Genomic DNA, 61,198 nt, shown 5'->3' on the forward strand with positions numbered 1-61,198 from the left:
GAAACATTATAAATATTAGTACTTAATTTTGTAAAAATATTTATACTTAATTATTTTTAATCTTATAAAAAATGGATTACAAAAATATTTTAATTATTAAAAGAAAATTGGGACAAAATTGAATCAGATACACATACTTAGGTACTAAATTGAAACAAAAAGACATATGTGGGGACCAAATCGAAATCAACACAATGACATCTAATAGTGACACTGACACGTGGCATTACAATGCCACGTGGCACTGACAATGCCACGTGTCACACATAGGGACTTGACACGTGGCATTTTTAATTTTTTTTAAAAAAAATTTTAAAAAAAATTTTAAAAAAAATTTAAAAATTAAAAAAAAATTAAAATTTTTTTAAAAAAAAATCAAAAAAACCACAGATTGACACGTGGCACGTTGACTAACGGCATTAGTCAACTCTGTCTGAAAGGGACCTAATTGAAACAATTTTCAAAAGTTGGGATGCAATTGACACTTTTTTAAAAGCGGGTACCAATTTGACACTCTAGTACCAAACTGGGTACCTTACGATTAATTAAACCTATATATATATATATATATATATATATATATATATATATATATATATATATATATATATATATATGTGGAAAATGATAAAGTGACTCCATATTCTGACTCCTTATTTGACTCCATGAGGTGGCAAGTGGATTTTATTTTTTAAATTAAAATAATTTTATTAAAGCATTTTACTTCAGACGTGTCTTTTTTATTTTTTATTAAAACTTATTTTGTAGAAAGACGTTTTGGAGTGTGGGTGTGGGCGTGAAAATTGAAAGGGTGAGAAAGTAGGTTTTCTTTGGAGAGTGTGTGGGCGTAGAGCAAGCAAAATTGAAAGGGTGAGAAGGTAGATTTTCTTTGGAGAGTGGGTGTGCGCAGAGCAAGCAAAAATGAAGAAAGGGAAAAGAAAGAAAGAAAGGGAAAAGAAAGAAAGAAAGGGAAAAGGAAGAAAGGAGAAAGAGGGAGAAGACGTGTGTTGTAGTGAAATCGAAGAAGAAGAAGGGAGAAGACGATCCTCCCAGAGTTAGGGTTTTTGTTGCTTTCCATCGTGGTTCGTAGGTCTTTTTTTTGTGTTTCTCCACTACGCCAACAGTTTTGTGGTTTTTTTTTTTCGAAATCATCGTTATGGGGTTTTTGGTTAAGGAATTGAGATTTTTCTTTTGTTTTTGGTGGCATAGTCGACTGAGTTATTCTTTAAAGGCAAATTTAACATCTATGTTGTACAGGTGAATGACTACAATGCCGTAATCGAAGAAGAAAAAGGGAAAAGATAAACCTTGCGAAGTTAGGGTTTTTGGTGCTTTCAATTGTTCGATTTAGGCGGTGGTTGGTAAGTTTAGGTTATTTTTTCGTTTCTGTGATTTTGTTGCATTGATAGGTGCATGAATACTAGTTTTCTGACTATGTTGATCAAATCTGTCTTATTTTTTTGTGATGACCTATTTGCTCGCAAGTGATGACCTGTGCTGCATTTTATGCAATAACGTGGTTTGACTCAATTTTTTGAACTTATAATATAGCAGTCAATAATTGATTATGGGGTGATTCACTTTGGGTAATATGTATTGATTTGTAATAATTTCTTTCATGTGGTTTCATACCGAAGTGGGTTAAACATGTCTGATTTGTTGGTGATGACGTGTGTGCATCCAAGTTGATTACACTTGTATGATGTATGAGTGATGACCTGTTTGCTCACAAGTGATGATCTGTGTTGAAGCATGTGGTATGACTCAATTTTTTTATCTTTCATGTTATACCAGTCAATAGTTGATTATGGGGTGATTAAGTATGGGTAATATGCATTGCTTTGTAGTTATTTCTTTCATGTGGTTTCATACCCAAGTGGATTAATCTTGTATAATTATTGATGATGACCTGTTTGCTCACAAGTGATAACATGTGCTGAATTTTTTGGAAGCATGTGGTATGACTCAATTTTTGGATCTTTCATGTCATACCAGTCAATAGATGATTATGGGGTATGGGTAATATGCATTGCTTTGTAGTTATTTCTTTCATGTGGTTTCATACCCAAGTGGATTAATCTTGTATAATTTATTGATGATGACCTGTTTGCTCACAAGTGATGATCTGTGCTGAATTTTTTGAAGTATGTGGTATGACTCAATTTTTTTTATCTTTCATGTCATACCAATCAATAGTTGATTATGGGGTGTTTAAGTATGGGTAATATGCGTTGCTTTATAGTTATTTATTTCATGTGGTTTCATATCCAACTGGATTAAACTTGTATGATTTATTGATTATGTCCTGTTTGCTCACAAATGATGACCTGTGCTGCACTTTTTGCATATGTGATAAGTCTTTTGTGCGCGAGTGGTAGTTGTTCAAACTGAGAAGAATTACGTGGACGTAAGTTTGAGTGCTGACATTGTGCTTAACTGGGGTTATGTATTCAGGTGATAAATATGGTTGCAGTCAGTGAGAGAAGTGATTTCAGTGTTGACCGCAAGGTATGATATATTTTGGAATTCAATTTATTTTGAAATTTGTTATGATAAAAATGACATAACTAAAATTTTTTTATTGTTCCATATTTGTTTTAGGCATTCATGCCGGACAAAATTGATTGGTAGTTTGAATAAGAAGTTAACAAAGGAACAAAAGTCATTTATTCGAGGAACAGCATTTGGATGGATGGTTGAGTTGAATGAGTGTGTGAAAATATCTAGGAATCTTGAGTCCGTTAATTAGTAGGTAGGTGGAAAGCTTGGGGGGGTTTCAAATGAGTATAGAAGTTGTTGGATTTACCTATTTAGATGTATCTCTTGGTCTAGGTTTGAGGGTGGTTGGTGAGAACATTGATTTAAACCAGGAGGGTTAAATAGTGATTCAAAGAATTTATTTGGAGCTACCAAAGTTGTTCATATCAAAATGGTATATGATTACATTTTAAAACATATTAAAGTGCTTTGTTTAGAGGATTTTGGTAAGCTTTACGTTCTATTAGTAATTTCTGAGTTTTTGTTGCCCAATCGTAGTGGAACAATTTTTTCTATTTTGTTCAACATTATTGATGACCTTGGTAGTATTGGGAAATTTAATTGGGGTCGAGTGGTGTATGAGTATTTGGTTGGCAGTATTTGTGAAGCTAAATTGTTCTTGAAGGAGAAACAAAGTACCAAACACTTCCATGTAGCTGGATGTGTTTATTTGTTACAGGTAGTGTATGTTAAATTAATTTAAAAGTCGTTTGATCACTTTAGAATATTTGGTTATGAGTTTTGACTGATTTTGATTACAATTGTGGCAGTTATGGTCTTTTGACCATTTTTTGATTCCGAATTTAAAGGATTGTCAGCGCACAACCAAGTTTTCCAGAATCTTGCATTAGATGGAAATGAAAGCAGGGGACAATGTAATTAAAAGGAGTTTGACAAATAACACTGTAAGTTGGGTAATTTTTTGATTGATTTTTTTTAAAATGTGTCATCTATACTAATTGAAGGTTCTTGTGAATTGTTTCAGGTTGTTGCAGATGTTGCTGCCTCTGCAGAAGAGCTGACCAATTCCTTCATTAAAGAAGGTTTTGAGGTATATGGACGTCGAAATAAGGGTACTAAAATAGTTGACTTAATTAAAGTTGTTGAACATCAAGAAACTGTGCTAGGGGAATTGCAAAAAGAACTTATAGACTTGAATGCAATGATGATTGAGAGGAAGAACCAACGCCAGCATCAGGAGGGCAAAATTAAGTTTTCTGAGTTGGGTGAACCAAGTGTTGGTTATTCGTAAACACCTAATTCCAACCACCTCAAGGGCTGTATTGAATTTGACGATTCTGGTGAGAGGGGTCATGTGGAAAAAGTTCATTTTCCAAAATAGGAAGCACAAGAATCCGAACAGAGCAACATGTATGTGCGACGAAGGGATGGTCCTCGGATGCATGTCAAAAGTATGGCAATAAGAACTACTTTTGCAACATTTAGTGGGAGGAAGCGCCATAAGTAGTTGATTTAGAAATTTTATGTTTGTTGTAGTTAGGATTTATATTGCTAACTTTGGTATTTTTTATGTTTAGACTTTGTGGACGTGATTTATGACAATTTTTTTGTTTGGCTTAGTGATTGATTTATGAAATTCTGAGTGGTTTATGTGAAGTTATAGATGAATGTTGTTCGTCCTAATTTTCATTTAGTGCAAATAAAGTTTATAGCAGGTGAACAGTGAATACGTATGTGGTCAGAAATTTAGTAATATTGGTTACCACACAGATCACAAATAAATACTTATGTGCAAGATGTTGTTCACAGGTCAACAGTTAATATATGATTGATCTACATTTAAAAATCTGAGAGTTATCATGTCTTCAATGTTGTTCAGAAGTCACTACTTAATAGTTCTTGAGTCATCATATAATTTGAATACAAATAAGAAGATTATCATGTTGGAGTTGTGGATGAGTTATCCCACACGTAGTTTGTTGTGGTTCACTATGTTTCATATACGCAATAAAGGTATTTTATTTCATTAAGTATGGAGTAGTTATTGAGACCCTTACCCAAATACATTAGATTATATGTGTGTACAAAATGTGAAACGTAGATCAGCACTTAATAGTGAAATGTTCACTATTTAAAATTATCAGAGTTATGATGTTTTTTTCTCTTTTATCAATTATCACACACCTACTTTGGTAAGGTTTTTTTTCGTTGAATATATGTTAGCAGAGACCACGAATTTGGAAGGTGTGCAAAATGTTTATTGTAGGTGAGCACTTAATACTTGATTGATAACCATTTATTATTGTCAGTGTTGGCATGTATGTTATGTTCCACTTGTACCACAATTTTCCCACAACTTCATCATGGGCGGTATCCTACATAATATTTTACTCTATTTATGTGATTGATTGTAAGTAAGGTTCATACTAAAACCTTTTTCATAGATTAAAAATTTTGAAGGTGTGCAAAATCTTTATCGGTGAGTAACAGTTATTAGTACATAGATAATCATATAATAAGTTTAACTGATAGTGATTTACATGGATATCAAAGTGATAAAATAAGTTTAATATCATAGATGTAGTAGATCCTTCCAACAGTGTCATGAAAATTAAAATTAACAACAGAAACAGTAAAGTTAAAAATAAATAGCCTAAAAATTGAGACATTAAACAGTCATGAGTTACGTAAGTGATATATTATCTAGAACAGAGGATTGAACTTTGGAGCTCTCCCCAACCTCAAAACATGGAATGTTGGTGGATGGAGGAACCATCCTCTGCAGTATATCCTCCACATTAGCAGTGTTAGTAGGCTGCACGTTGGGCTGCAAATTGGGTCCCATATTTGTGTTGTCATTTGTGTTCAGATTGGAATTTATACTGGTCTGGGCATTGGCTTCCACATTTTGTTTGACAACATAGTTAAGTCGCACCACAGGCATAAAAGTTTTAACTTCTTCTTCAGTTGGATGAGTTATGTCATACTTGAAAACCTATTAATGTCATAAATGATTATATTGTGTGACTTGAAGACATGGTATGAATTAACAAAACATATATTTGTTTCAAGATTAGTTATTTGCCTTGACAGTGTTCCTAAGTGTGATATTGAGGTACCCAAAAGGTCTGAATATAGCAACCTATTCAATCAAAATTCATAAAGTTTTATTAGTAACTGTACATGAAAAGGAAAAACAATAAAGAGACATAATTTCATAGTTTACTTATTTCTTTCAACAATAATACATAGCCAACACCAATGTCACTACCGCCAAGGGAAGTATTCGGTTTAGGCCGGCGACCTTAATACACTTAACAAAATTAAAGCCCCCTCATATTCAATGAGTCCACAATAATCGACCTAAGGGCTTGGGTTAGGGCCTAGGCCCACTTACAGCCCAATCTAGGGCCCAAGCTAGGGCTCGGCCCATGGCATAACCAAACATAATTAATGCTCTAGAAATACACATGGACCCTAGTAATTAAAGGTACGCATTCATTACTCCATTAATCACCTGATTTGACTTTTTCAGAGTTTTGGCTGACTTCAGCTTCAGAGTCCCTTCTGCAGGTAACCCCTCCTGAGTCCAAGCAGACATGTACCAATCGGGAAGAGGCCAACTGAGGAGATAGCAGACTGCATAGGTAAGGTGACACTTGTGCCTAACTTATCTTGTTAGTTCTCTGCAGGAACAATTGGCGCCCACCATGGGACACGAGACAACACCTTAGTACCCGTTTTTCTCTGAAGATGGTTTCAACCCGCAGTAGAGTTGGAGTTAACAAGCAGGCAGATGCTGGTCCCTCAAGACCTGCTAACATCACCCCTGACCTGGCCGTCATCCTAAACGGCCTGGCCAAAATGTAACAAGAGCTGGCAGATCTGAAGAAACGCAGTGCTGATGAGATGGAGGCGCTACGACAAGAGAATTCTCGCCTCAAGCGAAAGATCGAAGCCGATCCCACCCTGAAAGGAAAAGCCAAGGAGGCGTCTGAGGCTGCAAGGTCCCCGACCTTCCAGCCCACAGAAGAAGAAAGCGAATACAACCCCACCTGTAAGACCCGTAGAATTTAATTAATTAAATAAATAATTAATTAATAAATACGGGAGGAGAAATAATTATGGCATTAAATTATGGTTGGTATGACGTGGAAAAGTGCTAGCTCATGTGGTGGAGAGTACTTAGTTGTGTGAAAGGACTTGGGTTCGAGTCCTATGTATGATACTTTTTGTATTATTGTTATTATTTCAATCTATGAAAGCATGTTCTGTTATGATATGATGCTTGAATTGTGTTGGTTAGCACGAAACATGATTGGGTGAAGTGGTTATGCACTTGAGTGGTAACAAAGGGGTCATGGGTTCAAACCTTGGAAATTCTAAATGGAATGTATGCTTATTTTATTTTTTTGCTAATGGTGACTTAAATGGAATTGGAAAGGTTAACAGAAACCATGGGAAATCAGTATGGCCAAGGAGGGGGCTGCACTCACCATTCATGATGAGAGATGAATGGTTATTAAAAGTAAATAAGCTTAATTTCGTTTTAATGCCTTGGGTAACCTAAAATACTAGTTTAAAAGGCAAAAGTTAGAGTTTAGGCAAGGTTTTGGCAAGGCTGAACTTAGACTTAGAAAAACAGAGACAAGGGTGAGTGAGAGGGGTCTGACGTGAGGGAGTTTGGAGGCAGAATCGAGAGAATCCGAGGTTGGCTATTGGTGATCAAGGGAGAGCTTCATCAAGTGTTCGAATTTAAGCTAAAGGATCCAGGTTAGGGGAGCTGGTCTCGATTTTATTATTCGTAATTATAATTGCATGATTAGCATGATATTTGGATGTGTGATTCTGTTAAATTTTGCGTTTTTCTGGTTTTTGGGAAATTTTCCAGAAACCTCCTGGCGGACTACACATAGTCGCCAGGCGGCTCATGTTACATTAGTGGGTTTCTGGGTTACCACGAGGGACCGCCTGGCGGTGACACCCTCTACCGCCAGGCGACGCAAACTGATAACGATTTCTGGGTTTTTCCTGATGAACTGCTTGGCGGTGATGAATACCCGCCAGGCGACGCGAGTGGAATGGGCTCGGTTTTGGTGTCCGGTGTGTTCTGAAGTGATTCTGATTGGGAGAAAATGTAGTTCCAACAAACGAACGATGAATTGAGTCATTATATTGTAAGAATCCATAAGGGTAGAATGTCAATATGATAAAGTGCTATGAAATCTTGTTTGATCAAACACTGTGATATTCTGTGGTATGATTGAACGCAGAGTGTTATGAATTGCCGTAGAAACTGATGATTTATGGGACTAGATTTTGGATTACTCTGAATGTGGTTGGAACTGAATGGAGAATGAAAGGAATTAGTAAAGTAGGGTAATTGGCAGGGACTCAGGTTCTGGAAAAGAACCTGGAGTGGGCAGATGGAGTGTACTGCCTGGCGGCACGCACCTTGCCGCCAGGCATTGACGTGGAAGTTACCACACTGCATTGACAAGAAGAGTGCAGAGGGGTTGGAAAATTGGTCTGGGAAGAATTAGTTCATTAAGAGGAAATTGGGGTCGAGAAACTAAGAGGTCGTGAGTTGTTTTATTACATTGCGGTCAAGTATGTTGGGATAGGTCATATGAATAATTGAGCACAAGAGTTGTCAATAACCAGAAGAAGACTTAAGTCTGGGTTAATCAGATGGTTTGATTATTGATAGGTGAGTGGATTGGGATAGCGAGTATGAGAATTTAAAGTGTTAGGGGCATGGGAGGAAGCGTTGGTTTAGCATATACACAAGCCTTGAAGAAAGAACCTGTGAGCAAGCTACCAAGTAGTAAACTGTTAGAGCTTAGAGTATTGAACAGAATACTTAAGTTGACATCAACCACTCTGTTAAGTCTAGGGTTTCAGGCACGACTCATAATAACGTTTTAGAATAGGGATTGTGGGATTGAGGACATAGATGGTTGGAGTACATTGTTACTGACTGAATTATTGAGACACAATATGGTAAGGTAATATGGTAAGCTTTACATTTAGTGCCAGAAACTCATTGGTATTGAGATAAATCTGAGACAGAGAACCTAAACCAGTAGGGATCACTGTACTGATACGGCGCCTGGCAGGAGGTAACGACTCCGCCAGGCGGTAGAGGAGAAATCAGAGAGAGTCTGATGGTGCAGCGCCCGGCGGTCGGGCCTGTGGCGCCAGGCGATAACGGTACAAACAGTGAGCCATGTTACATAGGCGCCTGGCGGTCAGAATAATACCGCCAGGCGGTACCTACAGCGAAGGAAATTTTGTGGCGCTGTGCGCCTAGCGGCGGCACCCGCCAGGCGGTCTGGGAGCTGGCAGTGCCTGGCGGCACGTGTCCCACGCCAGGTGATTGATACTGCTACAACTTGAGTTTTATTTATGAATTTATGATCCAGAGTGCGTCTAGTGATGCTTTAAGGGTGAGATTGCTGGTGTTCTTGGAGTTGTGGCTCGGGATAGGGGTTAAGCACGTGGTATTCCTTGAGTTGTGGCTCGAAATAGCATCTCTTGAGTTGTGGCTTGGGATGGCGGATGAACACGAGGAACCCTGGAGTTGTGGCTCGGGTTGGCGAGTGTTGCCAGGGTGAGTGTGCTGGTTGTGGCCAGTACGGATGGGTCTAGAGAGATTGCCCTCCTCAGTTGTTGGCTGACGAGTTTGGTAGTCTTGGGATGATGCGGACTTTGTTCGTATATGGGAACTCTACCTGGCGTTGCGGTGTATGATCCGTAGCATGTTTTCCCGCATGTGCTCTATCGATTGTGGCCGATAGGTATGGCAGCAAGTCACCTTGAAGTAATCCTTAGACGTTGTAGAACATGAATAATCTGATTGGGGTCAGATGGTAGGAATTAAAGAACTAGACAATGTGATATGTTTATGTTATGTACGATATCTTGTGTTTATATGCTTATGTTTCTGCAACTCTATACATGTGATTTAATTGTTAAGCTCACCCTATCTGCGTGTGTGTGGCGATGATCGTGTACGCGGTACACGGGAGCAGATTCTGTTGATGCAGGTGGCTCAGGTGACGCTTAGCCGCGGAGAGGGGTTAGATGTGGAAAAAATGCTTATGTATCTTTATTGCCTTTGAAAACAGTTGTAAACCCTGATGGGTAATTTTATGACGTTATTGTTTTGGTATTCATAGACTTTATTTGATGGTTTAATAAAGTTTTAAATTTTCCCGCCGTTTTGGGAAAATGAGGTATTATTCTAAGCACGTGGTTTTAATTTATTTCTTTTATTTATTTACAAATCAGTAATATCCTGGCGGGATGTTACACCACCCCTCACACCTTCACCACCACCCAACAAACACCCATTCCCTCCACCCATCCCACTCACTTCCCCTCCACCCAACCGGGGCACACCGCAGCCCCTACCCCTACTGCTACCCTCCCCACCACCCAGATCCCCTACAACATACCCACCACCCTACACACTACCCATGTCCCACCTTACAACCCACACTACCTTCCGGCAACCCACATCCCCCCTCACAACTTCACCTCCACCTTTCCCACTCTTGTCCACCATCCAATTCCCCTTCATCCGCTACCACCCCAACAACCTAGACGTCGCCACACCTTCACCGACTTCATCGCCAACACCCCCCTTCCAACCCAATGGGAATCCTTCACACTAGACCGCTACACCGGTGAAACCGACCCTGACGAACATCTTAAAGTCTACATCACCCATGTCACCTTGTACACGTCCCAAGACGCAGTCTTTTGCAAAGCCTTCCCCACCACCCTCAAGGGCCCCGCTCTAGAATGGTTCACAACCCTTCCACCCTACTCCATCGACAGCTTTGACGCTCTCTCCCATATGTTCTCAACCCATTTCTCTGGCAGCCGACCACATCAAATCTCTACAATCTCCCTCCTAGGCATCAGGCAAGAACAAGGCGAACCACTCAGAGCATTGATCGATCATTTTAGCAAGGCAGCCCTTCGTACCCCACACCTCAACCATGAAATGATCATCCATTGTATGGCACTCACCCTACAACCCGACCCTTCGGCAACAATGTCTACCTCCACCTACCTGCCTATATGCACGTGCTCAAGTTACGTGCGGCCAACTATGTTCGCATGGAGGAAATGCAGACCCTCCACACTAAATTCTGCAATGACTATGCAACCACCTCCGCCAACCCCACCCCACAACCCCCCCGCCCCGATACCCGCCCACGCGAGCCCGGCCAACCCCGTTTTACCAGATATGCCCCCCTTACTGTAGCCCGATCCTGCCTCCTTGATGAGGCCCTGCAAGCTGACCTCATTCCGCCACCACACAAGACAACCACTCCCCCTAATGCTGATATGACCAAATATTGCAGCTACCACCGCAACCATGGCCACACTACAGAAGACTGCAAAGCACTCCAGGATAAAATAGAAGAACTGGTCGATGCTGGTCACTTTCGCTGCTTCATCCGCAGAGATGATCATCCCTCTCGATCTCGTCACCCCCCTCGATCTGACCACAGGTGCCCTCCACACGACTCTCACCACGACAGACGCCCCGCCCAACCCACTAACCAGGATCCCCAACCGGCTCGCACCGACATCACCCCCGCCGATCCTCCCCTACGTGGCACTATCTACACCATCTCTGGTGGCTTCGCTAGTGGAGGATCCACTTCTTCTGCCAGAAAGAAACACCTCCACCATATTCAATCCATCAACCACATTACCCATTCCCATCACAAACGCCGCATGCCTCCCATCATCTTCACAGACGACGACTTTCAAGGCCTCAACCACAACCAAGACGACCCCATGGTCATCACTGTTGAAATCAAAAACTACACCGTTAAGAAAGTCCTTGTTGACCAGGGCAACTCTATCGACATCCTCTATTGGGCCACATATAAAAAACTCCAGCTCCCAGACACTGCCATGGTTCCATATGACGAACCAATCTATGGCTTCTTTGGCGAACAAGTTTCCACCCGCGGCTATATTAACCTTCACACTATGTTTCACGATGGAACCCAAACTCACATCTTATAATGTCCTCCTTGATCGTCCTTCACTCAACACCCTCGACATTGTCGTCTCCACCCTTCATCTGGCCATGAAGTTCCCTTCCCCTTCTGGCGACATCCTCACCATCCATTGGGACCAACGCCTGGCACACGAATGCTACATGGCCAACCTACGCCCACAACTCCCAATCCAGCAAACCAACCACATTGAGCGACCACCTGGTTCCGGCATCGCTCTGTCGGGCGAAGATCTAGACCCCAGAGTGGGCCGGGATGTTCATCTCGAACCTGTCGAAGAAACCTCCCCTCTAGAACTTCCAAATGGTCACTCCATCAACTTAGGCACCGGTTTGAACTCTGACGAGCGTGTAATCATCACACCTATCCTGGTCAGCAACACGGACCTTTTCGCTTGGTCAGTCGCTGACTTACCTGGGGTAGACCCTCTAGTAGCATCCCACAAGCTATCCATCTACAGAGAAGCCCGTTACATCTCCCAGAAAAAACGCAAACTCAGCGAAGAACGACGCCTAGCAGCTAAGGCCGAGGTCGATAAGTTACTAAGCGCAGGATTCATCGAAGAAGCTCAATACACCACTTGGCTTTCTAATGTAGTCCTGGTGAAGAAAGCCAATGGCAAATGGCGGATGTGTGTAGACTACACAGATCTAAAAAAGGCCTGTCATCGAGATGCCTACCCATTACCCAATATCGACCGACTTGTTGATGGCGCGGCAGGGAATAAAGTACTTAGTTTCTTGGATGCATATTCTGGATACAACCAAATCCCTATGGCGGCATCTGACATGAACAAGACCGCCTTCATCATGGATGAAGCCAACTACTTTTACAGAGTTATGCCCTTGGGTCTTAAAAACACTGGAGCAACCTACCAACGGCTGATGGATAAAGTTTTCAGCCATCTGATGGGACAATGTGTCAAAGTATACATTGACGACATGGTTGTCAAGTCTCCAAGCCACCACCAACATGCACAGGACCTCTCAGCGGTCTTCTCCGCATTACGCCAATACAACCTTCCCCTCAACCCCGACAAGTGTGTATTCGACGTCGACCGCGATAAATTTCTCGGATTCATGTTAACCCAGTGCGGTATATAGGTCAATCCTGAAAAGTGCAATGCAATTATCGAAATGTATAGTGCCACCACCATCAAAGAGGTCCAACGCCTCATAGGCCACCTTACAGCCATTTCCCGCTTCCTGACCAAATTGTCTGAACAAACCCAACCTATAGTCCAACTCCTCAAGAAATCCATCCGGTTCACGTGGACGGATGACTGTGAACAAATCTTTCAAAAACTCAAAACCACCCTCACCTCACCACCTATCCTCCACAAGTCAGACACTCGTCAACCCCTGCTAGTATACATCACAGCCACCGACCACACCGTCAGCGCCGCACTTGTCCAAGATATAGAGGGCACGCAGCATCCTGTCTACTTCATTAGCAGAACGCTGCAAGATCCTAAAACCAGGTATCAAATGGTGGAAAAGTTGGCCCTGTCCTTAGTCCATGTAGCTCGCCGCCTACGCCCATACTTCCAAAACCACAACATCACCGTCAAAACCGATTACCCAATCCAAAAGATATTGCAAAAACCAGACCTAGCAGGACGGATGTCATCCTGGGCCGTCGAGCCCAATGCCTCATTAAAGCCCAATGCCTCCTAGATTTTGTTAATGACCTCTAGCAAACACCCACAGAGGACCAATGGACGCTTCATGTAGATGGTTCCTCAAATCTGAAAGGTGTCGGTACTGGTATCGTATTAGAAGGGCACAACGATATACTTATTGAAAAATCCCTCCATTTCGCCTTCAAAACATCCAACAATCAAGCCGAGTACGAAGCCATCCTCGCCGGCCTTTCCCTTACCCGCGAAGTTGGCTTCAAAACCCTAACGTGCAAAACCGACTCCAAGCTTACTATGGGCCACTTAAATGATGAATTCCAGATTAAGGACCCCATCCTCTTGCAACATTACCATCTGGTCTGCGCGGTCATCCAATCCGCTTTTGAACAAGTCTGTATAGAACACATTCCTAGGACCGACAACATCAGAGCCGACATCCTATCCCAATTAGCCAGCACCAAATTAAAAAGCCGCCACCGATCCCTATTACAGCAAACATTATCTACACCTTCCATCACATATACCTGCCACAACCTAACCCACTCCCCAGCCGACAATACCACCCCCCAAACCCACAACTTGACCACCCCCTATAGCCAATATCTCCAAACCAGCAACCCCCCACAAGACGCTGACAAAACTTGGCTGGTTAAGGTCGCCAGATATACCATGATAGGCGATGACCTCTACAAACGCGGGTACAACAACCGCTTCTCAAATGTGTCACTATAGAACAAGCGCAATATATCATTAAAGAGTTACACGAAGGCATTTGCGGCTACCATTCCGACGCACGTACTATGGCCACTAGAATCCTTCGTGCCGATTACTTCTGGCTGACTATAGAAGTAGACTGCCAAGACTACGTCAGAAAATGCAAACCATGCCAAAAACATGGCAACCTCATCCACCAGAATAAAGAACAACTCCATTCCATACTATCCCCATGGCCCTTTGCTAAGTGGGGAATGGATATCCTCGGCCCCTTCTCCTCCAGCAAGGGGCAGGTGAAATTCCTGATAGTAGCAGTTGATTATTTCACCAAATGGATAGAAGCTAAACCACTGACCACTATCACAGCCCAACAGGCTTAGCAGTTCATCTGGAAAGATATTATATGTAGATATGGTGTTCCACATACTATCATCACCGATAATGGCCGACAATTTATAGATAAGGAGCTAGCCAAATTCTACACTAGTCTGGGCATCAAACACATAACAAGTTATGTAGAGCACCCGCAAACAAATGGACAGGCATAGGCAGCCAACAAAGTTATCCTAGTAGAACTACGCAAAAGGTTAGATAGTGCCAAAGGGCGATGGCCCGAGGAACTAGTAGAAGTGTTATGGGCTTATAGGTGCACCCCTCAGTCATCAACAAACGAGTCCCTATTCAGCCTAGTTTACGGTGCAGACGCCATCATACCGGTCGAAATTGGCGAACCATCCCTGCGCCGACAACTATACGACCTAACCCGTAACCATCAAAACATGGCCACTCATCTCGACCTCCTACCCGAACTCAGAGAAAAAGCCTAGATACGCAACTTAGCCGCCAAACAAAGAGCTGCCAGAAAGTACAACGCAAACCTATGTCCACGATCATTCGTAAGCGGAGACTTAGTATGGAGAATGGCCAGCAGTGCAAGAAAGAAGGATGGCAAGTTCTCTGCCAATTGGGACGGCCCATACCGCATATGTGAAGACGTAGGAGGAGGAGCATATCGCCTGGAGCATTTATCTGGGGAGGAAATACCCAATACATGGAATGTGTCCCACCTCAAGTTTTACTTTAGTTAAACATGTATTGTATCACATCAAAAAACTTGTAACCCTGGGTGTACCCTTTTTCCTCACCTGGTCTTTTTTCCCTAAGTAGGGTTTTGGCCAGGGAGGTTTTAACGAGGCACCCCAGATTCAATGAATAATACAAAGGGTTCCCAACTTTACGACTACTCTTTTTTTAACTTCTCATATTCGTTTAAGTTCCCCACCCTTACCACAAGTAAGTGGCCTGGGTCGAACACCCTTAACTCGTTGGTTAATTCGTTTAAATTCCCCACCCTTACCACAAGTAAGCGGCCTGGGTCGAACACCCTTAACTCGTTGGTTAATTCGTTGAAGTTCCCCACCCTTACCACAAGTAAGCGGCCTGGGTCGAACACCCTTAACTCGTTGGTTAATTCGTTTAAGTTTCCCACCCTTACCACAAGTAAGCGGTCTGGGTCGAACACCCTTAACATACAATTGATTTCGCCAAATATAACATACACCACAAATCATCAAACATCCGACATACACAATAACAAACAAAGCATTAATCACATTAAACATAAACGCAAAATAAATGTACCACGCATCACGAACATAATGTACCGGTTATTACAAACATAGGCTCAATAATAGTTTCAAATCATTAAAAAAATCAAAGTCCTATCTTGCTGAATCATGGCCCCCCTTTACGGCATCCTCCGCCTCCTTCTCTTCTTCGACCGTCTCCTTCTCCGCTTCCTCATTCGAACTGCTCTCATCCTCGTTAATAAGCTTCCCATCAACAACATCCTTGTTCACATCAAATTTTGAATCAGCGGCGTCAACATCCTAATGAAAAAAGGCTGCTTGCCGCAATCCCTTCTAAAAGCCATTAATATGCTCTTGGATGATGCAACCCTTCAAGTCATCAAGTTCACCAACAACACCATCATATTTTTCTTTCAACTCGTCATAGTCTGCCTCTAAATCTTCTATCTTCTTGTTAAGTTTTCCCTCCGAGTCCAAACAACGGACTTCCATGTTCCCAGCATTTTTCTCTCCACCTCCCAACTCTCCCTTTCCTTCTTCCAAACGGCCCTCTCCTCCTCAAACTTATCGACCTTTCCATGCAACTCGTCCACTTTTTCCCTACCTCCCTCCTTTACTTCTCGTCGATACAGAGACCCAACACGACGGCTCAATATCAACGCCTTACTTCCAAACTCAACCATCGTCCTCACAAGATGATCCGCCTCCATACCGTCAATGGAGTTGATGATGGTATCTGAAAGGTTGATCGCAATATCTTTTCTAACAAATATCTCCAGCAACTCAATCAAGCCAAACTCTGGCCCCTTCGTCCTACTAACCGACCCCACCCCGAGCAATGCCGCCCTCACCTTCTTTACATCCTTCCCCTTGCCGGGTCAAGGCGGCAACTCGACCTTCCTCTTGGTCCCGTCGTGCATGTGCACCTCGACCAACGATTCCTGCAGGTTGGGAACATCAGTATTCCTGGCTGCCTTGGCCTTTGCAGCCATTTCTTTCCTCAATGTCTGGAAAAGCACCAAATTCTTCTTTCTGGATTGCGCCATGTGCCCTACAATAACATATCGAAACCCGGTTAAGTCAACTTAGAATCATTAACACAATTTAAGTAATAAACAGATACCTTCAATATCAATAATCGGGTGCACCGAATTATAAACTCTAACTAAATTAAATGACTTTTACCACTAAATTTTAATATAAATATCAAATACTTAATTTTTGTAAAAATTTTATACTCAATTACTTTTAATTTTATAAAAAATGGATTTTAATTATTAAAAAAAATTAGGTCAAGAGTGAAACAGACACACATAAGTAGGTACTAAATTTAAACAAAAAGACATATATGAGGACTAAATCGAAATACACACAATGACATCTGATAGTGACACTGACACGTGGCATTGCAATGCCACGTGGCACACACAGGGACCTGACATGTGGCATTTTTATTTTTTTTTTCAAAAAATTTAAAAAAAAACCACAAACTGACACGTGGCACGTTGACTAACGACGTTAGTCAACTCCGCCTGAAAGGGACCTAATTGAAGCACTTTTTCAAAAGTTAGGATGCAATTTACATTTTTTTAAAAGCGGGTACCAGATTGACACACCTATACCAAAGTGGGTACCATCCGAGTAATTAAACCTTTTTTTCATCAGCAAAGTATATATATATATATATATATATATATATATATATATATATATATATATATATATATATATATATAAGAGCACTTGGGGTGCTCTAACCCATATACAAAATTATGTATAATGTTTCCCAAACAGATTGTCTCATGATATAAGATAATACCTTAAATTGCAATCCAAGAACTCCTTTTCTATATATTTTAATCCTGACAATGATATTCATAATTTTTCATATGATATTAATTACAAAAGTTATGTACCTACATACATAATGTGCTTACTTCATTGTTCATTGTTTAGTGTTATGTCCATGCAGTACTTATGTCTAATAAGGTTTCATCAATACCATGTAACCGAACATGGCCTTGGAAATTTTAATTTCTTGCACAAAATATTTGCACTTCAAACCTCCTTCCTATGATATTCTACTTAATCACTATATATTTGATTGCTTTTAGTTCTCAAAGTTTTTGACCGGATTTTCCTCTAAGGTTTTGACTAGATTTTCCTCCAAGTTAACTCCTACTAAAAAATCACACATCTGCCATACTTTAGTCGATATCCTGCTTCCAAAAAAATAAATGACTGGTTGTTTCCTCACTCTCCACACACATAACACAAATCATTTTCTAACTTACAACCCATATGTTTTACTTATTCCTTAGTAGGTAATTTATTTAGCATAACTATAAGACCCAAGAAATTTAAATGATTAATTAAATAATTATTTAATAAATGCGGGTAGTAGGAGCCTTTAAGGCAATTAATGTGGATTGCTATGACGTGGAAAAGTGCTAGTTCAAGTGGTCGAGAGTACTTTATTGTATGAAAGGACTTGGGTTCAAGTCCTATGTATGTCGTTTGTGTGTTATTTAATTATTATTGTTTTTAATAATAATATGCTAGAACATGTTGAGGGACAATATAATCATAGAATTATATTAATCATCACAAAACATGAATTGGTTAAATGGTTGTGCTTTGATTTGATAAATTGGTTTGATGTGGGTTATGAAAGTTAAGAGTTTGTTGAGGATTGAGTGAGGAAAAGAGCTACAAAGAGATAGAATCAAAGGAGGATTATTGGTGATCAAGGGGGAACTCACAACAATTCCAAAATAAGCTAAGGAAACCAGGTTAGGGGAGCTAGAAACGCTACTTATGTGTTTTAAGTTTAATTGCATGATGAATATATTGTATACTTATAAATTCATGCCTGTTATGTTGAATTTCTGAGTTCTGGAAAATTTCCAAGAACCGCTTGGCGGGCATTCAAAGCCGCCAGGCGGCCTATGCCATTTTCATGTTATTTTTGGGTTCCAAAGGAGGAACCGCCTGGCGGCACGGGCTTGGCTGCCAGGCGACACATAGCTATGTACCCAGTTTCTGGGTTTTGTGAAGAGCCTGGCGGTGATGAACACCTACCAGGCGACACGAACCAATTTTGGTTCGATTTTGATGTTCGGGATGATTTAGGGTGACTCTAATCAGAGGGAAAGCCCATTTTAATTGTTAAAGGATGATTTGATGTTAAACGACATTTAGATTCATGTAGTTGGAGGTGTAAATGAATGGAACAGTGGGAAGATGATGTTAGGGTTGGAAATTGGGTTCTTGATTTCCTAAGGAAATTGGTGGTTCAAGTGTATTGGGAAGAGAAAATGAATGGTTTGGGATGGGAATCCCTATAACTATAAGTGAATTTGAGTGAGGTTTTGGTGAAATCTGCAATGGAGGAAGACCAAGGAGTGTTGGGGGCTTCATAGGTGCAAAGGAAGGATTTTTGGGTTCCTGGAACAGCAGGAACCGCCTAGCGGTAGCTCAGTCCCGCCAGGCGCCACATCCTTACTTCTGGGCGCTAGGCGCCACCATTTTTCTGGTTTACGCAGTTTTCGTAAAACGGCATTTCCCAGTTCGTTAACCGTCCGATAACATGTGGTTCTTCATTTTCAATGGTGGAGATTGGATTTGGAGGTCAGTAGCTAGAGATATACATTACTTAATATTGCTGATTTTGGAGTTTGTAAAATACATGAATAAGCTTTTGATAAGTTCAAGCAACTTCTAATGAAGCATAACTAGGTTATGTGGTAAGTCTCTATCAATTTGAATGTTCCTTTGGGTTAGTCACATGTGGAGAATTGGTTTGGTGAAGGCATGGGTGTCAATATTAAATTGCATTGGTACATAAGATCATGTGCTTAAAATTGTTAGAGTGTTGCTGCTTATATTTTATTTGAGCATGCTTGGGATGGTCTATATGACTAGGGGATGAATGCACATGTGAGATGCTATAAGGCCTAGAACATTATAGATGGCAATGCTTTTCATTAGGGGTACTCTAGAATGAGAGCAAATGAGAGCAACCTGTGTGAAGTATGCTTGAACCTAAACTAAAGCCAGTAATGTGCAAGTACTGGTGTAGCGACTGGCAGTACGTGTCCCCCGCCAGAAAATCTGGAAGCAGTAGCGACTGGCGATACGTGTCCCCCGCCAGGCAATCTGGAAGCGGTAGTGACTGGCGGTACGTGTCCCCCGCCAGGCAATCTGGAAGCGGCAGCGCCTAGTGGTACGTGTCCCCCGCCAAGCGATTTTGCTGTAGCAGATTTGTGTTATGCTTGCTATGATGTGCGTGATCTACAAGGCTTCTAGGATATCTTAAAGATCGACTTGCTGATGTTCCTTGAGTTGAGCTCGGGATAGGGGTTAAGCATGTGGCATTCCTCGAGTTGAGCTCGGAATGGCATCCCTCGAGTTGAGCTCGGGATGGTGGATGAACACGAGGAACCCTTGAGTTGAGCTCGGGTTGGCGAGTGTTACCGGTGTGAGTGTGCTGGTTGTGGCCAGTACGGATGGGTCCAGATAGATTGCCCTCCTCAGTAGTTGACTGACGAGTTTGGTAGTCTTGGGACGTTACGAATTATGTTCGTATATGGGAACTCCACCTGGCGTTACGGTGTATGATCCGTAGCATGGTTACCCGCACGTGCTCTATCGGTTGTGGCTGATAGGTATGGCAGCAAGACACCTTGAGGTACTCACTAGAAGATGTAGGACACGAATAACATGGTGGTGGCCATGTGATGTGATATCAAAGGATGGAATTCATTTGGTGTGATTGTGTGATTGGTATATTTGTGCCATATATATATATATATATATATATATATATATATATATATTTATTTATTTATTTTGTTAGCTCACCCTATCTGCTTGTGTTTGGCGATGATCGTGTACGCGGTACACGGGAGTAGATGATGTTGTAGGTGGATCTGGTGAGGCTTAGCAGCGGAGCGGGGAAAACTCATGGAACAGTTTTATAGAGTTTTATCATTTATGGTTTTGGAATAAAGATGTAATCTATTATGAGATTGTTTTGGTATTTTATTGAATTTTGAGAAGATTTGAACTTAGAGTTATCTTTATTATGAAATAAATTTCTTGAAATTCCCGTGTTTTTGGGAAATGGATTTATAATAAATGTGATTTTATTTTCTTATTTTATATTATATTTTAAACCTGTAATATCCGGTCGGGATGTTACAATAACCCTCCATGCTAAACATTGGGTTATGTTAATTCGTAATCCACTATTTTCCTTACGTTGACACAACTTTGTCCATTGAACCCAGGTTATCTTTTTAACCTCATTTCCCCATCCCCACAGAAATTTTCGTTGTATTGTGATGATCTGTTGACTCATACAAGATGACATCTTAAATAATGACATGTTATATAGAGGTAATGCTGTAATTAAAGCCTTAATCAATCACACTCTTCCTGCAAAAGATAGTTGTCTTCCTCCCCACTTTGTAAGTCTATTTTTTATTTTATCAATGACTGGTTTCCAAAACTTTTATCCCCTTGGGTTTCCTCCCATATTCATTCTTAAGTATTTAAATGATATTCTCATTATTTCGTAGTTGAGAATCAGTGAATATCTCCTTAGTTCACTTTCTTCTATACCCATTCCACCAATTTTGCTCTTATGGAAGTTCACTGCTTAATGCTAGTTCAAAACATCTAAAAATACATTTAACCACCATTATGTTTTTTATTATCTACCTTACAAGTAAACAATATATCATCTACAAATTGTAACATACTTACTGTAATATCATTTTTTCCAATTTTAACTCCTTCTAAAAGTTGTCTTTTAACAACTTGTCTAACCATCCAACTAGGCCTTCAACAACTACTATAAATAAAGAGGGTGCTAAAGGATCTCCTTGTCTAAGACCTCTTATTGGTTTGAATTATTGAGTTGGGCTACCATTGACTAGGATTAGACATCCCTTCATCCACCTAATCCATTTCCCATAAAATCTCAATCTTTGTAACATATAACATAAGAATTCCAATCTAACTGAATTATACGCTTTCTAAAAGTCTACTTTCACTATTGCACATTTCTTCCTTTTCCATCTTGCCTCCTCCACCACTTCATTTGCCACAAGAACACTATCCAATAACCCTCTACCCTCGATGAATGTCGATTGAGTAGTCTTTATTATGTTAGGGAGTATACTTTTCAGCTTATTAAACCAAAGTTTGGATATAATTTATATATGCATCCTACTAGAGAAATTGGTCTATATTCATCTAGGTTTATAGGGTTGTCAATTTTGGGTATAAGATATAAATGTTTCATTGCAACCTCTAGACATTATATCTCTTTGTAAAATCCTTCACAACTTGTATCAATTCCTTTTTTAATATCTCTCAATGTTGTTTTATGAATTCAAAATTAAAGTTGTCTAGCCCTAGACTTTTGGTGCTCTTACATTGCCAAACAACAACTTTTATTTTCTCCTAATCAATATTATCTAGCCTAATGCCATTAGTTGTTTCTTCTTTCAATCTTTTCTTAAAGAAATCCTTATTTTCTCCTTTAACAACATTTGGATGCTCACACCAAATCCCTAAAATGTTCACTCCTTTAATTTCATCTTTTGCTCTTTTCCACTCCAAGATTGAGATAAAGTATCTTCAATTTACATCTCCTTTTTCTAGCCATTTTACCCTTAATTTTTGTTTTATCATTGCTTCATGTCTATGATTACTCAATTCAAGTTGACTAGATAGCTCCCTTCTCTTCGCCTTGTTATTATATAGTTGATTTATTCTAGTTGACTTATTCTCCTAATTATGTTCTGCCTTTTGGTTTCTAAGTGCCCAAAAAACTTCCTTAATCCAGATTTTAAGATCGTATTTCAGTGCTTTTAATTTTTCTTTTAAGACCCACGTTCCTTGCCCATTAATTGTATGAATTTTCCAAGATCTTTCCACTTCCGTTTTGAATCCATTAGCCTCTTGCCATATATCAAGTGTCCTAAATGGTTTGGGGCCCCAATCTATATTTTTTGTCTTTACTATTAATGCACAATGGTAAAAAATAACTCCATCTAAAATTTATTGCTTACAGCCTTCCCACTTATTCATCCATTCTTTAGTTACTAGAACTCTATCCAACCTACATTTTCCAAATCCATTTACTCTATACCAAGTATATTTTTCCCAATCATTGGTATGTCATCCATCTCCAGGTTTTCCATGAATTTATTAAACCCATTTATCTCTTTTATGTTATTCCCCCTCTTTTTATGCCTCTTCTCTCCTCAATATTCCTAACAACATTGAAGTCTCCTAAAACACACCATAGTTTACATAGACTATTTTCTTATATTCACTATTTCCTTCCACATCTCGTTTTTTTTTTCTCAGTTGGTATGGTAAGTACACATTCATAATCGTAATTGGCACATCTTCCCTTTTACTTTTTCCATACACAACCAAGAAACCCCTACTACTAATATATCTTTCACATATGAAACTATTCTTATGACACATGATTATTCTTCCCCCAGCCTAGTTTTCTACAGTATTTATCCATTATATTTCTCTATCTCCCCATATAGCTTAACACTCTTCATTCCTTATTGATTCGAATTTTGTTTCTTGTAAGCACGACATTTTTATACCCTCCTTATATATTTGTTCCTTTAAATAACTCATTTTATCGATTGTAACATCCCATCAGGATATTACGAATTTTTAATAAAATAAAGAAATTAATATAACAGCTTCATTTAATAATACCTCATTTCCCAAAATGCGGGAAATTTAAAACATTTTATTACTCCCAATAAAAATCCAAAATCCATAGTTTATAAAACTGAACATAATATAAAAACCTCTCATAAGAGTTTACAAAGTATTTCAAATCAAAATAATACAAAACTCCCAAGCTTTCCTCGCTCCATGGCTAAGTCTCACCAGAACCACCTGCAATAACATCATCTGCTCACGTATATCGAGTACACGATCATCGTCAAACACAAGGAGATAGGGTGAGCTTAACAGAATAAACATATAATTGTATATTCACATACATAAAATACTCATGTATATAACATAGCATTCACATCAGGGAAAATTTCCTTTCTTTAATTCCATACCACATGGCCACAACCATGTAAATCGTGTTCTACGTCTTCTAGTGATTACTTCAAGATGACTTGCTGCCATACCTATCAGCCACAACCCATAGAGCACGTGCGAGAAACCATTGTTATGGATCATACACTATAATGCCAAGTGGAGTTCCCAAATACGAACATAGTTCGCAACGTCCCATGACTACCAAACTCGTCAACTACTACTAAGGAGGGCAGTCTATTTGGACCCATCCGTACTGGCCACAACCAGCACACTCCCACCGGCAACACTCGCCAACCCGAGCTCAACTCAAGGGTTCCTCGTATTCATCCGCTATCCCGAGCTCAACTCGATGCCATTCTGAGCTCAACTCGAGCAATGTCACATTCTTAACCCCTATCCCGAGCTCAACTCAAGGGATACGTTTCGAGCTCAACTAAAGGAACACCACCAACCCACCTTTGAAGCATCACCAAAAGCCTTGTAGATCACGCATGCAGAATCCAGCCAACCTAGTTGCAGCAGTAAAATCGCCTGGCGGGGGACACATACCGCCAGGCGCTGCTGCTTCCAGACCGCCTGGCGGGTGACGCGTACCGCCAGACGCGTAGCGCCTCTGATTAATCCTCGCTGCAAATACCGCCTAGCATAAAGACCCTCACTGCCAGGCACACACGATCCAGTAGCTCCCTGTTGGGAAGCTATCGCTTGGCGGAACCACTCACGTCGCCAAGCGCACGCGATCCAAGTGCTCTCTATTTTCACATCTATCGCCTGGCGGATTCACTCTGTCGCCAAGCACTGTATCAGTACAACAAAGCCTTCTGATTTACATTCTCCACTTTGATTATCCAGTGTTAATATACTCTAACACCCATTATAAAACTCACAAAGGGTATTACATCATTTCTTATGAGTTTAGCTGGTTACTAATGTATCTTGGGTTCCCAATTGCAGCATTCCCATTCTTAGACTTCATTAAGTTCAACGCTTGGAATTCCAAATCTGCCAAAATTAATCCTAATACCAGTTAGGGTGTTTCATCAATTACTCCAAGTAGTACATATGTCTCTCACTTAGACTTGCTCCCACTTTTCCCTATTCATAGCTTAAGTACATACCAAAACCAATTCACCATCTTATACTTGTATCTCAACTAAACTCGTGCATTCACTTTGGCATTCAAACAAGGCCCATCAGGATCCTACATTTTAATTAAACCAGATTATGCATCACACCAGTGTCTCAACAACTATTATGTGCTATTAATCCATATACTTACTCAACATAACCTATCTAAAATTTAAGTGGGATTCAATTCATAATCTCATGATCTAGTGATCCCATGTTCCATCATAATGAACCTATTCTCACCAAAAAGATCCTCAAACCCTCAATTCCCTCTCAGCCATGTAGTATTACAACCTCTGCGCTGGCGCTTAGCAGCAAGCCCCGTGCCGTCAGGCGGTGCATACCATCTAGGCATTTCCAGATTTTTCCCAGCACCCGTGACCCCAACCTTTGACCATTCTCCTTTCCTTGCAGTTTCTATCAATCTCCACCCAAATTCATTCACATTCGGAATAATCCATAACCTAATCACATTGATCAGTAATTTCCAATGCATATTCACAATATTCATTCTCGAATCATAAAAAAAACACCCCAACATTCAACCTTAAAGGGTATTCATAGCAATTTATCAAAATGAACCTCCAACCATATAAATTTTACAATATAACACATCACATCATCAATAATCAAGTAGGACTTCATTTTCCCCGATCAAAATCACCCAGAACACACAAAACATCAAAACCGAGTCAATTCAACTCGCATCGCCTGACGAGTGTTCATCACCGCCAGGCAGTTCATCAACAAAACCCAAAAACTGGGTTGCAGGTTTGTGTCATTTGGCTGTACAGGGAATCACCGTCAGGCGGTTCCTTAAAGGAACCCAGAAACTCCCAAAGCCAAGATGCGCCGCCAAGCGGTTTCTGGAAATTTCCCAAAACCACGAAATTTAACAAAAAAAATAGGGGTTCATGCATAATCATCATATAATTACTATACAATTCATGTTACAACGTAAAACTAGCGTGTAAAGCTCCCCTAACCTGGTTTCCTTCGCTTAAAACTTTGACACTTGGAAAATTCTCCCTTGATCACTAAAGACCCTCTTTGGTTCTTCTCAATTCATCCCCGAAAGCTTCACTCAATCCTCACCACTCTCGAATTTTCATGCTCTCTTCTGCAACCACAATGGCAGCCCACCAAAACCCTTTCTCTTACCTCTAATTAGAATTTTAATGTGGTCTTAATGTGGTTTAATTGAATAAAAAAGAAAATAGCATTAATCAAATGTTAATTACCAATGGGCTAATGCATTTTGTTTTTCAACCACCCTTGGCTGCCATGTCTGCTAGGGTTTCCTTTAACCCTTCAAATTCAAGCCAAAACAAAAATAGCAAAAATAAAGTTTAATTTGGATTCTCCAAGGCTTGAACCCATTCAACCAATTCATGTTTCGTGTTGACTAATATAATTCAATGATTATATTATCCCTCAACATGATCAATTATATATTAAAAATAATAACAAATAAATAACACACAATTGACATACATAGGATTTGAACCCAAGTCCTCTCACACAATTAAAGTACTCTTAACCACTTGAGTTGGTACTTTTCCACGTCATATCCATCAACATTTAATGCTATAAAGGCTCTCACTACCTGCATTTATTAATTATTTATTTAATTAATTAAATTTCCTAGGTCTTACACTGATCCCACTAATTCCCTTATATTTAGACTTAGTATCTTCATTTGTCACTTTTTCCCTCATATCCCTCTATTTTTCCAAATCACTATTCCTATTTTTCTGATTCTTATATCGTCTCTTCCTCACCAGAATTAGTTATTCCTATTTCTTTACCTATTTGGCAAATTTGTGTTGCCTATGTATTGCCATTCTTTAGAAAAAAAATGGTATAATTATTCGCAACGTACCCAGTTTCGTTCCAATGTGTCTAAATGGTACCCGCTTTTAACTTTGCATCTATTTAGTACCCAAATTAGTTTATTTGCATCAATTTGGTCCCTTTTAGTTGACTCCGTTAAATGACTTAACGTCTGACCATGTTGACTACTTAAGTGGGAAAAAAAAGGTTACGTGGCATTATCAGGTGTGTGATGTGGAACAGTGGTTAGAAAAATGAAATTGAAAATTAAAAGGGGACGTGATTTGGGAACGAATCAGAAGAGTGTGTTCGAGTGAGAGGCAACGTGGTGAACTTAGGGTTCAAATCGAATTGGTTCCTTCGAGCGTTGCAGAGGAAATTGAAGCTGAAATTGACATCAAAGTGGCAAGTATTTTGGATTCTAGGTGCGCGAATCATGTTAATTTGTGTTTCATTGAATTAATTGTTTTTGAAATGGTGGGGTTTAGGGTTTGGTTTATTTAATTGTTTTATGCGGTGCTGTTTCAATTTTTTATTGTCTGTTTGACGGTGGTTGTCCTTTTTTATGATTCCGTTGACGGTGGTGGTCCATGAAGTGTGTTTGTGGGCACAAGCAGTGGTCCCCCATTATGCTTTTGTCTATTTTCACGCTTTTGTCTATTTTAATGGTTTTGTCGGTCTTATAGTGGTATGAAATTGTAATTTGTGTTGCTTTGTTTGGGTCAAATGGGATTTCACAGGGTAGTATTTATATGTTATTGTTGGTATGGACGACCATTTCGAAGTTGTTTTTCATCATGGTGGGAGGTTTGAGAGCAATGGGTCACTGCAATATGTTGGACAATTAAGTACTTTGGCATGTGACCCAGATAGATGGAGCTATTTCGAGATTTTGGGTATTCTGAAGGAGATGGGTTATGCAAATGTGAAGGAGATGTGGTATGCAGTGGGTGGAAGATCTGTTTTGGAGGGTAGATTGGAGTTGTTGTTTAATGACCGAGGGGCATGTCATATGGTGAATATTGCCACTCTTAATGGTCAAGTACATCTGTATGTGGTTCACAAAGTAGATGAAGCTGAGGTAGTGAATCTGTTAGAATATCATCCTGTTGTGGAAGAGGGTGATATGAGGGAGGGTGTCCAGGTTCAAAATGAGGATGATGGAGGAGAGGTTGATGAGGGCGTACAGGTTCAAAGTGAAGAGGATGGAGGTCAGGTTGATGTGCCTGTAGAAGTTGTAATTGAGGAATATGGAGGTGAGGTTCATGTACCTGTAGAAATTGTAATTGATGAACATGGAGGTGAGGTTCATGTGCAGGTGGATGTTGAAAATGATGGAGGTGTTCAGAATGAAGTAGAAAAAGATGGAGGTGAGGTTGGTGGGCAGGTGGAAGTTGAAAATGATGGAGGTGTTCAGAATGAAGTAGAAAAAGATGGAGGTGAGGTTGGTGGGCAGGTGGAAGTTGAAAATGATGGAGGTGTTCAAAATGAATTAGACAAAGATGGAGGTGAGGTTGGTGGGCAGGTGGAAGTTGAACATGATGGAGGTGTTCAAAATGAAGAAGACAAAGATGGAGGTGAAGAAGATGTAGATAAGGATGATGTAAGTAGCTGTAGTGATTCCATAGGGGATAATTTTGTTGAAGAGGATCTACTGGATGTCAGTATCCATACTTATGAAGATGAAGATGATTCTTGGGACGGTGATGGTCGTGGTTCAGTCGATTTTGGTGGAGTTAGTGGTCAAAATAATCATGCAGCTGATAGAGGCTTATCTAACACTGACTGGGCATCTGAAACTTTGAATAGTGTTGAGTACAGTGACTGTTCTGGAGATGACAGAGATAGTTATGGAAACTTTGGGATTTTTTCAATGCCCAAAAGTATGGAAGGCTACAAATGGGAGGTGGGGACATACTTCACAGAAAAAGAGGAGTTTGTGGAAGCAATAAGAACTTATGGTGTGCACAATGGAAGGAAATTAAAAATATTTAGAAATGACAAACGAAGGATCTGTGTGAAGTGTCTTGGAGCAAAAGGAACTTGTAAGTGATATGCTTATTGTGCATACAAGGCTGCTCAAAGTACTTGGCAGTTAAGGCGAATTATAAATGAACATACCTGCAGCAGGGAGTTCAATATCAGGATGATAACATCTAAATGGTTAAGTCAGAGATTAGAAAAACATAAGAGATAATCCTGATATTAAACTTACAAATATTAAAAACAGAGTTGGAAGAAAATGGAATATTGGAATCTCTAGGGCAACTGCCCATAGAGCAAAAAAAATGGCATACAAGAATGTGGAAGGGTCATTTAGGGAACAATATAAAATTGTTTATGACTATGCCCAAGAACTGTTAAGGTCTAATCCAGGATCTACTGTGAAAGTCAGTGTAGATGATAACGATGGACAGAAAACTTTCAAAAGACTATATATGTGTTTAAAGGCTTGTAAGGACAACTTTGTTAGTTGTAGGCCTATCATTGGGTTAGATGGATGTTTCCTAAAAGGAAAATATGGTGAGGAATTACTATCAGTTGTGGCAAGAGATGGTAATGACCAAATGGTTCCTTTGGCGTATTGTGTTGTTGAAGTCGAGAATAAAGAAACGTGGAGTTGGTTTTTAGAGCTCTTGGTGGATGATCTTGGTGGGGTTGAAGTCTGCAGGGGAATTACCTTCATGTCTAATCAACAGAAAGTAAGCATTTGTATAACCATTTATATTACTGTCTTCATATATAATTTGTGTAACATTTCATAATTTGTTTTGATATTTTTACAGGGACTGCTTCCAACATTACAAGAATTAATACCTAATGTTGAACAAAGGTTTTGTGTAAGGCACATATATGCAAATTTCCGCAAGAAATTTCCTAGCAAAAACTTGAAAAGACTGTTATGGAAGGCAGCTGCAGTAACTCACCCTCAAGCATGGGAGGCCACAATGAGAGACATGAAAGACTTGAATGAAGATGCCTTTAAACATCTTATTGCCATTCCTCCAAGGCAAGTCATAGAGTATTATTGAACAATATTAAGTCATACAGTATTGAATTTTATGTACTCATTTTGCTTTGGTGTGACAGATTTTGGTCTAGGTCCAGGTTCACAGGGCAGGCAGTATGTGACACACTAGTGAACAATATGAGCGAGGCATTTAACAGTACCATCATCAATGCAAGAAGTAAGCCAATCATCACCATGATGGAAGATATTAGGATTTATCTTATGAAGAGATGGGCCAAAAATAGAGTCAGCATAAAAAAGGTTGAAGTTCCATCTGCCCCAAGATAAAAAACAGACTGGATAACAAATTACAGAAGACAAAGTATTGGATGCCTTGGTTAGTTATGTTTCCATACAATATGATGTTGTTTAATGTGTAAATTTCGGATTTTAACTGTTATATTTTCTTTTGGTAGTTGGGCTGGAGAGAAATTGTTCGAGGTGAACCACGTGTCCATGATTGGTGACAAGTTTGTGGTGAACCTAGACAAATTGGAGTGTACATGTAGAAAATGGACAATCACAGGAATACCCTGCTGCCACTCACTGACTGCTATGAGGTTCCTCAATATCAATATAGAACAGCATATACCTCACTGGTTTTTGACATCAACATATGAGGAAACATATATTCCACTGATATATCCAGTCAATGGACCTAAGGTTTGGGAGATGAATTCAGATATTGATGTTCTGCCCCCACCAAAGAGGATATTGCCAGGGAGACCTAAAAAAAAGAGAAGACTTGAGAGTTGGGAATTGCGCAAGGATTCTACACAACTGAGACAGGGTGGGACTAGAAAAAGGTGTGGGATATGCAGGCAAATAGGTCATAGAAGAAATGGGTGTCCCCACGCCCCAAAGGAGCCACCAACTCAACCACCAACTAATCCCTAAACTCAGTCACCAACTGGGACCAGTCAGCAATCCCAGCCACCAACACAAGGACCTGAAACAGAACAACCAATTCAGCAATCACAGCCACCAACACAAGGACCTGAAACAGAACAACCAATTCAGCAATCACAGCCAACACAAGGACCTGGAACAGAACAACCAATTCAGCAATCACAGCCAACACAAGGACCTGGAACGCAAGACCCAATCCAGTCCACAGTTGAACCACCAAATGAGACTCCATTTCTGCCACAAACAGAAGCTCGAGCTGAAACACAAGAACCAACTCAATCCACAGCTGAAGCACCAAATGAGACTCCAATTCAGCCCCCAACACATGCTCCTCGTGGACCATAACAACCAATTCAGGCACCACCTCCACGTACAAATCAGAGACCAAAATTGGCTTTTAAAAGGGGCCCAGTATGGAAGCCATGATCTAGAAAGTGAATGTTTTGTCTTGAACAATTTGGACCTTCTTTTTATTTTTTAAACTATAATTTGTAATTGACTAGTTGGTTTATATTTGGGCTTATTTTGAAAGACATATTATTTTGATATGCCCAGGTTATGTACTCAGCACATGGTATTCAGTTCTATTTTAATGAATGCATTTTCATCCATCTTTACTATTATGGTTCAGCGTGTATATTCATCCAATTATTTACAGCAGATTAACTTTAAAAATGTATGACCACAATTTGAACACACTTTTCATCACCAACAATTTCACTTCCAATTCATTTAATAATCATTCATTACAACTTCATCGAACACAAAGTACATAGCCAAATACAAACCATATTTAACCATTGAAACAGTTAAACCTTCACGGATCAAACCAAAAAGTTAAACCATCCTATTTTTTTAACAATACAAACAGAAGAAGGATCACAATTAAACCCAATAACCCTATTATCCTAAACAAGTACATCATCCACTTCTCGGAATCAATCAAATCTTTCTCCAGTTGACGTATTCTTTGACTCTGTCTAGCAATGGTTGCATCTCTTTCATCCCCATTATCTTCTGTGCACCATTTGAAGTAGTTGCAGGCTTTGAAATCTTCACCAACACTCCGCTATTCACAAATAAATAAGCAAACATGATTTTCCACAACAAAACTCAGCCCAAACAAAAATAAAAGTCACATATCAAACCTTGTAGTGAGGGCACCCCCAAAATTGTTTCCCACAATTCTTCGTTGTTCTTGCAACTCTTAACACTGCAATCTCCCCGCAATGGAAATGTGGTGTTCCACTCACTGACCCAGATACAGTACCAGGAGAAGAAACACTGTGATTACGTGACCCACACGAACAAGACGACAATGGATGACTAAAACCACGCGACATTTCCCTATTCGCAAGCGACTTCACCACTGCAGCAACTCAGCTTCACGGTCACTGCAATAATGGAGCAACGTAGAAGAAGATGAACATGGGAGTGGGAAATTAGGGTTTTTTCGGTGGGGAAAATGAATTGAAATAGGGCATGACACGTTACCCAGCCATTGCCACTGTACAATTTTTCTGATTGACACATATCCGTTCTACAATGCCAGATCACTGTTCCGTTAACGGCGTTTCTGAAAATTTAACAGGATGGACCAAATTGATGCAAATTAACTAATTTGGGTACTAAATAGATGCAAAGTTAAAAGTGGGTACCATTTAAACACATTGGAACGATATTGGGTACGTTGCGAATAATTATACCAAAAAAAAATCTATTGCAATTTGTCAACACCCAATTTCGTCCAGGTAAATAAATTTGTTCTGAAAAAATAAAAAATATATATGTTTTTAATTAGATAGAAAAAACAAAAAAAATATGAGAAAAAGGAAAAAAAAAGTGTAATAATTTTTCTTTAGACTTTCTAGCATTAAAAGAAGAAAGAAGGAAGAGCCCAATTTGTTTTAATTGTGACACCCTTTACATTAGGGATGGCAACGGGTCGGGTCGGGCACGAATAGTGCCTACCTACAACCCGACCCGCAAAAAAAAAAATCTGCCTACTACCCGTCCGTTTAAAACCCGCGAGTACCCGTGGATATCCGATACCCGCAAATATTTGAAAAAATTGATATTTTATAAATTTTTTAATATAGAATTATAAAAATTAAATAAAATTAAATAAAATTATAATTAAAATAAAATAAACTGCTAATTTTAATTTTAATTAAATTTAACTTAATAAAATATAAATTAAATTTTAATTTTAATTTTTTTTGTGGGTAACAGGTACCCGCGGGTACAAATAGTATGATATCCGTACCCGACCCGTTTATAAGCAGGTATTAAAATACTTTCTACCCACTATCCGTGGGTAATAAATACCCACGGATATTAACTATCCATCACAGATTTTATCCGCGGATATTCGCGGACACGGATATTTTTGCCATCCCTACTTTACATGAGTCCAAATGTTTTATACATATCTTCACCCCTACTAGTTGCTATTTACACTCCTCACATGACATGTTAGAAAAAGATATTTTAAAATCTATGTTTTTTAGAGAAGGGTACGATTTTAAAAATTAGAAGCAAATATTCCGAATAATAATAATTTTTTTAGAGAAAGGTACAATTTTAATAATTAGAAGCAAATATTCTCAGTAATAATGTTTTTCAGATAAATGTACGATTTTAATAATTAGAAGCAAATATTCCTAGTAATAATTAGAATCAATTATATGAATATTATGTTATGATTTGATTTACATAATATGTTGCATCAAGATCTTCATGTACCGAAAAATATGATTCTAATAATTACAAGCAATATTTGTTAATAATTATAATTAATACCTTGGATATTATGCAACGATGTAATTTCTATAATATGTTTCATCGAGATCAATTCCTTCCTTATATATTTCATTATAATTAAAGACTTGGATTTCAGTGGTATCCTAAGGTGTATAAGCACAAAATCTCTCCAATGCAAGACACAAAAAAATAACTCGACACTTGTTTTTTTTATTACGAGAGCACACACGCAAAGGTGGATCACCTCATTACCCTCTCGGTCAGATTTTCTCTATTCGTGGCCTTAAAAGGTAAGCTTTTTTTTTCTCCTAATGTTATTCATGTATTGGTGAGCATAATAAAAGTGTATGATTGATTGACCCATTATATAGCTAAATATGTTTGGGGTACAGATATTAGGTGACTTTAGGTTTGGATTCATGATTGATATGGGTTGATTGAAGCTTAATGTTCGATTGCAGTAACAACTCTGATTGTGTATGAACGTCTCTATTTGAGTGATTAATTCACATGAAACTTAATTTATAGGCTCGACTTTTTTCTTTTTTCGTTGATGCCATTATTTTTATCTTGGTAATTAGAAATATCTCTCGTAGGCTTTTAATTCTCTTTTTTTAAAATATAAATTATATTATTTCTTTTATATAATTATTGAATATCATGCAAGTCTTGGATTTGCTTGATAACTAAAATACTCCTTCATAGACTTTTAATTCTCTTATTTTAAAAAATAAAGTTAAAAGTTAAAAATTATATAATTATTAATATCATGTCAAGTCTTAGATTTGCTTGGTAACTAAAATACTCCTTGGTAGAATTTTTATTTTCTTATTTTAAAAAATAAAAATAAAAATAAAATAAAATAAAAAATATAAATATAAATATAAATATAAATATAAATTATAAATTATATTTCTTTTCATATAATTATGGAATATCATGTCAAGTCTCAGATTTGCTTGATAACTAATATTTTTATCATGTTGAATCTCGGATTCCCTTGATAATTAAAAATATTAAAATTTTTGTACTGTATGACCCACTGTTGGACCATCGGTCAGGCAGACCAAGTTTGGTGATGTCTCCAAATGAACTCTCAGCTCTGGACACGCTAAATCGGCTACCCTGAAAACTGTATGGCCCACTGCCGGACCATCGGTCGGGCGGACCAAGTTTGGTGATGTCTCCGGATGAACTCTCAATTCTGGACACGCTAAATTGGCTACCCAGAAAACTATATGTCCCAACGTCGGACCATCAATCGGGCGGACCAAGTTTGGTGATGTCTCCGAATGAACTCTCAGCTTTGGACACACTAAATCGGTTATTCAAAAAACTGTATGGCCCACCGTCGGACCATAAGTCAGGCAGACCAAGGACAAGCGGCCGCTGGCTGCCCCCTGCGTTCATTTCCAATTGAACTTTGTCTCCACCTCTATGGAGGCATCCTCATTTATGAGGTCAGCCGACAAGATGCAAAATTCTTCTATCGGGCGGCCACACCAAAACTTGAATCAGTGGGAAAAGTGAATTAAAATAATACAAGTCAATAACCAAGTTTAAAAACAATTGGGCCATGATTAGGAAACCCTAATCACGGGCCCATACCAAAAACTATAAATAGAGACTCAAGGTGAGTTGGTAAGAACCTTTAACTCGCATTTATTACAATATTTATTGCTATCCACCGATCGAAATTGAACTGACTTAAGCATCAAAGCCTTTTAGACAGGTACACCGATCGCCTGATCAGCTGAGTGCAAGGAGAAAAAGACTTTGAAACAGAGAAAGAACCGAACAAGTTAGCTGAGGAGAACATCAGACAAAAGGACTAAAGGGTAATTTGAGTGTTGAAAGTAGGTGCTTGGCCCCTACACCAGAAACATTTTGGCGTGCAACGTGGGGCCGAGTAGTCAATTATAGACCTTATACCCTTATGGTGACCATAACAAACCGGACAAGCAACGCTGAAGGAGGAGGAATGGCCGACGACCAAGCTGACACTAAAGAGATGATCAGGACTCTACATCAAAGGATGGACGATATGTAGAGGAATTATGAAGCGTAGCTGCGTCTCCTACAGGAAGAAAATGTCGCTCTTAGGCAAAAGGATAACCCCATCCCTTCAACACCGACCATGTCGGACCCCGCTCAAATAAGTAGGGTACAACCAAGAATGGAAGGCGAACGACCGATGAGCCAACCCCATCCAACGGGAGCAGAACAATCACAACCGTGACGGGTAGAGAATACTCTATTGTCTAAGGGGAATTCTCTTCATAAAGTAGCTAGAAGCTCAGGAGCCAGCAGGGGCGGATGTTCGTCCCCTATCCAAAATTGCCTTCATTCTTGAAAAGAATCAACGTCGAATGACTCTTCATTCATTAACACCATCAGATTCGAATTTTCTCCATTTGAATTAGCCATCTTTTGCCTGTCTCATTTTAATCCTTCTTTATCATTTTCGTGCATGGCTTGTGTTGTTTCCTGATCCCCTCATTCACATTTTGATTGTGAGTTGATCGTCATTTGCGTGCCCTATTTCCCTTTATTCATGTTGTTGTGATTGTGATATTAGATGGTTGTCCCAAATTGGGTCTTCTTGGAAGAGTGAGTTTCTTAGTTCTTCATTTAGACACTTGGTAGAAACTATGGCCCATTTTGGTTATCTTCATGTTCCTCCTTTTAGGCCCACTTCAAGGTGTTACGGACTTGGTTTCCCCCAGCCCCATGCTTGTCGAACGTTAATAGTCTACTATTCACAGTTTCCTCATTTGTGTTTAGTTCTAGTTCATTGTGTCTAACATATTGATTCCCTTCAATTCCTTCCTAATTTAGGGTATCCTGATAACGGTAGTGTGGTTCCTCTATTTGTTTCTAGTAATTCATGTCGCCACTGTGATTGTACGCTTCATCACCGATCTTTGGCCTTTCCTTTCCCTAGGTGACCTCTTTATTGTCACTATCCTCCCCCTCTGTTTGGTTTTCCTCATCTTCATCCACAAAGTTTGTTGTTGTGGAGTTGCTATCCATAATGTGTTATATGCTTTTCTATAGTTACATCCTTGGTTTGCTCTAGTACTAATTTTTTCCTCGAGTGTGACTTTATATAAAACTCTATTGATTTTGATCTCCATATTGTAATATTGTCCAAGCTTTTATTTCTTCATCCACATCATGTAACATTCCAATCGGGAGCACGACCTTCTGAAAACACTTTTTGTTACAAAGTGATAAAGGTAACCCACTACATCTTACCCATACCAACTTCTGTGAAGGTATTTGTTCCTTGATCTATTTTCATAAAATACTTCATTCAACTTCTTTCCTTCAATTCCCGAAAGCAGTACCATATCATCACTCAAATACCTTACTCTTAGACAACCCACTCCCAAAGAATAATATTTTCTTTCAGTGTATCCAGCTAGTTGTAATTACACAACCTACCAAAGTAGCTTTCATTCAGCCACTTGAATGTTTCTTCCTCCACATTTAGTTGGACATCATTCCAGTTTTTATTTTAATTGATAATTTTATTTCCATCCGTTATCCCTTGGGCATATGATTTGTTTGTTGTTTTCGTTCTTTGGTTGACTAACTTTGTGTTTTTTTTCCAACACTACTCACCTAGTATTTGATGGCAACAATTACATCCTCACATATCACTACTAAAAAAACTCATATTCCTAAGTATTTTGTTTTGAAAATTTTTTTATAGGAATTACTTAAAAATGTTTTTATGAAAAACAATTTGCAGGAAATTACTGCCAATTTTTTTGCAAAATATTTTGTATAAAAAACTTTTCGCAACAAATTTTGTAGGAAATGTTTGTGAATTTTATAATTTTGTAGGAAATAATTACCCACGAAGGAATTACCTGCCAATTAAAATTCTTAGAAAAAATAGTACCAAAAAGCTTTTTTTTGAAAATTTTTTTAACAAATTTGCAAGAAAATTTCCATGTAATATGAGAATTTTTAGTAGTGCATATCTCCATCTCTGTCTCTAACATCCATAAATCAGGTTAGGTTTAAGTTCGTACCAGTGACACATACACTAGCATCTTCTTCTACTCCAGCAGTAACTCCGATGACCGTCTAGTGCAATGGTGCCAATGGTGTTGCTCTTTCCTCCTTGGCCTAAGTGGAGGTCCACCACGAAAACTACAACGTGACTCTCATGATGTTTTAATGTATTTTGGCCTACAACGCAAATAAAAGAAATGAGAGAACAAAAAATTTTAAGTACAAATTTGTGTCATGAATTGTCAACACTAACCTACCAAGAAGTATCCAATCGAACGACATGAAAGTCCATCCAAATATTTTCGTTGGATAGTTTATACATTTTTTTTTTGTGTTTGTGTTCACATTTCTATACATATACTTGTTGGTGATGATGATCATAATGCATTGGATCTTAAATAATTGTGTTGTTTGAATGATAAAATATTTAAAGAGATTGATAAATAATGAATGTTATCCTATTTTACCAAACTATTACTCTTTTTTCTTTCCTTCACATCAAGTTATCCACAACATATATGGTTGTTTGTTTTCTCAATGGGAATAATGTCTTAGGAAAATCTTGAAAAGAGGTTCCAAGATCGCCTAACAAATACCATACCGTCTCATATGCAACAAATGGTCATAGTAGATTGTTTAGTCTCTTAGCATCTACTGAATCGTGGGTCATATGTGGAACCATCTAATGGTTGTTTTGTTTTGTAATAAGAAGCATTGTTCATGTGTCTTTCTTGTTAGTTCATAGGTGCCTTTCATATGTGTCAATTATGATGGTATGAGCACTATACAGGAGATCTTATATTGTCAATAAAAACTAACTAAGAGTTTAACGTTAGAGTTGTTTCATTTTTAGAGTTTACTCAAAGAGAGATTTTTAATTTGTAATCTCTATGTTATAGTAAATTCGCTGGTGAACATTTGAACTTCGTTAACATTTCATATTGAACCTTATTGTTCTTACAGGGATAATATATATTCTATGGGATCTCTAAATAAGGCTTCCTGGTCTTCACATCCTTCTTCTCGAGCACGTCTCACCTTTCACTCTTCAGCACCACGAGAGGGCGGGATACCTGCAAAAAATACTCCGATGTCAGAACAATAACATAAGCATATGTTTCGTAAAATGTGCCTCTTATAGTAGGGTTAATTAGCCTTGATTTGGCAATCCTAATTACCTCTTCACTATGATAAGCTGTATAAACTAGGGTTATTTTCCTTTTACATGATTTAACTGACTTAATTAACTAGTGAGTTTGGATACATGTTGTCTTACTAGGCTGACATGTATCCGACCAAGTTGTGTACCTAATGGTTCTGCTGGGTGGATAGTCTTTGGTGTCCCTCTTGGTGTCAGGTGTTCCGAAGAGGATGAAGACGAGTAGATCTTTGTCTAAAAGGAGGTTGCCTAGTCTTTTGTCTTCCTAATGTTGCCTTTTGTGGCTGTTCTATCTTGGGTGACGAGGACGAGTAGTTCTTTATTGTTTGGGTCAATGCATTGTGTGGGATGAGGATGGGTAGTCTAGTTGTTGCTCCTAAGGTGTATACCCTTGGGACGAGGACGCGTAGTCCACTTGTTAAATTTTTGTGTGCAATTCTTTCTCTTTTGTCATCTATGTTTATGTCGTAGACATTCTACATATATTGGGTGTTATTTCATAATAGTAAACGATGACACTAAACTGGTATCTCAAGCCACAATTATTCCTTAGTGATGGTAGAGTTCCTCTAGGTATCTAGTCGTCTTGCTGTGACATATGCTTTTCTTTGTAAAATATATGCATGTATCTCAAACAAATCCAACCACTTCAAAATTGTACAAAACCATTATCTACACATTGATATCCGTAATAACAAAATGATTATTTAAGATCGTTTGACTATTAACATCAAATATAACTCACAAAGGTAGCACACGCTAAACCCTAACAGTAATTTTTTGGTTTGGATTTTTTTAAGGGCTTTAACAAAGATTTATTAACCAAGGTTGCAATAATCTCCACTAATAAATACACAAAATAGTGATTTTTCAAACCTTATAAGTGTAATGAGCTTTTATAAAACCCTGATAAATTTTTGAGTTTTCTTATTAACTCGAATTAAATATCATTTCCCCTTCTTTTTTCCCAATCCCTCTTTTTTGTCATTTTTCGAATCCTTCCTTTTCATCTTTCCTCATTTCTCGAATCCCTCCTTTTTCATTCACAAAACATAATTTCTACTCCTTCTTTTCTCTTTATCAACAAATCTTATGCTCGCTTGACTTAGTCTTTCTCTTCGAGAATCTTCTTCTCATGCAACCTAGGTTGTTTCTACAAATATCACCACTCTTTTCCATCGCCACTCCGAGCAATTATGACAACATGAGCACAATAAATGAGACCTTATATCATCAATAAATACTAAGAGTTGAACGCTATAGTTGTTTCATTTTGAGAGTTTGCTTAGACAGAGATTTCTAAGTTGTAATCTATGTGCTCTAGTGAATTCCATCCCATGAATATTTGAACTTTGTTAACATTTCAATTGAACCTTGTTAAATTTTACTGTGATTCTCTATTATTTCTATGTTTACCTTCTACCATCTTGCATTGTAATTATTTCTCTTTTATCATCTATGTGTATATGGTAGACATTCTGCATATATTGTAAGTTATTTCATAATAGTAAAAGATAACACCAAGCAATAATTATTCCTTAGTCATTTGGTCATCTTGCTACGACATATGCTTTTCTTTGTAAAATGTATGTGTGTACAATGAATCCAACAACTTCAAAATCCTACAAAACCATTATCTTAGCATTGATATCCATAGTAAGAAAATGACTATTTAAGATCAATTTACTATTAATATCAAATACAACTAAAAAAGGTAGCACACCCTAAACCCAATAATTTATTGGTTTGGACTTGATTAAGGGCAATATAATAAACTCACCATTAGAATTAAAAGTAATTTTTACCACGACAAAAAAATACATACACTACAAAAAATATTATTTTATAAGAGATTTATTAACTGAGGTTATAATAACCTCTACTAACAAATACACATGATAGAGATTTTTTAAACCCTGATAAGTGTAAGGGGTTTTTATAAAAACTCTAATAAGTTTTGGATATTTTTAGTAACTCGCATGAAATATCATTTCCCCCTTCGCTTTTCATAATTCCTCTTTTTTTCATTTTTTGAATCCTTCATTTTCCTCTTTTCTCATTTCTTGAATCTCTCCTCTTTCATTCATAAAACACAGTTTCCCCACCCTCTTTTCTCTTTATTAACAAATATTATGCTCGCTTGACTTAGTCTTTCTGTTTGCAAATCTTTTGCTCATGCGACCTAGGTTGTCTCTACAAATCTCACCTCTCTTTACCATCGCCACTCCAAGCATGGCAAGAAGTGGTCCATGTTGTCGCTAGAGTCCCCTTCGGTTTGAAAAGGGCACCATCGCATTGAGTTGGATAACTACAAACACAGGTCTCGCCTACTCCAATGGCAACTCCATTAGGAATACTAGGTTTTAAATCATATGTAAGCACCTAAATTTAGGTTCTTTATCGAAATCTTTCCTCTTTTTGTTTTCTTTGTCACATGTATATATTATTATTTTATGTATCATTGGATTTTAACTTTGTATGTCTTCTTTCTTTTATAGCCAAATGCATGAGAAATCGCTATTTGTGGTAAACAACTATGTCCTATGGCATGTTTAAGGATAAGGAGATGTATGAGAGAGTGTTAGGGAATGAGGAGAAGTTGAAGATGTTCTTAAGGTGGAAGTTTCAAGTTCTAGAGAGGAGCTCAAGTTTTTTAGCTCGCAAGTTACCTTATTATATTATTTTGTTGGTTCTGTTAGCATAAACCAATGTTTTAGGCCCATTTACTTTTGGCTCTTATGGTTAGCTTTGTGTGCATATATATCACACCTCTTGTAACATTTTATACACACTCAATAATATACACACTCATCATAAAAACCTTTCGTTGTGAATTAGGGGTGAATACACTTCTAATGATTTTACCACTTTACTTGCCTTTAATGGAACTATACATCAGATCTCTTGAACTGACACTCCGCAATAAATTGGTGTTGTTGAAAGAAAAAATCGTCATTTTGTTGAGACTGGAAGATCATTCTTGTTTACTCATGTTCCAAGTGTGTTCTAGGGGGAAGATCTTTTACAACAACTCATGTTGTTAATCGGATTCTAACTTCAGATAATTCTGGTTTGTCCCCTTTTGAAATATTATATGGTCATGCACCTGATTACTCTGCTTTGCATGTTTTTGGATGTACTTGTTTTGTTTTGAAACCATATGTTGAGGGTACTAAATTATCAACTAAGTGTGTTTTGTGTGTCTTTTTGGGATATGGTCTTGGTAAAAAGGGATATTGTTGCTTTGATCCAATTAGTAAAAAATTGTATGTCTCACGTCATGTTGTGCTTTTAAAACATATTCCATTCTTTTCTATTCCAGCTAGCTCACATTATTTAAATACATCTTTATGTTATTAAAATTGATCCTTTGATTTTGATGACACTACACCTACTCACGTACCAACTCTAAAACTTGTCTTAGCACCAATTACAAACACCTTACCAGAGGTTGTATCTGTTGATTCTCCCACTACGTCTGCTCAATCATCTCCTGAGGTTGTGGTTCTTCTACCACCTGTTCAACCTAGTAATAATCATAAGTATACTTAACTACCATATTTTGTTTATTACTCTTATTCTGGTTCATTTGCTGCTTTTATTGTCTCTATTCATCGTTTTCATGAGCCTTCATGAGCCTTCATTCCCCAGATAGGTTGTTTGTGATCCACAGTGGCAAAATGCTATGGTTAAGGAACTTACTACACTACATCAGACTCATACATAGGACTTAGTTCCATTACCAATAGGAAAACGTCCTATTGGATCTCGTTGGGTATAGAAAATCAAGACAAAATTAGATGGTTTAGTTGAAAGGTATAAAGCTAGACTTGTTGCTAAATGATATACCCAAGAGTATGACATGGATTATGAGGAGACATTTGCTCATGTAACAAAGATTGTGACTACTATTTTGTACCTTAATTTTCAAATAGATGTAAAGAATGCCTTTTGAATGGGGATCTACATGATTCCACCACCAAGTGTCTCTCACAAATCTAGTGAATTTTGCAAACTTCAAAAAGCCCTATATAGTCTTAAACAAGCACTTCGTGGTTGGTTTGACCAATTTTCTGCAGTAATTGTCTCTCTTAGTTTTGTTGCTAGTAATCATGATTCTGCTTTATTAGTCAAGAAAATCAATGCAGGACATATATTTGTATCCTTATATGTCGATAATATGATTATTACAAAAGTGATGATGTTGATGGAATTGCACCTTTAAAAACTGAATTATCCCATCGTTTTACTATGAATGATTTGGGTGTACTACGTTACTTTTTGGGTATCGAGGTTGTTTCTTCTCCCAAAGGTTATCTTTTGTTTCAGTCCAAGTATATTGCTAACCTATTTGAGTGTGCTTAGCTTACTGATAACAACATTGTTGATACTTCTCTTGAGACAAGTGTACGATATTCCCCATATAATGGTGTTCTTTTTACTAATTCTACTTTATATTGAACTATAGTTTGGAGTCTGGTTTATCTTATTGTGACTCGTTCAGACATTGCACATGTTGCTCATGTTTTTAGTCAAATTGGTTTAGCTCCCACAATAGTTCATTGGGGTGTTGTTCTTCGTATTCTTAAGTATCTTCGGGGCACTCAGTTTCAACCTCTTTTGCTTTCTTCGAAGTCGTCTTCGAACTTGTGTGCCTATTATAATATAGATTTTGATCCTAATGATCGGAAATCCACTACTGGTTGGTGTATTTTTCTTAATGATTCACTTATATCATGGAAGAGTAAGAAACAAGATGTTACATCTCGATCGTCCACAAAAGTTGAGTACCGCGCCATGGCTTTGACTACCTGTGAGATTATTTGGTTGCGTTAGTTACTTACAGATTGAGTGTCTATTTGAAACATCCTACGCCTCTACATTGTGACAATAAAAGTATTCATATTGCTCACAACTCTATTTTACATGACCGAACCAAACATATTGAAATAGATTGTCATTTTACTCGTTATCCTCTTTAACTTGAAACTATATCTTTAACATTTGTTCTTTGACTCTAAAGATTGCAGATATATTTATTAAGTCGCACTCCATTTTACGCTTTCATTTTATATTTGACAAACTCTCAATGCATTTAGCCATAGCATTGTGAGTTTGAGGGAGATGTTAGCATATGTCCTTGCTTTAGGCTCATTTACTATTGACTCTTAGAATCAACTTTGTGTGTATAAATCACAGCTCTTTTAACATTTCATACACAATCAATAATATAGAATCCCATTCTTTCTATATTTCTTTGTTTTCTACTAGTTCTACTTGGAAATCCATGACTATTGGGAAACTAACCACCATTTCGTTAGTTAGAGTGGTTTGTATTTTATTAAACAAGTTCTATGTTCAAGGTGTGGTGTTGGTGACTAAAAAATGTGATTGAAAGGGGAGACTATAGTAGCTAATGAGGTTTCTTGCAACTTGATTATGGAAAGGGGAGACTATGGTAGCTAATGAATTGACAGCCAACTTGAATTTTGGGTGTATTATGTTAGTACTTTAAATATCTTTTTAATATATTTTAAAATATCAAAATTAGTGGTAATCAGTGTATTATGGAAACACAGTAAAGGAATAACATAAAAAAACCCAACAGTGAATCCAAATTCGAGAAACTGCGACTGACATTTAAAATCTTTGAAAAAAATTGTATGAATTAACTTTTGCTTAAATCTTCAATTTTTTTCAAGTTAGTTTTAATTTAATATAGAAGTTTAGTTCATTTTATTATGTGTGCTTATCCACACAGGTCGTTGGTTCTTTGCTTGTTATTTTTGTAATGTTATCTATAACTTTTAGTTTTTGTGTGATGGGAATTTCACTACTTTGGTTTCAGATTTTCATCAATGTGCCATGGTACTTCACCAAGTTGTATTCAGTCCGTTTTTGACTCAAGGAACCAAGAGTGAGTTTTTTATCTCTAATGAGGGCAACACTAGAGAGACACTCTACAAGTAAATTTATATTGAAAGTTTGATTCGGGAACGCCTTCTTTCTTTTAAAACTATTTACAGAAAGATTTCAAGTTGGCTGTCAACTTTTATCTTCTTTACAATTTTGTCTCAAGTTTTGTTTTATTCATTACTCCTTATTTTGGATTGAAGTTATCTTTCCTTTGGAAAAATAAAATTGAAAAACTGAAGTTCGAGAGGGACCTATTGTGCACTCCTTATTAACATTTTGTCATCTTTTGCAGGTTGTGATGCAAAAGGATAATAGCCCTCATCTTGCGTTTCCTAATTATATTTGGAGTATGGGTTGTTAATATGATAGAGTAAGCACTTGAAAATGTAGTGGTGATGGTGATGTTGAAGATGATGATGAACTTTTTTTCAATGGTGATAGTGAAATTAGTAGTAGGAGGTACTCTATGGCTACACTTTCAATGTCGTTTGAGACAATGTTGTGTGGTGGATTTCTTGAGTGTAGAAGGGAGAAGATAAATTTATCTATGAATTGTGTTTCTGTTGCGGCAATGATGGGTGTTTAAACCAAGCATTGACAACAGAGTTCGACTCTCCTTGAAAACCGAACATAAAATAAAAAGTATATTGACTGTAAATATAAAGATAATAATATTTAGACTTATATTTTTTATTATTTTTAATCTATTATTTCAATGTTAAAAATAAATAAATAAATAGATCAAAATATAATTATCTAATTATAAATTATAGGAAAATATAAGGAATAAAAGAAATGGAAGCTTGCTACTATATAAAAAGAAAAATGATGGTTTGACAAAAAAATTAACAAATCTTAATATGATAAAAAAAAAGTACTATTTTATTATTTTATTTTGATTAAAAAATTAATCTATTTAATTTTATTTATGAAAATTTTAATTTTATTAAAAGAAAACTTTGCCAAAAATATTATTTTTCGTATAAAAATAATCGAGCAAATTGATGATTACTTTTTCTTGAAATGATTAATTCTTCAAATCAAATCAAACACCTGAGTCAGTGCGTTTTGTGGTCACTTCTCTATGAGGCATATTCACATAAATGGTGCAGGCCCATTTATGGCGACCTCCAGTTAGACAGACACAGATGGGGCATCGTTGCATTAAATTTGTGAAAACTGCCAATGATGTGTTAAGTTATTGTCAGGTTATAGCATGTGATGAGTGTTAAAAAGGTTTAACATGTAACTACCAAATTGCGTTCTCAAGTATGAGGTACAAGTACTTTAATCTATGCAAATACAGAAATTCTCTGAAATGATTAATATAAAAATCTTTTGGTACGTCCATAATTGGTTCACATGTCCCGCTTTGAAGGCATTATGCAATTTTGTTTTTTTAAAACCAGGTGGGCAAGTTGCGTTCTCAAACAAAAACTATGGTGACAAGCCGGGCCAGACTTGATTCATTTAGATCCGATCCGATTTTGTCTACATAATATTGACTAAACTAGGCTGATACGACTTGTTTTAAGGTGGATTCAAAAGTTTTATTAGTTCTTATAGATCTTGATCCGCGTCAGCGGTGTAATTTAGATAAAAATTTTATGAATGTCAAATTAAATTTGTTATATATAATTTGTTTTAGTTAGAAAAAAAAATTCTTCATATTTTCTCTTCATTTTCTTGTTTAAAACAAACACACATAATAGTTGAATTCAAAAAATGACTATTTTTCGCTATATCATCATATTAAACTATAAATACCATTAAGCCCTTCGTACCTCATCAATTTGATTTAGTAGGCATTGTGAAATTTGATAACGTTTTTTTCGGATCGCATTCTAAAGAATTTTTAAATTTATTATATGTAACTCTATGAACTTTAGAGATTTGTTTTTTGTTGTCTTGAATTCTTGGTTATCATAAAATTTTCCAAGTTTAATTAAGATGCATTTTTTTCATCTTTATCACAAACTTTCTTCCTTAAAAAAAATCAATTCTTTTACTCTTTATCATAATCTTTCTAATATAAATTTTTCACCTCTCACCTATTTAAAAAAAATATCAAATTTATATTCACAAACAAATCACAGTTGTCATAATGCAAAACATAACAAAATTCATACAACTTTAATTAAATAAGTAACATAGGTAGCAGAATACACAAAATTCCTAAATTTCATAATTCAGGGTTATAATAATTTGGGAAAAATTATTAGGATTCATACCAATTTCATAAAAGAATCCCTAAAATCATAATTAGGATTTATACTAATTTGTGATAACTTAATTTGGGAGAAATATCCTCAAAAGAATCATAAATCTAATATACATAGATCATAATAAGATAATAAGTTTGATATGGGAAAGATTATGCGAGAATATATACTTCAATCTCAATCTATATGTTATCCAATCTCTATTTTTCTATCTATCTCTTTATATTTATTTCTCCTCACACACTTGATCATTTACATGGTGGAAAAATCTTATAAAAAAAACCCTAATCTTTTTTTATAAATCAATATCTCTAGTAAAATTTTTATTTTATCTTTTATTATAATTTTTCATAGTATAAATTTAATATAAATAATATATAAATATAATTTTAAAAATATATAAATATATATAAAAATAAATTCCAAAATTTTTTGAGAGTCAGCGGCTCCACCTTCATTACGTAGTTCCGCCCCTGTCCGTAGAATTAAGGGCCGACCTTTATTGTCCTTATCCTAATATATTTCGGTCTTTAGTTTTCTTATCTAATATACTTCAGTTCAGAAACTAAAATATAATGTTGAAAATAATTGATGCCAAAATCCTTTGTTAGCATTGGTGTCATATGGATATATAAATCAGGTGCTATATGAACCACATATCTAAATATTATGGATTTTCCATATCATTAGGACGCAATAATGTATATTACTATTATTATTATTATTATTATTTCATTCTAAAATTTATATTTATATCTTTCATTATATTTAATTATAAAAAAGTTAGGTAGTAACTATTAAAATAAGAAGTGGTTATAGAAATATCATTTTTATTCAAGATAATATTAGTAGCAAGAAAACGCGAAGATATTTATGTAGCACACCTTGTCGTTATAAAAACAGACTTTATATCAGATTTTATAGCACACAAACTACCAAATTATTCATGGAAACCCAGGGTGGAAATAATGCTTCACAATTGCTTCGAGCTCAAACCCATGTCTGGAACCATATTTTAAAATTCATAAACTCTTTGTCTCTTAAGTGTGCTACTGAGTTGGGCATAGCAGATATCATACACAACTATGGCCAACCTATGCCACTCTCACAACTCATTGCTTCATTACCAATCCACCCTTCCAAGACTTCCTTTATCAGCCGCTTCATGAGAATTCTGACTCATTCTGGTTTCTTCTCTGAACACCATGACACCCCAAATGAGGGTGAAGTGATGTATGTGCTAACTGATGCATCTAAATTACTCCTGAAGGACCATCCCTCCAGCATGAAATCTTTGTTACAACTCATAGTTGATCCAGTTTCCATTAATCCATGGTTTCAATTCTCTACTTGGTTCACAAATGAAGACCCTACACCATTCCAAACTGAAAATGGGATGACATTTTGGGATTTTGCTAGGTGTCAGCCTAAGTTCAACCACGTTTTCGACGATGCCATGGATAGTGACAGTAAATGGGTTTCTAGTGTAGTGGTTGAGAAGTGCGAGGGGGTGTTTAATGCATCAAAGTCATTGGTTGATGTTGGAGGAGGAACAGAGACAATGGCTAAGGTTATTGCTGAGTCATTCCCACATCTAAAGTGCACTGTACTGGATCTTCCGCATGTGGTTGCTGACTTGCAAGGAACTGAGAACATAGAATATGTTGGAGGAGATATGTTTCAAGCAATTCCTTCAGCAGATTCCATTATGTTAAAGGTAAATATACTATTCATTAAATTCTATAAAATAAAATGCTCTTTATGATTACTTAATGGTTTTTTTCATTCATCTAACTGGTGGATCAACAAACCTTTTGAGGTTGCAGTAAGGCAAATAATTTTTTTATATAATGATTAAAAAATTATTATACTCTAAAAATTTAAAGGACCAACAAAATAAAAGAAAAGAAGCATAGGAGAAAAAGGAGGTGTAGGAATAAAGACAAACTTGTGACGTCTGGAAGAAAAAGAACACACAACAAAAATATTGCGCTCAGATCCAAACTTGGAAGTATAAACTCAAAATAAAGAACAACAAATTCAAACTAACTGGACTAGAGGAAAAGTTTGGTAGAAGTAAACTAAAATATGATGTGGTGATTTTTGAAAAAGAAAAATGAACATGCATGATATAAACAATAATAATTTTTCCCTTTTTGATTTTTTTATTCTTATCATTTGTTCTTTGACAAACAAGCAGTTGATAATGCATAACTGGAAGGACGAGGAATGTGTGAAAATACTGAAAAATTGCAAGGAGTCAATAGCAAGCGAGGGAAGGGTTATTATTATCGACATGGTGATGGAGAACAAGAAGGAAGATCATGAATTAACTGAAATGCAGCTTTTCCTTGATATGCAGATGATGATGCTGTTCAGTGCAAAAGAAAGAAATGAGAAAGAGTGGGCCAACCTAATTTTCTCTGCTGGCTTCAGTAACTACAACATTACTCCCATTGGTTTATTTTCTATCATTGAGGTTTATCCATAGTGTGTTATTGCTGCTAAATGAGATTATGAGAAGAGCTAAACTATCTATTTTTTCTGTTCTTGTTGTATTAGCATCATTGAGGTTTATTCATAGTATGTTATATCTCCCTTTTCTGTTTAAGTTTATTTTTTCTATTCTTGTCGTATTAGAATCAAATATATGTGTGCATTGTTGTGAATAAGTTAAAGTCATTTGATGGTAATGAATTATGTTCTTCTAACGTTCACGGTAAATTTTTTTTTTTTTCAAATTAGTTTAAGAGACGTTGATTTAGATTTTTTTTTTCCTTTGCAGTGAAGATGTTAGAAAAGGACGTAGCCTGATGAATTAATGTTAGTGGAAATTATGGTGCCTAAGTAGAAATACGTCTTTCAAAGTTTAATCCAATAAAAACTTCTTAGAGATCTTCGGTATGATGGTTAAATAGTCTTAAAATATTATTAATTGGGAAATATATGATGGAATCATTTTAACAAGAAAACTTAAATATAGTTTTACAATTTTATCTATTCAAAAGGATATGTTGAAAAAAATAGTCAGACTAAAAGACATCTTTTGCTACGATAGTTTGTGATTATAAAGAATTTGTTACAAATAACGAGATATTTTGTGCATTAATTTTAAAATTTGTGATGATAAATCTCAATTTTAAAAACTTTGTTACAAAAGTTGTCACAAAAGTGATCTTAATGAAAAGATTTGAAAAATTATTAAAATGTGTTATAAAACTCATCACAAAATGAATACAATAAAATAGTAAACTCTTTATCATGAGACCCGCCCGCGAGCCACACAATAAAAGCTTCAAAACAATTATTCCTCGAATATATGCATACTTTTTTTTTTCTTCAATTGGCCCTAAATGTTAATTATGTTGTATAGCTTAAAGCAAAATATATGATTTGAATGCATTCAATATCGAGCGTTACCCATCTGGATTTAAGTGTTACAGCTTAAGCAATGAATGTTTCCTTATCAGCAAAAAATAAAAATAAAAACATGACATTTGTGATGCTCCCACCCGTATACTTAAAAACTAAAATGAGACAGAGGAATGCCTAAACATAACTGACTGAGTTTTAATTATGATGCTCAAGCGATGTTCCAACAAAAGATCCCTTCAAACTATCAACTTGTTTGGTCAACACATAGAAGTTCAAAGAAAACAAGTTGTTGGACATAACAAGAAAACATAGAAATCAGATTGGCACGAACAATTTATTGTCATTTGTAATGATTCACCTTTGAAATTATCCAAATCCAACAAATTCAAAACGTGACTTTGGTGTAGGACTCCAACCTTCAAACTTTTAATTGCACTACTTAGTGTCTTGTTCCAAGCTCATTCTCTTATAGCTTTGCGTAAAATAAAAAACACATTCCTATTTGTATTTCCAGATCCCTATTTGTAATCAATATCATATGTTAGTCAAAATATTAAATACGCTCACTGTTCAAATAATAAGTTCAATGTGCTTAAGGCAATTATAGGAAATATCCCTCTTTAACCTTCCAACTTTACATCATATTGATTTAAGGCACAACATTGGGTACAAACCCAGTTCCGGATATAAAAGTCTAAACTTTAAATATTTATTAGTCACTAGAAAAGTGATACTACATCGATTATTTGGTCCCTATTATTACATCGATTTTTTCACCGATGTTATATTAGACGATGTAAAAAATATGTGATATATTACATCAATTCTACAAACCGATATAATAGCTTTAACATATAACCTCGTTTAAACTCGAACTGTTGTAATATTGAAAAAAAATAAGTTATCAAAAGGAGGGGAGATATTACATCGGTTAGTGTATGAACCGATGTAATATCTCTTGGCAGTGTGCAAAACGTGTATATTACTTATTGGTTTGTGTATGTAACGACCAATGTAATAGGATGTGGTTTATTTTTAAATATTGGTTTGGGTTACACCTATCAAATAACCTACAAAAGACTAATACATTCCGATTCTAGACAATAATCGTATTATCCTAACGTACAATAAAGTACTAAAGCCAATCAAAACTATTAGGCTAAATGTTAAGGCTACAAAATACTTAAACATCCAATTAAAAGATTCCTAATGGCTATGAAAACTAATGTTTTCACCTAAAAATTTATCTTGCCCATTCCATGCGAATTTCTTCAGGTTTATCTTTTCCCAATGGTTTGACGCCCTTAAATTCCACGCTGCGTATTACACTAATTTATGAAATTTATGTGATTAATATATGAAGAAGTAAGAGAATTTATTTGTTAATACATAGATTAAATTCAAACTACATACCTTAGGATAAATCCAATCAAGAAGAAGAAGAGGAATAGGAACCGTGGTGGGCCCATAACCCACAGATCCTTGGATCGTAACCAGGCTCTGATACCAGTTGCTATTAGGGCGACAACAATTTATATAAGTATTCATCAAATAATAGTGAAATAATATAAAACGAAAACAATACTAAAATAACATGGAAGTCTAGAAGAAATTTACACTTACAATATTATTTCGAGCTTTTATTTCAAATTCGAAAGCCAGTACAGGAAGAGTCTAGAGGAAAAGAGAGGTAAAGAAAGATTCAGAGGTAAGTTTTTCGGAAAAATCCAGTCTGCCTCCTTCGTTTTCTTTGAAGGTATTTATAAGAGACGGATTTCAAAATTACATTTCATTCAAGTTTATAGGATTTCAAATTACATTTCATTACAGATTATTCATCATGGAGCATCTTCCTTTTATTGTGTTGAGCATCTTTTCTTCGTGGAGTCTTTTCTTCTTTTCATAATGGAGCATCTTCTTTTTATTTTGTCGGGCAACTTTTTCTAGTGGAGGCATTTCTTCTTTTCTTTTTCTTTAACATCACCTCAATTTGATTGATCGACGCTAGGAATCTTTGCATCGTGACGAGAAGCTATGGCTTTATCCTCTGTAGTTGCTTTCTGGATATGACATAGCTGTCCAATCCATTTTCTTCCTGTTAATTCCATTATTTTGGGGAATTCATTCAGGTTAATTCAAGATAGATCTATCCCATATCAATCATCCTCATATTTGAAAAAAGAATGATCATCAACTTCTTCTTCTTCTTCAAAGGAATCTAAGGATGATAAAGCTTGCAACAATGAAGCCTTTATATCCGCTTTGGATTTTCCTTTTAATTTTAAACGGAGTCTTGACATCACTTCGCTTTTCTTTTGAGGGGTGGCCAGATTGAGAGATTTATTTTTCCATGTTTTGAATTTTTCTTCCAAATATTGAACTTGAAATTTCTTCCACCAAAAAACCTTCATTTTAAGGCATAATGTTTTTGGGAATGGGGCCGGTTTATGCTGATGTAATTCATAAATATGCTTACACTCATTTCAGCACAAAAATTTAAAAGTTTTTCATGGATAGGCATATTCGGAGTGGCTTTCTTGAAATCTTCATAGAATTTTACCACTATTGGAGAAAAAATAGACATTGTAGGCCTTGCCCAACCATTCTTGAAACTATACTGGTATTTCTTCATTTAGAGGATTCTTGAAACTAATGTACCAGGAATGCTTGAGATTTAGATCACACATGATACAATACTAGGCATTTTGATAATCAAAATAATTATAAGAAGGAAGATCAAACACTCTTGAAAATCTCTTTTCAGTTAAAGAACTTTGATTCCAATCTTTATAAGACATGACTCGACTTATTTTTAATTTCATGTGGATGGTTTTTGAAGGATCTTTCTTATCTACTTCAGGGTAAATTTCAGCAGAAGCGATATCAATAATAATCATTTAAGAGAATTTTTTCGTTACTCTTAATATTTTCTTTTGAAATTCATCCCCATTTAGGGCCAGGTGGTTAATTATCATTGTCAGGTCAAGTTCTTCCCATTCCTTTTCAAGGGTTATAATGGTAGAACACGTTTCTTTGATAAGAAAATCCACGGGTGACTCTATACTATTAGTATTAGGAAGGGTTCCTAATACTTGAAATTTATTTTCAGTGGCTGTCAAGTTATTGGGAAGAACTCTCTTTTCATTTAGGGTAGATGTATTTCCTTTTTCTAGAGTTTTTTTACTGTAAGTAGGGGCAATGTCATCTAAGGTCAAACCCTTAGATTGGGGAGGGACTCTTTTGGCTCATTTCCCTTTAAAAATTTTCTCTTGTTAAAAAATACGAATAAAATTATTTTTTCCTTTTATGAATTCGATTTTAAAATCAAAACAAGATAACAAACTTCGCCAACGAGCAAAAAATTGTTTAGAAACCAAATTTTTAACATCTTTTTCTAAAATTTCTTTTGCCGATTTACAATCAACACTTAGCAAAAAAGGTTTATTTATTAAATCGTTTTGGAATTTAGAAGTACATAAAACAATTGAAAGTATTTCTTTCTTTACTGTACTATACTTCTGCTGAGTATTATTCCATATTCCCGAGTGGTATTTAAGTATTTGTTCCTTGTGTTTTAACTTTTGTTTTAAGATTCCTCCAAACCCTATTTCCGATGCGTCTGTTTCTATTGTCATAAAGGCTTCTAGATTATGGATTCCTAAACAAGGAAGGTTTTGTACTAATTCTTTTATTTTTATTACTGCCCTAGAATGTTCATTTTCCCAAGGCTTAGGGTTCTTTCTTAAACGATTATAAAGGGGGTTTTCCAATTATTCTTATTTCAAGGATAAATTCAAAGACATAATTTAAACATCCTAGAAATCGTTGTAGTTGGTTTTTATCATTTATTTTATTTGGGAACTTACTAGCAAATTCAATACTTCTTGCGATAGGGGTTATTTTTCCTTTATAAATTCCGTGACCCAAGAATTTTTTTGTTTGTGCTGAATTCATTTTCTTTTTGGATAAAACTAACCCATTTTCTTTTATTATTCTTTTAAATATATTTAGATGCTTTATATGCTTGTCCCAAGATTCTGAGAAAACTAGTACATCATCTAGATATACCACAATGAATTCATTATAGGGACTTAAAATATTATTCACGATATTTTGAAATTCTGTTGGGACATTCTTTAATCCCATGGGAATAACATTCCATTCGTAGTGTCCAAAGGGTACTACAAACGCAGTTTTATATTTATCCTGTTCTTTTAATTTTATTTGATAGTATCTTGATTTCATATCAAATTTAGAGAAAATTATTGCCTTATATAATCCCTTTATTAATTCTTGGTTGTCTGGTAATGGGTATCTTATCCATTTTAAAACATTATTTAAGGGTTTGTAATTAATTACCATTCGGAGTTCTCCTCTTTCTCGTTCATTTGCATTATTTACATAAAAAGCAGCACAACTCTAATGTGATTTGCTTTTTATAATTAAACCCTTTTCAATAAATTGATTTATTCCTTTTCGATAGTGTTCGAGGGTTTGTTAATTCATTTGTACAAGTTTTGCTTTTGTTGGGATCATTTTATCATTAAAGTTTTCTTCATACGTTAGGCCTACTTCAAAACTATTTGGGTGCCAAAAAGCCGTTGGTACGTCGGCACATATTTCTTTTTTAAAGTCATTTTCTATTTCTAGTATTTTATTTTTATTTTTTATTATCTCGTTTTCTATTCGTTCAATCTATTTCTTTCTGTATCAACTTTATTTGATCTTTTTTATTTTTTATAATGCTTAGAAAATTTTCTTCTTCCAATTCTTTTATATTTTTTATTTCTTTAAATTTTATAGGTTTAATAAATTCAAATAAATTATTATTTGTTTTTATTCCCACTTCTGATACAATGAATGGATAGATTTTAATTAGGGGTTCCTAAAATTATTTGTTCTGAAATGTCTTTGGTTAGAATAAAATTATTTTTATAACATTTTCCTTTGTTACAAATACTTGCATTAGTTACTTTATATTCTACCTTAAGATTTGAATTATTAGCGATGAACAATGTTTAGAGAGTTTTTTCATAATATTGCGTAGGAACTAGACTTTCTCTAACACAATTTAAATCGACTCCTGAATCTACTAATTCTTTATATTGTTTATGAAATGTATTTCCTATCTTTAAAGCAATTTATTTTTTGCCAGTTTTCCTGAAATGTTTTTATTTGACTTATTTGTTGTTCAAGATTTTCGTCCTTATCTGATTCTTCACTTTCTCCTATGTCTTTTAACACTTTTAATTCTTTTATCCACCTAATTTCTTCTTTTAAGATTTTTACTTCTTTACAAAAATCATTTAGATTAGCTTTATGAGTTATTTCCGCTTGTTTTAATATTTTTGCAAAATCATAACCTTTAAAAGATCGTGAAGATCCAGGTTTTTTTTCTATTATTTCTTCTGAAGATTCTTTTAAAATTAAATCTTTTATTTTATTAAGCCATTTCAATTTTTCTTCTTCATCACTAATCATTTCTACCATTTCTAAGGCTAATTTTGTTTAAGCTTTTATTACATTTATTTGAAAAATACATTCTGTGCAATCGCAATTTTCACTACCCTCACACATTGGCATGTCATCTTCATCATCCGTATAAAAGATTCCATCTTCCTGACTAGAGTAAGATTCTTCTTCGGAAGAAGTTAATAAAATTTTTTATATTTGTTCTTTAAGTTCTTCACTCGTATTAAGTGCATTTATTTTTTCTTTGACTTGACAATCCTTCTTCATATGTCCTACTTTCCCACATTTAAAACAAATTATTTTACCCTTTTCTTTTGACGGGGTTAATTCTTTTATTTCCCTCCAATTTTTTCTTTTGATTTGTCTATGACTAAAATTTCTTGGGGTCGGTACTCTTTTCTTTCGAATAGCTTTTCTTCTCTCAGAAGAAGGAGGTTGTTGTTTTTCGTAACCGTATTGTGAACAAAATTCACCTAATTCTTTTATTCCTTGTTCTTGATTCTTTTTGATTTTGTTTTCTATTTTCATGTTATTACATAGGGTTACACCTGTATTCTTTACTACAGATATTATTCTTCCATATGTTAGTTCTTTTAAAGCTATATCAGGGTATTGTATTTGCAAATTTTCTTTTACTTTATTTGCGAAGACTAAGGGTAATCCTGCAACAAAACGTTCTTTCCAAAAATCTTCTTTACAATCTTCCCTCGATAATAGCATTGCCATAAAGTTATGAGCATACCATCTAAAATCTCCTAAAGTGGGACACCCCAGGTTATGTAATAACATGGTTGTTCGTTCGTTAAAAAATTTTGGATCTCCCACAAAATTATGTATTATTGCAATTACTAATGTCTCAACCATTACTGGAATTTGTTGGCAATCTTCCGTTTTTACACATGTTGCTATGAAATTTTTATTTTCGTTTGTTAAGTAATTATCCCACCATCCTTTTAATATTCCCGTAAATCTTGCCGCTATTAATTTTAAGGTTTGTTCTTTTGAATGTTTTACCTAGGGATGGCAACGGGGCGGGGCAGGTACGGGTATCATGATCCCATCCCCATCTCCATAATAAAAATTCATCCCCATCCCCATCCCCAAACCCAACGGGTATACAACTTTTGACCCATCCCCATCCCCACCGGGTAACGGGTATTTTCTTATACCCATACCCATACCCATTTTTTTATTGTTCCATATATCAATTAAATATTTTTTATAAAAAAAATTTAAAAATCACACCAACGGAATCATGATACTATCAAAATATTCAATATTAAAATAACATACTCTTTTTTATTTTCATGATGTCAAATATTAAGAAAAATATTATAATAGTATAAATCTCAAATTAAAGTATCAAATAACAACTAAATAAAATTCAAATAATTAAATGGAGATTGACTGTCATTATTGGAACTTTGAAAGGGAGTTGGTTGTTGTGAACACTGTGGTGGACTTGGTACCTGCAAATCTTGATCTCCTGTGCTCATTTTCTCTAGAAACTAACATACGTAACAAAAAAAAAATCAAACAAAGTAAAAAGGTTAATTTCTTTTTTAACAAAATATAAAAGGAAAACCAATAATCAAGTTTAAAAATATTTCAAATATTTTTTATACTATTAAAAATTTATATTATACCACTTAAACGAAATAGCACAAATAACAAAATTAAATTAATAATAATTCAAATTTAAACATAGATTCTTCATCTTTTGATCTTGAATTAAATTAAGGATTTATGCAATTGAGCACTTAAAATTGAGAATTAAACATTATCATGAAACAAAAAATAAATAATAAATAAAATTATCATAAAGGAGTAAAGATAATTAAATGTGTGACCCAAATTTGAGAATATCCATTTGAACATAACATAACGAAAAAAAAAATGTATAATTAAGATTATGATAAAAGGAAAAGTACCTTGAAGATCTGCTTAAACCTTAAAGAACAAGCCAAACAATTAAAAGAGAGTAAAAAAGTGTATAACCAAAGTAACAAAAAGAAGAGCTACAAAATAAGAGTCAAACATTTTCATGAAAATAAATAAATAAATAAAGATAATCAAATGTGTAACCTAAAAATTATTTCATAGAATGAAATTGAGGAACACCTATTTGAACATAACCATCTACAGAGAGTAAAAATTATGTAATAAGAAGAAGAAAAATTACCTTCAAAATTAAATCTTGAAAAACAAACCAGACAATTGAGAGAGTAAACAAAGTGTATAACAAAAAACAAAGAGAATGAGAAATATGTTATATATATATATATATATATATATTATATTATATTATATTATATTATATATTATATTACTATGTATATATATATTATATGTGTGGATATCTTATGTTTATATATATATATATATATATAATTATTTATATATATTATATTATATTATATATTATATTATTATTACTATGTATATATATTATATGTGTGGATATCTTATGTTTATGTTTATGTTTATATATATATATATATATATATATATATATATATATATATATATATATATATTTATAGATATATATTTATTTTAAGTATATATTATATTATATTATATAATAATATAAATATAATAATATATATTATATTATTATGTATATATATTATATGTATATGCGTAGATATTTTATGTTTATATATATATATATATATATATATATATATATATATATATATATTTCTTTTAAATTTTTATAAATTTGTAATGTTATAAATTTGTTTATAAAAGATCTCACTAGTTAAATGATTAATTTGTTTTATACGTATATATTATATATATTATATTATATTATTATGTATATATATTATATGTATATTATATTATATTATATTATATTATATTACATGTATATGTGTAAATATATATATATATATATATATATATATATATATATATATAAAAGTATATTTTATTTATATGTATATATACTATATTATATTATATTATATTTTATGTGTAAATATATTATTTATTTATATATATTTTTTAGATTATTTAATAAATTATAAATAGTTTAGTAATTTAAGCGGGGACGGGTATTTGGGCGGGTATATATATATCCCCATCCCCATCCCCAGTTGAAAATTTCGGGTATTACCCATACCCATACCCATACCCAGTCAAAGCGGGGATTCCCCGTCAAAACGGGGACGGGTTCGGGTGATACCCACGGGCACGGGTTTATTTGCCATCTCTAGTTTTACCCTATACGCCGAAGCGGCCATAGTAATTTCATTTGTTTTTCACATAATTTGATGGTCGGTCATCCCATCAATATTCCATTCGGTAATTCCATTTTCACCAAAAGCTGATGGATGTTCTAATTCCCATTTTTCATGCTGAATATCGGGAAGAGTTGGTCTTCTATAAAAAATTCTAGTTGTAGGTAAAGGACTGGCCTTTTGAGGATTTTTCTATTAGTAGTTCTATTTACTTCTTGTTTTTGTAGAGTGTTTACTTTTGATATATTTAATGCATCCAATTTTTTGTTTATTTCTTCAAGAGCGGCATTACTATCCCTTCCTATTTTTAATTCCTTTAATTCCTTTTCTGAAAATTTGAAGGGTTTAACTAACGATTCTTCTAACCTCTTAGGTTTTTCATCAGAATTTATCAAAGTCATCTGATGAAGTAGTTGATTGGTGTATTTTAATTGAGAGTGTATGTTTTGAATATCTTTTATCTGTACTTCCCATTTTTCATTTATCATTTTAAAAGGGGACGCTATTACCTTTTTGCTTTCTATATTTGGAAATTTTATTTCTTCTAAAGGGGGAAAAATGCTATGTATTTCTCCTTTCATCAACAAATTGGCCAGATCCCTTGCGAAGATGAGTTTGGTAAAATATCTCATCAATATAAGCCTCTCGCCCCCAGCTCTTTTGTCTTTAACAAAATAAAGTGTTATATATATATATATATATATATATATATATATATATATATATATATATATATATATATACACACACACACACACACTAGTTTTAAAAGAAGTAACTTATATCGTAATATGTATATAAAAGGAATTAAGGTGTATACCATACGAAGGGAATGCTCATGAGTGGTAATAGAACCACCTATGTGTAGGGTCCCACCCTTCTAAAGCTCTATTTCTTTCGGTTATAGCACATTTATGGCGATAATTGGGAGAATTCCAATATTCTAGCAATTGATTCCAAATATTGTCCCTAATCTAATAAGAGTGTTCTCCTGCATTCCTAACATCTCTAAACATCTCATATAGCCTATAAGATTCTCTATTGTGGAATTTTTTCTAATTTGAGCTTCGTTCTTAGGTCTCCACTAAACCTTCATTTGTAAAACTAAATCAAGTATAAATCATCTTGACAACAAAATATGCATGGTATTATAGTCTAATAGCAGCATACGTCTATTTTGCATTAGACTTAAATACATGAGTAAATAATGAAAATAAGTTTCATGATGTTTTACCTTAAATCACTGCCAAAAAGGTTCTTTGTCTTCTGGAGGTATTGCTCCCCATGATGGTCAAGACAAAAGGAATTGTTGCTTAATAGATCTTGTGATGGCCTAAGAAGCAACTTCAGAATGAACAAACATAAATATAAATGCCTAAAAGTCATCAAAAAGAAGCCAAGGCAAATAACAAGTCATCTAATACAAATTATTTTTTAAGATAATTAGATATTACCCTCGATTAAAAGGCTCAATAATCGGTCGATCATGGAGAGTAAGTTCAATATCATCAATAGTTGAATTAAGAGCATCTGATGTATTGGCAATATCAAGAGAGGGATTTAGGGATGAGGAAGGTCTAGAAGCAATGTTAACCACAACAGGGGATGGTCTTATATGGGAAGGTTGTGGTGTGGATGTAGATGGTGGGGGGAAACCATAGTAGGGTCTGGTGTGTGTACCATAGTAGTGTGTGGTGTGGGTACCATAGTCGGGTGTGATGTAGGAATCATAGTAGGGGATGGTAACTGAATGGATGTATTACGTGCTGGTCCTGCAAGGGAAGGTTGTGGTGTGGATGTAGATGGTGTGGTAGCCATAATAGGATGTGGTATGGGTACCTAGCAGGGGATGGTGCCAAAATGGGTGCACTCAATGGTTTTTGGTTAGGAACCCTTATGATATAGTGTGGTTTCCTTCTTGGTTTTGTTATCTTCTTCCCTTTATCGGAACAAGATGGACATCTAGGTGACATTACAACAATCAAAGGCTATAAAATAACAAAATTCAAAATTAAGTATCAAGTAGATAGTTATTTTAGAGTTTCAAATGAAAAGTGTTATTTCATAGTATCAACCACAAAATAATACTTTTATAAGTGATATATTTAAAGTTTGCCAAAACATAATTAACAAAATCTTTTACATAAATTAAAGGATTACAACAACCACAATAACATCTCACAAACAACCACATAATTCAATCATCATCGTCATCCTCCTCCTCATCAGTTTTGTCATAATTGTCAGACTTGTCGTCGTCATCATCTCCATCATCATCATCATCATCATCATGTTCTTCTTCTTCTTCTTCTTCTTCTTCTTCTTGGTTATCCAGATCTTCTATGTCTTCTTCTTCAGGATCAAAATCCAAGTCATGCAATGTAGATACACCTTCAACTTCAATTCTTTAATGTGCATGTGAAATTTCATTAACTTGATAGGGAATATCGTCTTCAACCTCATTTGACTCAATGCGACCCTTAGGCTTAGTTTGTATTGCAACACACCAACCACTTTTGTCGATGCTCCAAAATGTTAGATTTGGGACA

General features: G+C 35.8%; 2 protein-coding genes and 1 long non-coding RNA gene across 4 annotated transcripts; 2 read left to right on the forward strand and 1 right to left on the reverse strand.

The window, feature by feature from the left end:
• The first annotated feature begins 28,837 nt into the window (after positions 1-28,837).
• LOC114170325 (protein FAR-RED IMPAIRED RESPONSE 1-like) lies at positions 28,838-29,847 on the forward strand. The gene is made up of 3 exons (XM_085669366.1): positions 28,838-29,251; positions 29,336-29,559; positions 29,640-29,847. Exons 1-3 carry the CDS (start codon positions 28,838-28,840, stop codon positions 29,845-29,847), a joined length of 846 nt encoding a protein of 281 aa, XP_085525492.1.
• Positions 29,848-47,445: 17,598 nt separating this feature from the next.
• LOC114170640 (uncharacterized) lies at positions 47,446-51,709 on the reverse strand. Of its 2 annotated transcripts, XR_014986581.1 has the most exons (4): positions 51,553-51,709; positions 51,343-51,442; positions 50,288-51,257; positions 47,446-48,200 (listed from the first exon to the last, which is right to left on the reverse strand). It is a non-coding gene; the product is annotated as an uncharacterized LOC114170640 (long non-coding RNA). The 2 variants fall into 2 exon arrangements; XR_003601110.2 differs by having other exon boundaries at positions 47,446-51,257.
• Positions 47,501-49,165, forward strand: LOC114168837 (putative O-methyltransferase 3). Its single transcript, XM_028053798.2, has 2 exons — positions 47,501-48,271; positions 48,755-49,165. The coding sequence occupies exons 1-2, from the start codon at positions 47,501-47,503 to the stop codon at positions 49,043-49,045; spliced, it is 1,062 nt and encodes a 353-aa protein (XP_027909599.2). The 3' UTR covers positions 49,046-49,165.
• Positions 51,710-61,198: the final 9,489 nt, after the last annotated feature.

The sequence above is a fragment of the Vigna unguiculata genome, chromosome 11, assembly GCF_037176805.1.
Source record: "Vigna unguiculata cultivar grain cowpea cultivar isolate G323 ecotype 2 chromosome 11, ASM3717680v1, whole genome shotgun sequence".
Lineage (NCBI taxonomy): Eukaryota > Viridiplantae > Streptophyta > Magnoliopsida > Fabales > Fabaceae > Vigna > Vigna unguiculata.

Bases quoted from the DNA above. Each gene is read 5' to 3' on its own strand.
- LOC114170325 (XM_085669366.1), top strand. From the start codon at position 28,838: ATGGCATACAAGAATGTGGAAGGGTCATTTAGGGAACAATATAAAATT. The intron at 29,252-29,335 runs GTAAGCATTTGT...ATATTTTTACAG, and splicing joins TCATGTCTAATCAACAGAAA to GGACTGCTTCCAACATTACA. The intron at 29,560-29,639 runs GCAAGTCATAGA...TTGGTGTGACAG, and splicing joins CTTATTGCCATTCCTCCAAG to ATTTTGGTCTAGGTCCAGGT.
- LOC114168837 (XM_028053798.2), top strand. From the start codon at position 47,501: ATGGAAACCCAGGGTGGAAATAATGCTTCACAATTGCTTCGAGCTCAA. The intron at 48,272-48,754 runs GTAAATATACTA...ACAAACAAGCAG, and splicing joins CAGATTCCATTATGTTAAAG to TTGATAATGCATAACTGGAA.